Source organism: Erithacus rubecula (assembly GCF_903797595.1).
Source record: "Erithacus rubecula genome assembly, chromosome: 3".
In the NCBI taxonomy this organism is placed as follows: Eukaryota; Metazoa; Chordata; class Aves; order Passeriformes; family Muscicapidae; genus Erithacus; species Erithacus rubecula.
Window position 1 is genome coordinate 91727057 of NC_136689.1, and position 70658 is coordinate 91797714.

At 39.1% G+C, this 70658-nt stretch overlaps 2 protein-coding genes across 2 annotated transcripts; one reads left to right on the forward strand and one right to left on the reverse strand.

Annotated features, from left to right (window-relative positions):
- Positions 1-220: 220 nt before the first annotated feature.
- LOC306799279 (uncharacterized protein C18orf63) lies at positions 221-20446 on the reverse strand. Its single transcript, XM_079300064.1, has 15 exons — positions 20059-20446; positions 17800-17969; positions 17075-17153; positions 15622-15678; positions 14188-14299; positions 13201-13242; positions 12168-12244; positions 10664-10773; positions 9920-10016; positions 9740-9825; positions 8995-9178; positions 6492-7568; positions 5383-5499; positions 3739-3826; positions 221-839 (listed from the first exon to the last, which is right to left on the reverse strand). Exons 2-14 carry the CDS (start codon positions 17931-17933, stop codon positions 3770-3772), a joined length of 2229 nt encoding a protein of 742 aa, XP_079156190.1. The 5' UTR covers positions 17934-17969; positions 20059-20446; the 3' UTR covers positions 221-839; positions 3739-3769.
- A 1150-nt stretch (positions 20447-21596) lies between these two features.
- CYB5A (cytochrome b5 type A) lies at positions 21597-37773 on the forward strand. The gene is made up of 5 exons (XM_079300655.1): positions 21597-21826; positions 32052-32180; positions 33845-33874; positions 35814-35848; positions 36660-37773. Exons 1-5 carry the CDS (start codon positions 21683-21685, stop codon positions 36736-36738), a joined length of 417 nt encoding a protein of 138 aa, XP_079156781.1. The 5' UTR covers positions 21597-21682; the 3' UTR covers positions 36739-37773.
- Positions 37774-70658: the final 32885 nt, after the last annotated feature.

A 70658-nucleotide genomic window follows, 5' to 3' on the forward strand; every position in this document is an offset into this window, starting at 1 on the left:
ACTTAAAAAAAAAAAAAAAAAAAAAAGTTTCATGAAGGGCATAAAGTCCCATTGAATTAATCCCTTAAGAGAAAAAGATTTGAAATGTAAGTCCAAAACAAGTGTTTAACTACCGTTCTGTAATGTTTGAGTTTAGGAGCTAGTGTGACAATTGATTCTTATTTTCCAGGTAACACAAGAATATTCACTCAAAGCAGTGATTATCAATCTTAAATATTTGTATATATTTGCATGTTGAAGTAGGTCACTGAAGTCACACTTAGGGCAACAAAATTACTCAAAGGGCAACTACGGGTTGTCTATGAACTCCTGAAGAATGAGATTGTCAATTAAACTTAAAAAAAACTTTTACAGAGTGGTTTCATATCTGAAAAGTCATCAAAAATTACAAGAACTAATGAAGCTTGAGTCAAAAGCAGCCTTTACATTATTCATGTAGAAATAAAATTGTTTATAGTCCAATCATTTGATTTGACAAGGAAAATTTCTTTAGGAATTTTTTACAGATGAATCGAACTGGCCCAGACACTGCAACAAAGAATTAAATATTTTATCTTTAAAAACCCAACTAGAAGCAATAAAATCATTTGGAAGAATGGTTAACTGTGTAAGCAAGTAGCAGGACATACGTAATATGATTAAAAAACTAAAGAATTTAGTTAAATTTTCAAATGCATTAGAGGCTTATTAAATTGAACTGTCTGAAGAAGTTGATGATACATGGATTCACTTGACTGTATTTAACTCTCAAATTTTCATCCAGAAACAGCTACCAATGACAAACAGCAAAATACATGAAGTTCAGAGATTCTCAAGTATGTTACTGCCCTCTTGGAAACCTGTATGGAGGAAAACATAGAAAAAAAAATTACATCATAGAAGAAAACAAAAGACAACTGAGAACTATGGCTAATATAAAGGAAAAAAATGTTGCTGTATTCCCACATCTGTATTTGCATTCTGCTTACAAATTTTGGGTTCAGGGTATTCAAATTAAATGTCTACATTTTTATACTGAACAAGGAAGAGTACTCTCCATAATAAATATGTTGTATTATGCACAGATTTATCCTTTTATAATCTGTGCTTTTTAAATTTAAAGCCCTCAAAAGTCAGTTGTGGTGTTGGAAGAAGGAACTTGTATTGCAGAAGTCTATTCACACCTTCTTAACCTTTGGCTGAGGTCAGGCAGCCAAATCACATTCTTAACTCCACAAGAAAGTAAGAGATGGAATCTTAAGATACCATTCTTTAGTATTTATAAATGGTCAACTGTGCAATAAATTAAGTCCTAGCCTGAAAAAGTCCCCCATAATTACAGAAAATGGACAGGATAACAGAAAAAATATTAGAATAGCAACTCTTTTTTGGGGTATGTCTTAATTACTTAGGTACCAACAACCTACTCATGTACACAGTCCAAAGGTTATTTCTGCTACTAGATTTGATTAGGATATCTTCCCCCATCATAAAAGAAATTGCTTTTTCATTGAAAGATTGAACATTATCAGAATCTTTTCTTTTAATGAAATTAAATTTTTTCTCTGCATAGGAAAGATATTATTTTAGCCTACTATTTCACATGAAGAAATCATTTGAAAGGGTTTGTTGAAACTTCTGTAAAATAGCCTTCAAATTATAAGATAAATTCCTCAATGTTGGTTTGAGGTATGCATCTTTTAGAAGAAAGTCCAATAGATCTCAGCCCAAAACTGCTGAGATTTTTTTATATAATTCCAATTGTGTGGACGTCCTACCTTACTCTTATATTCACACCATATCCTTACAGTAATAGCAGCAAATACTTTCAGGTGAAACCTTGCTATTGGTATTGTCTCTGATGAATTTGTATCTTCTCCTTTGCTAAATGAAATTTGGCAAGTGAAACCAAAGGTCAGCATCTCACTATAACATAGGAACAGAACAACAGCAAGAGTTTTGCAGATCGGTGGCAAAAGCTTAGAAGCTTTAGTGCTGCCATTTTTAATATGTCTGTTCTTCCACCAACATTTGCAATGCTGCAAATACTTCTTTCAAAGCATCTTCCTACAGTGGTGTATGCTGTCTTTTGGAAGCTCTACTCTTCTGATTTGTTTTAGAAAACAAATTTCCCTTTCACAGTAGTTTTTGACCTTGAAAATGACAGAGTGAGTTCCATTAATAAAGAACTAAGCATGAAGACTCTTAGTATTAGACTCAAATGTTCACCTTCTTAAAATGTTAAATACTTCTCTCACATTGCTCTATTAAAACACTCCAATGAAATGAAGAAAATATTATGATTATGCTGTGATTTCCTGGGCAAGTCAAGAGGCCATGCAATTTGGTGCATAAGTCATAAAGACTAACCCCTTTTTCAAAATAATTGTAAAAAATGTTTTGGTGTGGGTTTTTTTTGTCATTAATTATAGAACAAAGTCCTTCCTGCTGACTACATCACTGAATTCCAGTGTAAGGACTTCTCACACATAAATCTTGCTACACAGTAAATTTGAAAACTCTCAAGTAGATTCCCAAGTGTTCAAATGAAAACATGCACTCTGAATGCATGTGTAGTAACATATAATAAAGGAATTTAGAGCCCAGCTTTTCAGAATCAAAACTGTAGGCAAGAATCCAACAGCAGAAGTTGTTTTTGCTCCAGTTTTTTTTTAAATCATCAACACCAATGAAGGACCCTTAGCAGTGGGATTCCTGGACATCATAGTTTAAACACTGTGTGGAAGACACTGTCTTCTCTCCAGGATTTATGTCTTGTCTACCATGATCAACTTGATGCTGTGGCATTTAACTCTTAAATAAGAAAAAAAGTCAGAGTAAAAAAAGGTAAAGTTCTGACCATTTGCAAAGACACCACTTCTGCTCATCAGTCCTCAGTGAAAGCCACAGACTTTGCACCTGTGGATATCTGTGCTGATCACTAGAACAGATCACCTCTGAAGATGAACCAGGCCTGAACTGCCTGGCTTGAAGCAGAAGAGATGAAATGCTAAACTTAGGGACAGAATATGCTGAATACTGAAGTGTGATGGCCAGAAATAGAAAGCTTCAATTCATATCAGAGACTTTCTTTAGGAAAAGCAGACAATTGATACATTTGCTCACTGGAGGAAATATATCCCAATAAGGAAAGGAAGGACATAAAGTGCATCTCTGAGACAAAATGCACATACTATATTCTAATGCTGTATTCTTGATATTCAAAGAAACGTTCAAAGGACAAGTTTGTTTTATCCTGCAAGACTATTATCGACAACCACCCACAATGTGGGTTGAAATATCTTGTCACAAAACTAAATGTATTCAGGTTTCATGCCAGTTTTTCAGATTAGATCTCAACGCAAGAGCATTTAGCCACATTTCTTGGAATAACATCAAATAATATACACAGCTTTTCTTTAATGGATTTTTGTTTTAATTTCAGCTCAGATTCAACAGAAACTTTGAAGCCCAAAAATCAGGCTTATTTTAGTCTGAAAAAAAGAGGCATCAAAGTAAAAATTTAGGTCAAACTCTAAGTTCTAGTAAGTACAAAATGCCTGTTTTACAACAGTGTTTGTTTCACAAAAAAAGCACAATGCTTTATTTGCTAGTGTCCTTTGCATCTGTTACCTCATCAGTTTGGTCTTTAGTGAAGTGATTCCATTGTAGACAGCTGATCCAAAAGTGTAGGAACTATTACAGACATGTGATATTATTATAATAAAAGAAAATACTTTAGATTTGTAATAAACGTACCCAGAGTTTTCTTTCAATGCTCCAGAGCACCTTAAGTAGAAGTTTTACTTCTTTTGGCTCTCTTTAACTTTGAATAACCTTCTTCTTTCTGCTTACAAAAACAAGACAAACAGAAAAGGGCAAAAAACAATAAAGCAACTGAAGCAGCAATACTAAGCTAAAAGTTCAACAAAAAAAGTTGTTTCCGAGTGAAATGCCTGATTGAATAAGGGAGTAAGTAATAAAAGTTTATGTTTTCCTATAAAAATAATTTAAAGTATGCTTATAGGTACAGTGGCTAAATAATAAGAACCACAGCTACTTTGAAAATACCATTTACATGCTGATAACCATGACTTTCAAGATCAACTATCACTTCTGATGATCATCAAAGACAAAGGTTTACTCTTCAGACGTGTTTAGCAGTGTCTCCAGTTAGCACCACTATATTTTAATATGGGAACAGGGGGAATCAGCCTAATAAGCATCAGAGTCCATCCCTACCTCAATTAATAGATAAGTCCCTTTCCTATTCTTGACACATCAATGAAATTTCCTGAGAGCTGTGCGTCCAGCAGTGGCAGCACTGCAGAGGCAGTGTAGCAGTGAGAACTTGATGTGTGCTGACACTTCCCAAAAGTAGCTTGCAGGGCCCAGGCAGGTACCTGTACTACTCACAGCCTGACTGGAGAGTGCATGGGGCACTTGTGACTCCTGACCAGGACAGGGCAGTGTCTCATTTCCATTCCAGCAGTGCTGCCAGACCAGCTAAATGCTCTCCATGCTCACAAGCCCTGGTATGTCTGTCATTCTCAGTGGCAGGCAAAGGACTTCATTAATTCGTATTGTGGTGGAAATCCCCCCTCAATATCCAGACCCCTGGGGGTGTTATTTCTATAAACAGCTATTTTTAGTTGCTGCTTTTCTTCCCTTTGAGAGAGTGACTCTATTGCTGTAGCACTGCAGTGCTGGGCTGGTAACCAGTGACTCAGTTTGGCCCTGTGGAAGGGCCTTTCCCAGCTGCAGTTGGATGGGGCCAGCTCGGAGCAGCTGGGCTGGCGCTTCCCACACAAACTCCTCTCCTGTGTGCTGCAGCTCAAGCTCTGGGGTATGTATGAGTGTGTTCCTGCAGCAGGCCCCTGGGGTTGCTGCATTGGCCTTTTCTGATCTGCACGGAGAGCACAGACTGTGTTCTTTAAATTACAGTTAAAACATCCAAAATGGTCTTGTATTTGGCCTTAAAAGCATAACAAAACAAAAAGCCACTTCTACAAAATGTTGCTAAATTCAAGTCCGAGATGAAAAACTTACAGAGCCACTGAGAATTCCCAGATTTATACTGGGCAGGATAGAACTTTTCTGTAGAATCAGAAAATCTGCTTCAGAAACAGTAACATCATTATACATTTCAGTAGCATCTTTTGCAGGAGACAAATATTTAAAATGAACTCTTCGAGTGACAGCATCATACCTGATGGTTACTGTCAGTTTTATCCTGGTTAAGGTTAACTTTATCCAGAGAGGTCAGTAAGATTTCTTAACCTGCCCATTTTAATTGGAACATACTAAAATTTTTGAAATATCTTTTTTATCTCTTAATTCAGGTCCTTCTGGATTGGATTAAGTAGTGTGTGTGTTGTGGGGGGTGGTGGTGGGGAGGTTTACCTGTCTTCTTCTGGCACAATCTTTCTTTACAGATGCTTCCATGTTGCTCTCCTTGACTGGTAAAGTTGGTTTCAGGGTCTGTGTTTCACATGTCAGGTATTTGTTCCCTGTAATCATCTTAAAGTATGGAAGTTCATACCTTCATTAGAAAAACATCCTACAACATTTTGAACTAGATCTCTAATTTTTAAAATTATCTGCTTTTTCAAAAGGTGCCCTCATTACACAAAGCTGAGATAACCCACCAAATTACATTGTATAGATGACAAACGTGATAAGCCCAAGACATATCATCCGTGTACCCAATATATGGAATATGATCCTCATAAAGATTGCATTGAAGTCAGCTCAACTATTTATTTAATTGAAATGCAGGAAGAATCACAGAAAAATTAGGTGATAAAGTACTTCTAGCTGTCATGTTATCATAACTTTTACTCAAAATAGAGCTAACTTCAAAGATGTATCATCTTGCTTTGGGGGCCAATTCAGTCAAGTTCTGAGAATCTGGAAGGTTAACAAACCCAAAAATCTCCCTCTGCAACTTGTTCTAGTAGCTGACTAGCTGTTCTCACACTGAAGATTTTTTGTCTCACGTCCAGTGGGATGTTTTTTCTGTTGCAATTTGTGATTTTTGTGAAATTGTAATTAAATTTGTATTTGCAAAACTTCCATGTTTGTCTAATAGCACAATGCCTTACACACAACTGCTGTCAGCACTACACAATTGATGAGGTTTGAGATTCCTTCCAGGAGGAAGGAATTATTCCATTTATATGGTTTTATATGGAGAGAGACTGAATACCAAAAAATGTCACCATGTTAACCTCACCCAGACCTGGATAAACTGTCTAAAACAAAGGAAAACCAAATATCCCTCCATAAAAGTCCCAAATTATAGGAGAGTTTATTTCATAAAACACAGTAAATCATCTTCCCTTTCAGAATAAAAGCAGCAATGGCTGAAAACCATTAAGTTATACGACAGAATTTTAGAAAACTATATTGAGAATGATGGTAGAACATGATGAAAGTCATGCTCTTTATTGCCTAACGTTGTTTCTGAATTTGTGAGGAGCAGTGAGAATGAGTGCTGTTCTGTACTGTACCTGTTCAAAGTTAGGTTTGGAATGATGACTGGCTGTCTCAGCCGCACAGTCCTTGGGGTGGCAAGCTGCTTTGTTTCCCTCACTTTTGGCCATGCACACTGTAACTTTGAAGACTGATTCATGAATATTTAACCCAGCTCCTTTATTTGATATCTTTCTTTGTTGCAGTGACAAACTGGAATTTGTCATTTCGTTGTCTAATTTACAAATCTGCAAATGCACTTCCTTTGACTGGTGGTGTTTCTCAAGAAATTCAGTTGTATTTTGACTTGCAAACTTTTTCCCCCTTCTTGCACCAGAAGTAGGAGATTCATGTGTATTCAGACATGGACTGGTGTTTGATTTCTGAAGCACTGGCCCAACATTCTTAAGAAAGAATGGAGAATTTGCCTTTTTGTGATTGACTTTACTTGGATGCCCACCTGAAGCTGAGTTTTGAGAAAAATCAGAATTAGCAATTTGTCCACTAGGCTGGGTTTTCCATCGGAATATGGCTGTGCTACATTTTGTGTGTGTCTTTGTATTCTTTACCTGGAGAATGCTGCTGTCAGTGGGAGTTTTGACTGGCATATTTTGAATGTGTTTGAAAACCTGAGTTATGCTGGATTTGTGCACAGATAGCATGGAAGATGAAATACCCACACTTTTTATTGGTGAGTGCCTTTCAACATTTTCCCTTTTCTTCCTCTCTGTTTGATTTGTGATCTTTCCATTCATTTGCATCAATTTTCCTTTGAAAATTGGTATAATTTTGCTGACTTTTGGGGGCGTGGATTCAAAGGCTGAGTTTACAGGTGTTCCTAAAGATTTTGCAGTTGGTAATTCTGGTAGGCCTGGAATTTGCTTATTGCCAATTGATTTCTCTGTTATTTCAATGCTAGCCCCTCCTGTACTCTTACTGCCACTCCAAATACTGTGTGTTCCGGGCTCTTTGACCAAACGCTCCATCCAGTGGCTGTTTTCCGTACTGCACGCTGAAGGAATTCCAGGCAAAGTCGGTTTTCTTGGAGGAGTCTGCGTTAGAGATACTGCACAAATCATCTCACCGTCCAATTTCGGATGCTTAGCCTTTATTTCCTGCAACACATCAAGAGCTGCTAAATTGAATAAACTGGATTAAAAGATCTGATAGTGCCATCTAATGCATTGCTATATGATATCAACCCTATACACATCACAATATATAAGGATACAATTTTGTGCTTTGGATTAGAATGACTATATTTTAAAACAATATTTAGTTGTTGCTAAAAATTAAGTTTCTTTTTTTATCCTCCCAGGCTTTTTTATAAACTATGTTAGAATATAGTATTTCTCAGAAGGAAAGACTTAAATTACAGTAATTATCTTGATTTAGCACTTTCCAGCCGGATAATGCCTACCCCTTCTGAGGGGTTCTGCAGAGGGTTTGACTGACAGGGCTCCTCATCTCTTAGGACTTCTAAGAGCATCTGTATTCTGAGCAAAAGACAGTTTGAATGTCTATAAAAACTGCAGATGACACAGAGGATCTATTCTAGCTTTGATCACTGGAGAGACATAAACAGGAACTGCTTTCTGAAAGAGGATTTTAGTATTTTAGAACATCTGCAACTTCTGTCACTATTCTTTGTTCAGAATTAATTACTTCATTTCTTTTTTCACACACTACTAACAAAGAAATTTTAGCCTCAGCCTTTGTCACAACCTCAAATTATAGGAGTTTTGATTATTTGCCTCCTTTCCATTACCAGACTTGGAATAAATCTTATAGCTTGCATGTTTTAAAATGCTTATGTCCACACAGTCCTCTTTTAATTTTTAAATAAATTTTAATACTACTACTACTGCTAGTAATAATAATAATAATAGAACATTGAATGATTTTGGTTGGAAGGGACCTGACAGATCATTTAGTTCCAGCCCCACTGCCATGGGTATGGACAACTTTCATCAGAACAAGTTGCTCAAAGCCCCGTCCAGCCTGGCCTCAAACACCTCCAGGCATGGAGAATCCACATTTTTGGGCAACCTGTTTCAGTGCCTCACCACACTCACAGCAAAAATTTCTTCCTAATATTTAATCTAAATCTACCCTCTGTCAGTTTAAAGCCCTTACTGCTTGTCCTGTCATTACAAGCACTTTTAATAGTAACAATACTAATAATGTTACTATTATTATTATTATTATTTTTTTTTTTTTAATTTTTATTTTTATTTTTATTTTTATTATTATGGAAGAGATTTGAGAAAGTTCTAGATATCCGACAAATAAAAACCTAAATAATTGCAAAGACTGCTAGCAACTAATTAATGCCAAGTCCATTTTTTATGTATTTATAATGTTAATAAAAGCTTTACAATAGAAAATACTGTATCTTACACATTAATTAAAAGTTACAGGACTGATAGTTTGTTGTGAAAAGCATAGTTATATGCTCTTACTGTGCTACGAATATGATAAAGATCCCTTATTACAATGAAAAAGTATGTGTCATCAATATGTTTATAAAAAAAACCTTACATGCACTGAAGCCCTGAAGAGTTCCTTTGAAGAATAAAGGGCTTTACTTGTCATCTTTACTGGAAATCCACACAGCTGTGAAAAATTGCTCTTCATATCAGCAAGAAAAGAGTTCACTACACTTTCTGCATCTGTTCTGGGGAAATACTGCACTGGTTGACTTCGGATACAACTTAAAGGGTACCTGAGTAAGTGTTCAGGGATATATAACAAGTTTCTTTACATTTCTATCACTATTAATCATCTTTGTTCAGGAGAAAACATGAGTTTGTCTAAATGTTTTTTTAAAAAGGGGAACAAAAGCACTTAATTCCTTATGCACCTAAAGTTTATAAAGCTACAGGATTTCAGAACAATTTTACCACACTAATCTGTAGCAGCAAAGATTACTCAGTATAAGTAACCCTTAGTTTAGTCCTTCCTGGCAGGAAAATTTTCTTTATAAACAATCTTTGTTGGCCACATTTTAACTTTCTTTTACACCAATTTCTCTTACATCACATTGAAAGTGGCATTATCACATTTATGGAAGCCATGAAGCAAATTGCTCTATTTGACTTCCTATTATTCAATACTGGACAGAGACTTGATGAAACATTTTGTTTCAATTTGTCTAGTAAAACACTTCTCTACTGACTACTATAAAATAATGAAAGAAGGAAATGTGGCACTCTTAAAAATGAAAAGCAGAGCTTTGCTAGAAGTGTGAGAGAGGAAATGTAACAAATATATTCTGAAAGGATACGTGAAGAACCTTTCTCCTATTGGTTTGAAGTAAATACTCAAGTATATTTTTGTCTCCTCAAGATCCTCAGGAAGAATATATCCATACTTAGATAAACCAAATACAACAGGCATTACAAAGACAAACTCAATAGGCACAAAAAAGGGAGGGAAAAATGAAAGCAGTGTATGTGTTTCTTACCAGACTCTTCCAGTGCATCTGAAAATCCTTATATGAATGGAAAGGAGATTCTGGAGGAATTATGTGGCTGATGTTTATGATCTGACCCATTTTCATGCTGTGCACAGGTAAAGAAGGGATGCTTAGAAAGGATGTCATAAAATCCAGTTGAAAATATACTGGGTTTTTTTTTTGGGGGGGGGAAATCTTATTTTTGCTTTAAAATTATCTAGAGATTATTTTTATGTTTTGAGAATTAATAACTTTAGGTCATAAGTTTATGACATAACAATAGCAATATTTCCTGAAGTATGATAAAGAATGTGACAACTACAAATGCCATTTCTCTTCAACACTCGCTAGCAGTGAATGTAGAACAAAAGCAAATATCATCATTACTTCTCTTGTATTTAATGATGAAAAATCTTAGGTAAAAATGGAGGTAGTTCATGGCAAAGGTGGAAATACTTCTTTCAATTGACTTTCTGCTAAAATTATATTTGAGAAAAACTGATGCTCTTGCATCAGTAGCACAAAGATTAATGAAACTGAAATACTATTTAAATATGTAATTTATTATTTGTTTGTTAATTTTTTTTTATTTTCCTTAACAATGAGTAATAAAAACAACAACAACAATACATTTCTGAATTTAGAACAGACTGTAAAACAGAAGTGTTCTTATCTCTAGTATCAAATTCACAATTTGTAAGGCAAACATTCTGAGAAATGTTTATTTCTACTGAAATTTGAACAGATTCCTACCTTGGCAAAACATAGCACCAGTTACTTAATATGGAATGTTGCTGAATAACTGTATTTTCATTGCTGTCAAACAGCTTTATGGTGTTTGCTGAAACATCAAAATCTCCCAGCTTAAAACAGAAAAGAAAGTTTATTTGCAAATAATTCTACAGCATTACAAATTTAAAATTTAAAAAATAATTGTGCATCATGACACATTGAAACTTGATATATTATTATTCTTTCATCAGCTCTCACAGATTATTTCAGAAGATATTCCCATCATCAAATGGCACACCATCTTAATTAGAGCCTACACTTCCACAAGCCATGCAAGTACAAGGTTTAAAGTTTATTGAAATCAGTGAGATTTAAACTTTATTTGAAATGCTTTAATAAGAGTATAGAAGGAATTTCTCAAACCAAGAGCTGTCTCACTTCCATGCACATTTTTAAAAATTTTAAATCAGATACCCATGCTCAGCATTCTGATAATTGTGTCACTTTGCCTAAGCATGTGCAAACATCCAAGGAACAGAATTAAAGGGACCTGCAGTTTCAACCTCTGAGAAAAAAACATCCTCTGGTCAAAAAGCACCTGACTTTTTCACAATGTCAGAATTTGACTGTATCAGACAACCAAAGACTGAAATACAAGAAACATTTTATCTTTCTATAAACTATGAGGTTCTGCATTTATTCACCGAGAAGAAAATATGGCCACTTCCATTTTAGAAAAGTATTGAAAGGATCAAACTCATAATCAAGTCACATCATGATCTTTTCCATCATTGGTCTATATAATTTGGGAGCTGGCTTCTTATAGATAGCTTTCATATTTATGCTGTCCCAAGCAGGTCACAGAAGAAATCCTATTTTTCTATTTCAACAAAGAAGAGCTTGGATCAGAAATATCTATTTTAGAAGAAACCAGCAAGCCTGACAAATATGCCCTGCATGTATAGACATATTCACCACAGGTGGCATGGCTGTCAGAAAGGATAATAAGTTTTCAATCTCAACCATTTCTTAAGTAATGTATAAATTAAGCTTACAAGCAGCATAGTCCTGGCTGCTCCAGTATCTTGGAAGCTGAATAGAAATTAAGCAGATTGCAAAACAAAGGGACCCAGAAAGTGTTGCCAACAACTCACATGTAGTTGCTCTGTTGTTGTTGTTACTCAAAACTGTCTATGTGCTACAGTGTGACTGAAAGCTTGCTAGAAAACAGGGCTAGAAGGAAATCTAGAGTCACAGACACCTCACCGCTTTATTCTGTCAGCATTTTTGAAAGCTCTCTTGGCCTTGAATCTCAGTTTTACAATGCCTGCTAAAATGTATCAATATAGATGCAATATGGATGTTATAACCTATGCAGATACTCAATGAATAGCATTAATGTCTCAATGCAATCAGAAATATGCAATTCTATCCACATCACACTTCTGTTGGAAGTCATCCAACAGAAAAGAAAACTAAGATTAATAAAGCAAACACAGTCATAGGAAATATAACTGGCTTATACCTTGGGAGGTGGCAGTCGAATGGAGCAAGGCTCCACACTGATGCAAAGCTGTCTCTCTGACACATTGAGGTCTATAACTAAATTGGAAAAAAAAGCACAATGCCCTGCTTTGAATTACAGCCCATCTCTTAGGCAGAAACCTAACCGAAATATTTATTTAAAGTTATCATTAGTCAAAAAGCTGTGTTTGAAAATAAAAAAGCTAGACCTTCTCAGCATGGAAATTAAAATTAGGTGCATTTTAACTGTGAAAAATAAAAATAATAACGAATTACTGTCATACAGCAACTCAGAAACTCAAGGCTGGCTGTGCAACTGTGTGCTTGATACTCATATCCTTGACAATCAAACACACACTTTCAAAGCAAATGCAGCTCATACAACCATTTGCTACACTGAGTCATTCAGCCCAGTATTTTCCATCCAAGAGCTGTCAATAGGAAAGACTAAATGAGCAAGGCAAATATTTATGGACACACCTCTGGAACTTCCACTCAGTTCCGAGTTCCTCAACATATATCTCCGCTACAAATTTAGCCTCCAATATCCCCAAATGTAATCTTTAACTTCTATACTGGAATAAAAATACTACCTTGTGATTTTTGCAATAGCTAATCAGCATGCTTTGTGACTTCACTTTTGTGAACAGCAAACAGTACATACTGGACAGTCACTATAGCTCATTTTCCTATCTAGTATTATGGAACTTTCACATCGCTTGCAAGACTCATAATTTAAGGAAAGTGCATTTAATTGCAATAATTATAACTTTAAAATAGCAAATGTCAGTCTAAGGATGTAGATTAATAGTACAAAAATGATCTTCTTTGTGAGTAATTTTTCAAAGGTTCAGTTGAGCTGACAACTATTACAGGCAGAGCATCACTTGCCATCAAGTGTATATTGACAGAAGTTATTTCAGAATGAAAACCAAAGACTGTGCTGGTAATACCAAGATTGTGGCAGTATGAAAGTGCTTGACTTTACCTTGCTCTCTCAACTGAATTAACCATTAACCCAATATTGTACTTACCAACAGCATTTTGCCTTCCTGAATGAGACAAAAAGTCTTTCCCTTAATAAATAGAATAGACAGACATTATTTTCTAAACCATATGTCTAAAGTCTTTATGCAAAAAGAAAAAAAAGGAGAAATCGCATAGTTTTGTTCACGTCTATCACAAATACTGAAAGGTGTGTTCCTTCTAAGGAGAGAAAACCCCTCTATCAATTAACTTTTCACAGATTCATTCACATCTTCTATAAGCAAGAGAGATATATAAAAGTATATTAGTAACAGCAATCTATACATCACTTTTTCCTCCTAACCCTCTACTTCCAGCTGGTACTCCTGAATCAGCTGATTTCATTCTGAGACCCATATATTTTGTTGCTATTGTGGCTGAAAATACGGTAACAATATGCACACTTTTCTCAGCACATATTTGAAATTATGTATACAATTGCTCTAACTATTACAATCACAGTACAGTTATTTATACTTTGGTAATTCATATTTATACTACACAGGAATTAGCAGAGATGTCAGGCAAAGCAACTGTGATCCAAAAAAGACAGAACTTTGAAGGAGAGTGTCTGACAGCAAACCATTTCTGTTTGGAAGAGCCTACAAATCATATGCAGAAGTGTCACTGCTGAAAGCATGAAGCCAAAAAAACAGGCCAAATTTTTAGAATTGTGGGACATTCTCTGTCCAACAATATTTGGTTTTATCTGGTACATTGCATTCAGTGGACATAATTATTTGATCTATTACAAAGATAAGGAAGAAGATGAAAAGGTGAACAGCATTTCCATTCAGAATAATAAATTGTGTCATTGAACTTGGATAACAAAGCAATAAAAGTGCAAATAAAAAAAAAAAAGTAATAGGATAAAGGAATGAAGCAATTTTTCATAAACAATGAAATAATTATGGAATTTAAATGATGGAAAATAAATGTTACAATAAAGAACTGAAAACTAAATGCTTGATTCCTGTCCCAAGTGAGTCAAATACCTTGCACCAAGAGATGACCAGCTTTGTTCCATCTGGGTGCAAGTCTGGCTGTAAGTGTGTAAGACAGACAGGTTTGAAGAAGGTCTGGAGTAACTGTTTGCAGTGCTTCCAGCTAATAACAACAGAGACAAAAATAAACATACAATTTTAATAATTTAACAGATTATTTTAAATGCCTCAGTCAAAATTTAAGCAAATATACTGCTACTTCATCTTGGAGCCAAATCCTAGTATGTGCCACACGTTTAGCTTTCATCTACTTAGCTACAAGAGGAAGGTAGCACAATATTTGATATAGGCATTTGGATTTTACGTGCCATTAAAGTGAGGTGCATGACAGTTCCTAGAATGCTTTCACAGGGCTGATAATAGACTTGGGGAAAAGATTAATTGAACCCTCTGGAGTACTTTACAAAATATGCAACTCCCTCCAGGCAACAGGCACAACATCCAAAGCTAACATTACCTCTGCTGTCAGAGTCAACACCACAGAAATTTTCTGGCAATCACAGTAGATAAATACAGCTTTGCTCACCCAACAGCTCTACTTGCCAACCTGTCCTGCAGAGCTTTCTCTTCAGCATAAGCATTAGTCAAGAAACTAACTACAGTAGGTTAAAATGAGTTAAGTAATACACCTCCAGAGGGATATTTCTAATGAACCCTGCATGAAATTGCTTGGTATAGGAAAACCAAACAATGGCAGATCACCTACACAAATATCAACATAAAGCAGTTCTGTAAGATAAGCATATTTGAACAGTGTATGTCTTTCTAATCTGTATTTGCACTTCTTGGAACAAATTAAAGTACACCCATCTGGCTGTGCAAATGAATTATGAGAGCTACTGGCTTTGGTTACAATCAGTCCCCTGACTCAGCAACTTTAGCAATCCACACATACATTTATAAACCCCACAGATGTTGAATACTAGAAGACAGTAAATCATATGCATAATGATCTAAAAATATAGCAGCTGTTAAGCTCAGGGGTTCCATTTCTTATCTATGCATTTGTTTTGTTTCCCTGAGACAGTCCTGTACAGGCTGGGTAAACCCAAAGGTGAATGGGAGACAGTTCAGTTGCCTGAACATTCCCACTGGATGAAGGGGATGACACCAGCAGGAGAGCTGCAGGTCTGTGGCCTAAAGGTTGTCTTGAGGTCAGTCCAATACCTCTGAGCAGGATGCCACTGCAACAAAGAAATCTAGAGGTATTGCTCACAAACTTCTTAAAACTATTGAGTCTGACAAAGTATGTGTACCATAACCAAACTCACAAGACATATTTTGTCTATGGGGAAGACATCTTAACCCTGAAACTCGGCTTTTGCAGTGCAAACTGCAGGGCTTATGAAAAATATTAATCTCTGGCAACAGCAATTGCAGACAAGTGTAACAGTCTAAAGAACTGTGTCATATTTCAGCACTTACAGTAGCTCCGTGTCTCTCCACATAGGCTTGACATATTCCCGATTCGTAAAATGGTATCTAAAAGTAACAATAAAAAAAAAAAATCAAGTTTGGTATTAAGCGTAAATTAAATTCTGGTTTGCCTTTGAAAAGCATGCAAGAGAATAGTTCAGCAAACATTTCATCCTGGGTTTTAAAGGAGAAAACTAAAATTAGCTCAGGCCTTTGTCATAGTGTAATCTCATTTCTAGCTGAAGATGCATTCACAAGCAAGCCAAAGGCTGCCCAAAACAAAGATGCAGAGCTCTGCATCTGCTTCTCTCCTTGTGAATTGGGTGGCACCTTACCAACTAAGTCCACTTCATTCCACAGATTGGTTCACCATCTGAAAAGGCCATTTCATTGAAAGAATAAAGGACTTAAGTTGTCCTTCTACATCATTAATACACAAAAATAAAAGTCTGCTTTAAATGAAATATTTTTACTTATCCTTGATCTTCAAACAAAACACTTCTTAGAAAAACATAAATGTATGTGTGACAAATATAACTGACCCCTAGTCATACTTTGGTCCAGACTGACCAAGAAGCAACCGGCCTCACATCCTTGGGATGAACTTGCAATCTGGGAAGTCCCTGGATCATCTACATGGGAGTGAAGGTGTCTTGAAAAACTATTTCAAAAGGCATGTTTGAAACCCGAAAGTTCAAGATAACCAAAGTACAGAAAGAGCTACCAGCACTAAACCAAAGACATCTGTCTTGCCAATACTATTGATTAGAAGCCAACTACTTCATCCTTTAAATATTACAATTAGGATGAGCACTCTCTGAATGCCAGACTGTATGACAGCTGGCCTGCATGGCAGGTGACTCTGTTTGAGCAGGGACTCCTCTCAAATTTAGAGAGTCCATACTGGAAGTTGAGACCCTTCCTTACAAAAGGTCAAGAGACCCCTTACCTGTGATCTGCAGTAAGTGACTGAAAGCATGCTGAATTCATGCTATGAGGTATTACTAATCCATGCAACTACTCAGATACTATAAACATTGTAGGGATAATTCCATCAGGCATGAACTGTTGACCGAGTCTGAGACAAAGATTGGATACAGCCACACATAGGCTCCAAAAATGAATTCCAAAAAGAGATCCACTCTGAACCTCATGTCTCCACAGGAGGGCCCTCTTTACTCTTTGCACCTCTCGTCTCTCTCTGTCATTCTAATTAACTTTTTCTTTTCATCTTTCTTCCATGTGTAATTATCAAGGTAAACCTTGGCATCAAACATCCTGAACCTTGTTCTTGTCAGAACACCACTAAAACTTTGCTAAATTCCATCAGACACATCAAACTCTGTCAAATTATTATTTTACCTCAATAAAACATAGTGCTGCCTCTCTTTTGAGTGAGGTGCACTCTGCTCATCTGCAGCAGTCTGTAACTACACATACTTATTGGCACAGTGATACTGACCGCCATCACCACTGAAATTTGGTTCAGTGTCCCCATAACAGGTGCAGAAAGGATCTCTTGATACAGGAACAATAACTGTCTACAAAAAACAGTGAGAAAGAAATTTGAAATGTTTTATTTTCTCAGCTTAAACTTATTTTCTTCACCTTTTGCAAACACAATACATTCCACTTTTAACATTTTCCATTGGTTCAGTATGATAAATTGGATTAGTTCAAGTTACTTTCTCTAGATGACCCACAATGGTCTAAGAAAAAAGATTACAGGCTTTTGGCACACAAATGGAGTTATCCAAAAGTGTTCCTTTTGGCAGAATTTCTCATTTCTCCCCTTTTCTTTTAAAGGGAATAACATAATGCTTGGTGAATGTTAAAGAGCTTACATTTGCTTTCCAAATAGTCTTTTCACTTAGTCTCAATCTACATGAAGCATCCCAGCTTTGCAAGTAAACACAGATTAATTTTAACCATTTATTTATTTAATATATATGTAATCATTAGTTTTAGCCTAAAAATGTAAAACATAATAGATTTTTTTTCTCCCCAATAGCCAACAAACCCCCTGCCCAAGAAAAGAAGTTAAAGCTATTTTAAACAATTTTGTACTGTTTGCCACTGATAAAAATTTAGCTGACTTTATTACAGTTAATTCTAGTATGGCTAATAAAATGTTTGAATAACAACCACTAGCAGCTTCTGGAAATCACAGCCCTCAAAACTCTTTACCTGCAAGTCTTTATCTGTGTACTCCTTGCCTCAGATTCTGGTATCTGAGAACTCAGTGTTACTGTAGCAGCACAGAGTTTCTGCAGCTCAGGCAGACTGACAAAGAACAAAGGCTGGTGTCTGGCGCTATTCATGGTATGTTGCTGACTGCCCTGAAGCAGTACCTGGGTCCTAAAATTAAAGTTAAATTAAAATTAATAATAATTCATTTTTGTTAGGCAGGTATTTGTTTACAGAACTTTATATGTTATTAGATAAATGAACAATTAATTATTTTTTATTAAGACTATAGAGAAAATATAACATAATTTGGTCAGCTAAAACAGCTGGATATCCCTTTTTTCTATATGTAATGCATTATACTTGAAAAAATAATTACTTGCAAGAGTCAAAATAAGGCTGCCTGAAGACAAGGATAAAAGAATACAAAGCACATGTATGATCCTTGCCATATTAACTGAGCACAGGTAATGGAACTCTATCCTATTTGGAACTTCTTAAAAACCACTGAAAAGAGCCCAAAGAAACAGAATTTCAGGCTAAGAATATGATTCTTTGATGTAGTACTAATAAATTACATGTGAATGGAAATAACATGAATTCATAGTCCTCATCTGGTTGGATGCCTGTTGTGTGCTCCTTTGCCCTGCAGCACAGGCCAGGCTCAGTGTGATGAGTTAGAATATTAATTCTAACTAACAAATAAACAAAAAATCTAATATTACATTATTTGAAGAAAAAACACACCTTTTAACTGCAGCAACTTTTTCAATCAAGGAATCTCAAAGGAAGTCAGGTAGTTAGAAAGCCACGAATGCACACTGCACACCAGAAAATGCTGGTTTAATATTTCACCCCTCTCCAAATCCCAAAACAATTTGGGAAAATGGTCTCACCAGCACAGTGAAGACAGCATTAAGTATTTTGATCTCAAATTTTATGAACTCACCAAGTATTATCCTGAAAAGCAATTCTGTAAATTGTGATAAAACAATTATGAACTGGAAGCATATTCTGATGAACAATGTCAAAAATAACTTTGCTGTTCTGATTTTGCTTTGCTTTCTTTACAGTGTAGTACTTTAAACAGATTAACCTCCATCATATCCAACAAAAAACACAAGGTGAGTGTTTTATAACTGTCCTTTAGAAGTAAATGTTTTCTTATTTCTCACTATTAGAGGAAAACACATTACAATTTTTTTCAGCAGTCATGAAAAGTACGGGTTTTTTTTGTTTTTTTTTTTTAAATGCCAGCCAAGACTATCACTTCATCAGAGAATTCCAAAAGCTACAGCTCAAGGGAAAGCTCAGTTTTAAACAAATGAGAAAAAAGTCTTGTCCTTATGCAACCATGGAAAAGAAAGCCTGAGTCCTCAGCTTTCATAATATTTATTGGGGATTTTTGTGGCAGAGATGTTGTAAAACACATGCTGCAATGCTCCAGTGCCCTGTTGCTGTTTGAGGATGACTCCCTTGTGGGAACAACTTGCTGTATTGAGCCTAAGTTAAATCTTCCCAGACATCTTAAAAGCTAATGGGACAGAATGCTTGCAAAAGGCTTCTCCCTTCAGGGGAGAGGACAAAGAGAAAAGCAGCAGTTAACACGGAACTGCCAGTTAAGAAAGAAATACTCCTTATAAATCATTGGAAATCAACACAACCGCCCTCTGTACAGGAGGATTTACGTGTGTGGGAGAAATTGCCACTTTACACGCCAATAAACGCAGCACGTGAACTTGAAACCCTCGCTGAGCTCCTGCTGAGCTGCACAGAACACCAGCCAGGGAATGGCTACCGCTGTCTTTTCTGTCAGAACAGGCAATAAACCCCAGAGCCTGGCAGAGTATTTGCAATTTTCAGTAAGAACCTGGAAATGGGAATGAAGCACCTCCTTACTAAAGCCGGGAACAACACCAATCTGAGGAGAATAGCTACTCCTACAGTCAGGCTGACTGAGAAGTTCAGATCCTGGCTGAGGCAGGATCTGAAGCTGGTGGTGTTCAGTGAATATGCAGCTGTCCTGCACTCGGGCTCAGGGTGCAGAAGTTAAGCACCAGCTTTCAGGAACAGTCAGGTTGGGTACTTTTTATGCTACAAAAAATCCCGCAAACCCAGTCTATAATCACACCTGGGTATGTCCATGGGGCTGATGCTGATGGGGCACCCACGTCGTGTATGGGCGTGACATGGGGATGTGGGGACCCATACCTGACCATCGAACACAACTGAGACCAGAGCAAAGGAAACATATTTTACCTCAGCCAAAACTGCAGGGAAATAGGATGCTGGATCGGTGGCAGAGCCTCACCGAGAGAAGGGGAAGGCACTCCTGTCTGTGCCCTCAGCCCCCCTGGCAGCAAAGCAGGGCAGAAGCTCCGCTCCAAGCCCCGGGGGAGAGCTCTCCCGAGGCGGGGCGAGGGCCTCCAGCGACAGCCGGGAGGTTTAGCAGAGCTGTGAGGAAGCGCCTGCGGCAGGGGCGCTCCCGCCGGGATCGCCTCACGGGCTGCGCGGGAAAAGCGGCAGCGAGCTCTTCCCGCCTTCGGGCCCCGCCGCCTGCCGGCGCCAGGCAGGATGAGCGATTCCCGGGCAGCCCCTGCCTGCTGGGACACCGGCGGGAGAGGGCAGGGAGCACGGGCGGCCCCAGCGCCGGCAGGGCCCCGGCACAGCCGCCTTGTGTCCGGTGTGACTCAACCCGCGCTACCTGTGCCCGTGGCAGAGGCGCTTTAGCTCTTCGCCGAGCCGGGGCGCCAGCCGGCCGTACCACAGCAGCACGAGCATAATTCAGCTTAGATGTTAGGGAAAAAATCTTTACTGCGAGAGTGCTGAGGCACTGGAACAGGCTGCCCAGGGAGCATGAATCACAGGATCACAGACTGTTAGGGTTGGAAGGAACCTCTGGGGGTCATCTAGCCCAACGCCGCTGCCAGGGCAGGGTCACCCGGAGCTGGCTTCACAGGAGCACGGGCAGGCGGGTTTTGAATGTCTCCAGAGAGGGACACTCCATGACCTCCCCGGGCAGCCCGACCGGCCCTTCCCTGACACTCTCAATGTAAAGGTCTTCATGTTAAGGTGAAACTTGTTTTTTAGATTATGACCATTGCTCCTCGTGCTGTCTCACTGAAAAGAGTCTGTCAGCGCCCTGAGTCTCTTCCCATAAGAAATGCTATAGACTCCTAAACGTCTGTGGCCCTGTGCTGTACACTCTCCAGCAGTTCCTTATCTTTCTTGTACTGGAAGTGTTCAAGGCCAGGCTAGGTCGGACTTTGAACAATCTTGTCTAGCAGTACCCACAGCAGGGGAATTGGAACTAGATAACCTAAAAATTCCTTCCAACCCAAACCATTCCAATGTGGTTCTAAATTGCAAGCCGGCGATTAGCTCCTCGCAAAGCACAGAGGCAGCCCTGCAGCCCGGCGCTGCCAAAGGGGCAAACGCGGAGTTAACCAGCCTAGGAGGTGGACAATACAAAAACCGCGACCCCAGCGCCCGGTACCGGCCGCGGCCGGACCGGGGCCAGCGGGGCCTGTCCCGGCACCGCCCCTGGCCCGGCACCGCCCCTGGCCCGGCACCGCCCCTGGCCCGGCACCGCCCCTGGTCCGGCACCGCCCCTGGCCCGGCACCGCCCCCGCCCCGCCCACCAGAGCCCGTCACGTGGGACAGCGGGGAGGCGGGGAGAGGGCGGGGCAGGCGGCAGAGTTCCGCCCCGGCAGCCCCAGGCTGCCCGTCTGCTTTGAGTGGCATTGCGCTCCGCCAATGAGCGGCCGGCTGGGCGGGAGGGGCGGGGCGGTGGCTGGCGGTGATAGGGCCTGCGGCGGGGCCCCGGCGGTGCGTGGCGTGTCAGCCTGTGGCGAGTGCGGTGCGGACCAGGACGGGACAGGACATGGTGGGCTCCAGCGAGACCGGGAAGGAGTCGTGGCGGGGCCGCTACTACCGCCTGGAGGAGGTGCAGAAGCATAACAACAGCCAGAGCACCTGGATCATCATCCATCACCGCATCTACGATGTCACCAAGTTCCTGGACGAGGTGGGTGCCCGCGTTGCCGGGACGCTGAGGGCACCGGAGCCGCGCGGGTCGGGCTCGCCGGCGGCTGCCCGCGCTGTGCCCCGGCGGGCTCCCCTCCGCCTGCTCCGGCCCGCGGGTGCGGCACGGGAGCCGCCCTCGGGGCCGCGATAGCGCCCTGGAGGAAGAGCCCGGGGTGGGCCCGGGCTCCGAGCGCTTCTCGGGCCGGAGAAACCCGCGAGTGCCGCGCACGCCGGCTGCGCTGCCCTGTGTGCTACCCGCTGTGTGCCCGCGCCCGCCTGAAACTTTCGGGTTTGAATCCTGATTTGAATTTCCAGTAAATAAGGACAAGGATTAAAAGTTGGAGTCAATGTTGAGGGCTGAGAAAGGCAGGCTGGCTGTGCGAATCTTGAGTAGCAAGAATGGGGCTGAATCCATCTGATTCTTGCTTTGGTGTGCCAGCTGAAGACAGAATTAAAAGTGATGACTCAGCTGGGACCCAGAGCCATATTATCTTGTGAACTAAAAGGTCAGCAGCTCCTCCCTTCACACTATTGTAGTGTGTGCTGTATTGTGGAACAGGAAAGAAATTTCACAAAGTAGGATGAAAGTACTACAACATGCGAAATATCACAGATCTTGGGGTTACTCTAATAGTCACAGAATCACAAAATTGTTTAGATTGGAAGAGGCATTAAAGCTCATCTGATTCCAGCCCCCTGCCAAGGGCAGAGACAGGTTACTCCACCATACCAGGTCACTCCCAGCCCCTGTCCTTGAACGTGGCCAGGGATGGATGGGGCATTCCCAGCTTCTCTGGCAACCTGTGCTAGTGCCTCACTCCTGTCACTGTAAAAAACTTCTCCTTATATCTAGTCCTTGGTAAATCCTCTTGGTCCCAAAGGCTTTTGCTCCTATCTGCCAAATAAATACATCCTGAGTAGCCTAAAGACCTGGGTGGTCTTTATTTGCAGAAAGTGGCAGACTTGGAATTGCATACAGGCAGCCAAATTCAGAAAATTAGGGCAGATCTCACTGCTGCCCTAACCCGTTCAGCGTGGGGATGTGTGATGCTGCAAAGCTGCACCAGTTCAAACTCTGGAGTAAAGCATTAGAGTCAAGTTCAGTTCCTTTGGCTGTGTTTTCTTGGGCTTTTTTTCTTCCCCAGTCAGTGGTTGATAGTTTTGATCTCTGGCAGACAGCAGTTAGTGTAAGCATTGATAGTCATGGTTTATAGAGAACCATTTTATTTATTGGACTAAAACATTCTTCAATGGAAACACAGAAATTACCACTTTCTTCAGTAATTGAATGATGCTGGGTTGAGATATTTTGTGCTTTCTCCCTTGCTCTGTATTCCCAATTAGCAAAGGTAGAATCACACGATCAATTAAGTTGGAAAAGACCTCTGAGATTTCATCCAGTGTTTGACCAAATGCCACTGTGTCAATTAGACCATGGCAGTGTGATAATTGATAAATGATTCGTGTTAATCATGGAAGTTTTGGAGTTTGTATAAGCCAGAATACTTAAAATAAGAAAAGAACATTGATAAAGGAAATACATGATTAAACCCATTCTGTTTAAATCCCTCTGTTATGAATATTATGTTTCCTAAATAAGTTGTACCTGACAGCTTGCAAAACAAGGCTTTCACACAGCCCAACAGATTCTGCAGAATCAGATTTTCTGCCTTTGTGTGATCAATCACAAACTGTATGCTAAAGATCAGACTTCCTACTTCTGTTTTTTATCTACCAAGACCAGATGGTTACATGACCAATTGTCCAAAGAGCTGTCCCAAGGAAGTTTGGAACTTTCTTTGACCACCACTGCTTACCTTGCAGATTTACTACAACAAAACAATAACAAATATTGATTACTACAAGGAAGACCATTATAAAAAGGGAGCTGCAAACCAAGTTCAGTTGAAGCATGGAGAGGGTGGTGACCCCTCACATTTTCCCCAGCGCGCTGCTTGCTCTGTCTATATAAAATAAACCAATCTAAATTCTGCTAAATACCGAGGCTTTGTTTCTCATTTTTAACAGCAGTATGTGCCACATCCAGTCTTTCCTTAAAACTCAGGGACAGGGACTACCACCACACTTGGCAGCCCATTTCAATGTCTGATCACCCTTTCTGTGAAGAAATTCTTCCTAAAAGCAACCAATTAAAAGGTGTATGATAGACTTTCTTTCTTAGAGAATACAGTTTAGATGGATTAGAGACATGACAGATTTTAAGCATCAGTAGTTCTGTAGCCCCATCTTGATTTTTGTGCTTGTAAACACTTGTAATTCAGAGGAGAAACTGAACATTTTGCAAAGGAGGGTTGACAAGCAATTTTTCAAAGACGGTGTTGACACAGGTAGTATTTCATTCTTAAGATGTGTGTCAAATTGTTTGGGTTTTCAGCCAGGCAGATTGTGAAACTGATCTACTGACTCTTCCTTCATTATTTTTCATCCAGCTCTGCCCCTGGTCATCTTCATCCATTAGTTATGGGCATTGCTGATGGTTATGCAGTCAGGACCAATTTAATTGTAAAAGCTTTGGAGAGGAATGTAGCTTTTCATGCAGCCTGCAAAACTGAATTAGCTTTTGGAAACTTTTATCAATTTTGATTGATGTATAATAGTGTTGTTTGTACATATTGTCCAGATTGAGGCAGAAACAAACTCACACCTTAAAAATCCCCTAACAAAAAAAACCAGAACACTTGATTAAAAGAATTCAGAATATAATGAGCTTTTGAGTTTAAGTAGTTGCTCAGCCTCTTTTTTCAGTAAGTAAGGTGAAATTGGTAAATATTAAGAGGCATCACCTTGTGTAAATTTTTCCAAGAAACCTTCATTTTCATCCTTCATGACAAAATTGATAATTTGGCAGCATATCAAAATAATTCTGTTTGTAAGTATTTAAATAGTTAGGTTTTGGACAATGTAGGGGATGTCTTGAGACTCTCTAATACACACAGGTCAGACTTCTACTTCACATTGAACAAATTTTAATAGAACATGTCTGGTTTTAAGCTGAAATTTTGAAGACATTCTGAGATAATGAATGAGATTGTTGGAAATAATTACCCAAAATATTTTAAGTGAAGCTACAGTTCAAGGGAAAGTTCTTTGACATTTTAATATTCATTGTGTTGGTGATTTTTGTTATGGAACCCTTTGATTAAGATACTTCATAGGGCACTTTTTACCTTTATTTTATTTTTTTAATGCTTTTGGTACTTAGTTAACTTATCAAGTGTTATGCTAATTCTTTTGACCCTGTCAGAAACCCTAAGGCATATTTGCATGTGATAGCTCAGGAGAAATTGAAGCTAGTCTCTTGCTGATTCATTCCAGAATACAGTAAACCCTCCTCCAAATTGGGATTATGTTAGCTGTTTCAATAGCATCATTGGTTAAGCTCAAGTTTATTTATTGCAGTTCCTTTCAGAAGTAGGAAAGCTTAACATATTTTAAAACTTTGATGTGGGCCAGTGAAATTTAAGTCAAATAGCATTGAAAAGGGTATGTTGCTGAAACATCACCTCACTCATGCTTTTCCCAAGTAGTACATAACTATCAGTTTACTGTGGAGTGAAGAAATGGGAGCAGCAGCTAAACTCACCAGTCCTGTTTCTTGAACCAATAAGCCATATTTTCAGCTACTGCATTAATCTATGGAAATATTTTCTTATAAACAATGAAGTTGAAAACTTTACTGTGCTTTAGTCTTGAAGACACCTTGGATGATCTTGTGTTTGATAAGTGAAGGTGTGGTGCTGGTTTTCACTCCATTACAGTAGTTAAGGGTGTCTTCATGGAGCTTGCAGATGTTTATTGGAACTTCTTCAGTTTTGGGAAACAATCAGCTTCTGAACACTTGATTGAAGTTAGATAGGAAATGGACTGGGGATGGTGAAATGTATGTGTTGGGAGTGGAGGCATTGTGTGGTGTGACCTGTAGTAGCTTGGTTTCTTAAAGGACAAAGCTTGAAAAAGATTATATGAGATACAGAAAAGGTGCTGAAGGAGGAAACAATTGTGTGTTTTCATCTTGTCCTTGGGGTTAATGAAGATTCCAGCAACTGCTTTTTCTAATAAGGTTGATTTTTGTTTGTTTGTTTGGTTCGTTTTGGTGTGTTTTGTTGGTTTTTTTTTTTTTTTTTTTTTTTTTTTTAAGTGTCAGATATTGGGGAAAATTCATAGTTTGGGTATTCATTTCTGAATTTTCTTTGATTTTCCATGTTTGGGAGAGGAAATTAAGAGACATCAGGTTTCGGAATGCATAATTTAAAAGGTCTTAGCAAGAAAGAGTATTCTTGAAACCAGAAACTTTTGTGTGATTTGTCATTCAAGGCTGTCAGACCTGTGTAGCAGGAGATTTGGGAAACTCTTTCCTTAGCTTCAGGTCTTGTGGTTTAATCCCAGGGAATATCCAAGTACCATGCAGTGGCTTGCTAGCCTTCCTACTCGGTGCATGGGGAGGAGAATCAGAAAAAGGTAAATTTCATGGGTCAGTATTAGACGGTTTAATTATTGAAATAAAGTAAATCTATCAACAGTTGTTATGATAAGGAGAGGGAGAAGATGAAAACCCAACAGAAAGAAATGCAGCATGCACGTGTTCTCCAGTCATTGACCCATGCCCAGCCTCTTCCTGAGCAGTGATTGGTGGCTCACAGACAACTCCTCTCAGTTTATGAATGGAGTGTGACATTCTGTGCTATGGAATATCCCTTTGCCCAGTTCAGGCCAGCTGTGCTGGCTGTGTTCCCTCATTGGCAGAGTGTGAGACAGTGAAAAGTAATTGACTTAGGTGAGCACTTGGTTGCAACCAAAGTATCAGTTCATTAACAACAGTATTATCAATGCTAAATCCAAAGCAATGTACTGTACCAGCTACTAAGAAGAAAATGAACTGTCCCAGCTGAACCCAGGATAAGGTCCTATTCATTTCAAGGGAAATGGCTGCTAGAAATGCATGTGTACTCACAGCAGGATGTATGGCTATATCTGTATTATGGATAATTATAGATATGAAGAACATTTAATGTCAATGAATGGACAAAGTACATTGGCAATGCTTTATAGTATTTCCCCACACTTTTAATACGATCATCTCTCTAGTCAGGTTTTGACATCAATCTAATGGGCTAAACAAGGATAGCTGGGCCTATAAAAATGAATGATCTGTGGCTTGATTTACTTGCTGTTGTGGGAACTTGATTGGATTCCCTCCTAAGTTAGGCAAAAAAGCTGACATGTATAGGAACATCTCTACCAGAGAGGAGTTTCTTGTTCTGGAAACTAACTATGGCATGCATTTAATATTAATCTAATACAGACTTTGTTTAGGTTAATTCAGTTGTGGGTGGTGTAAAAATTCAGGAAAAACATTATTGGTATTTTTTTTCCTCCATAAGGTATGAACTTGTGCTTCCAGAGCCCTTTTCCTAAACTTCTCCTAGAATGGACTGCTCCCACTAAATGTGTTTTGTAATGCTGATCAAATAAAGTGCAAAAAGTAAATATTATTCTACTGCATCAGGATGAAAAATGTTGTCTCCCCTATGTGGCAATAAGTAAATTCATGCAATGTGGTGGTGTTGTGGAGGAGTAGCATAATGCTTTTCATGTTTAAAGTCATGATCAGCTTGCTTTGAAAGATGCCTCTATTGGCACATTTGGAGTCTGCCAGTGAACCATGGGAACTGTTCCTGCAAAATCTTGCAGTGTGAGGATTAAACCCGGTGTTAATGCTTCCTTAAGCTCTGATGAAGCTTGCAGGAGAATCTGAAAATATTTTAAGAAATAGTACTTCTTAGCACTTTTATGTGAAACTCTATGAACTGTAACTGTTAAACTTTAAACTGTTTTGTAAGGGGCGAAATGGGCACTGTGGTTTAGCCTCAGTGCCCTGCAGCCCCTTGCTCACTGTTCCCCACAGCCCCTTGGTGGGATGTGGAAGGGAATTAGGGAAAAAGATAAAATGTGTGGTTTGAGATTAAGAGCAGTTTAATAACTGAAATAAAATAAAATATAATAATTACAATAAAGAGACAAAAAGAAATGCTAACCCATGCCCAGCCCATTGCCAAGCAGCAAGCTGCAGCTCCCAGCCAACTCCTCCCAGTTTGTATTTTAGGCATGACGTTCTGTGGTATGGAATACCCCTTTGGTCAGTTCAGATCAGCTGTCCTGGCTGTGCTCCTTCCTGGCTTCTTGTGCACCTTCTTTCTGGCAGAGCATGAGACCCAGAGAAGTCCTTCAATTAGAGTAAGTGCTACTCAGCAACAACTGCAGCATCAGTGTGTTATCACTGATTATGCTCATGCTGGATCCAAAGCACAGCTGTACCAGCCTCCAAGAGGAAATTGCAACTCTATCCCAGCTGAAATCAGGGCAGGCACTGAGCTACTGGGAATTCTGTTCGCACTTCATATAAAGGCCTAACGATAGTTTTCAGAAATATACTTTCAGAGAGAGATCTTTTTACCTAGGCTCCTGACATTTTACATGAGCTGATAATTTCTGTCCTGAGACTTAAATAGATGATAAAAACAATTTGGAGGACTCTCTTCAGGCTACATGAAAATGCCCTTGAAATAAACAAGCGTTTGTCTGTCTGTCCTGCATAATAGAGATGATGTTCTCTGGATGTTCCTGGCTCTGTCACTGCCGCCTTTCTGCTTTTCATTCCTGTAGTGCAAAAATTAAAATGTGAGTTTGAGACTGCTACTAGTGGAGACCTTTGGTGATGTCCCTGAAAGTTAAATTGGACCCTACATTTCCTTCCCTGTGTATAGGAAGGGAGAGGGCACAGGAGTTGCAAATTAAGGTAGTTATGCTTTAATGGAGTCTTGAACTGTGACACTGAGAAATCTACATGACTGTAGAAAAGGTAGCATTCAGAATGAGGTAAGTTGGACTTTTGACCCGGTGAAAGCAGCAAGATTAACTGCATATTTGCCTTGTCTAAAACTTTCTAGTGTGCTGCTATTAGGGGTTAGTCTGTGCTCTGTACTAGTGCTGGCTCTGTATAGGATTTGTTATGCATGTAATTTAGATTATTTGTTATATTGGGAATATCCTAGGAATGAGCTAGGCTGTCTTAATTTATCATCAAAAGCTTTTTCATTTCCTCTGAACCACAGTTTTACCTGCAAGAACTCTTCAATTACTTTTATCAACAGGATTTTGGTTTAGGAGTCAGTATCTGTATAGCCTTATGGGCTTTCCAGTTCCAGGGTCTATCCAGAGGATCTTCATTACAGGAGCAGTTCTAGTAGCAGGCTTTGTTTACCAGGCAGAATCATGAACAAAGGCCTTGTATAAGCAAGCTTTGGGAAACTCATCCAACCATGAAAGATGCTCATCTTTTGATAGAAAAGTCAGTTCTTGCCCTTTGTGTGAGACATTACAGTTGCCCCCTTTCATTAGGGGAGGTTTTAATGAAAGATTTTAATGAAATCTTTTCATTAATTGTGTGTATTATGTGCTAGTTATTTACAGAGGGTCTGTAAGTTCATATTTTTAAGCAGAGGTGGCATCTAAAAGCAAAGCATTTTGTTTCAAAGTACTCCCATTAATATCTAGTAGGTTGTTATTATTAACATTATCTGGTAGATGGCTTAAGCTTAGAATTCTGTATGTGATTCTCTGTACTTAGCCTTGCTCATGTCATAAAAAAAAAAACAAAGGTACCAGTTTTCCAGTTGTAGTGGCAGAGATCAGGGTGAATTTGTCCTCCTCAGCTGATCTGTGATAGTCAGAGGGTGCTAGAGAGGATTGGTTACACTCACTGTCTTGACACTAATATTGTGGTTTTGTAGACAGTGGGTTCAGTTGCTAATAAGACAACAAACTAGTTCCACAGGGAAAAGCTGGAGTGCCTCTGTGGTGCTGCCCATACTGCTAGGTGATTGCTTTGTAGTGGCACAAGGGAGGGATTTGGGAACACAAGTTAGTACATGATCATCCTGTAGCTGGCAACCTGCGAGTAGTTTGTTGAAGTACTCCATGAAGTAATTCTAGTGTAGATGCAGTTACATTGGTAGATACCTACTTGTTTGGCTGGATAGTGAGTTTTGTTTTGTGAGCTAGTGTGAACCATGTGATCTTGATGACTTGCTGGAGTAACTGGTATTTTATGTGTTTGTATGAGTGGGGTTTGGTTTCAGTGCAGTGTGTGAATAGGAGTTTACATACTGCTTGTGCTTTTTTGGTGGTTTAACTTTGGGGACTTTTGCTGCTTGTTGGTACCTTGTTTGTTAAACATTTTCCATTTCCATGTTTTCCAAGGAGTTGTGCAACCTTTTCTGCTGAAGTTAGTACATCTATTTTTCTATTCGGGGAGCACAATTCTTTAGCATCATATTAAAAAACTCAAACCCACAATGCTGAAGAAATTCCATGAGGTAATGTCTTGTAGTGTCTTGAGTCCTGGTTAGACTCAAGTTCAGCCAAGTGCCATTTCAAGGCAATATTGAACTTGAGTGCTCCCTCAACTTTTGTCCAGTCCTTTTCCTGAATACTTACCAGAGTGGATTCAAGGACAGGATTTTGTTGAGCATGCCATATTTGCAGGTTGCTTGCATAATCTTTACTCTGCTTGTACTCTTCTGACCTTTTTTGGCACAGCCGCTGTGCCTAATCTCTCTATCAGTTGCTTAATCTTGCTTTTGCTTAGTCATGGTAGGGATCCTTTACCCTAATAACTGAGGTATCTTGACTCTTTGAAAAGTGTTGTGTTGGGATTTTTTGTTCGTGCCTTTTTTTTTTTTCTTCCTTAATCTGTTAAAATAAATGTTTGCCTTTAATGTGAAGATTCAAGTTGTGGGATTCTGGTACTGTTGGAAATTCATAGTAGTTGTTTGGTTCATCTGTAGGAACAAATACTGTTTTTGTCAGAAGAGAAGTTCTAATATAAAGTCAATAGGATTTGAAGTAAGTGCTTACCTGAATTGCCTAGACTAATAGAAATGCCATTTCTTTAACCTGTGGGCTTTTTGGTGAGCTGTGCTCCCTACCAGATGGCCATAAATTTTAGAAATTGTTCCCTATTTTCCATAATTTTGTATCTTGTATTCAGAAGCATTAAAAATTGAATTGGGGTTCCAAAGTCTTTTAGCTCATCTGCTGCTGATAAAGTGCTAATATCTATTCCAAGGTTGCCATAATCCAAGGCAGTACTAGTAAGTGCTTTTAACTTGTTTACCTAATCACTGTTTATGTAGTACTCTGCTGCTTGAAAGTTGTGGTGAATTTTTGTGGCATGTTACCTGTTACATGAATAAGTAACTTGGAGCTGAGGAAGTGCCCTGAACTAGAAGATGTGATAGATCTTGCAGTATATTCAGGTGTAGTTATTTTATAGATAAAAATGTATTTCATAAAAACTTCATAAAATCCCCAAAGTGCGTCCTGGGGAAGAATAAAAGTTAATGGAGAGCAGGCATTTATGTTAGGGGAATGGTGATGAATTGAGGTGTTAGAAGATCCTGGGAGATGACTTCTCTGTACTTCAGGGGTTTTATCAACAATGTGGTTTTGGGATTCCATACTCTATGAAAACCAAATTGCTATTCTGAAGTCTTGAGTGAGCTTTCAGTTATGCTTAATCACTTCCAAAGGAGCTGTCTTACTTGATATTTGTGCCACAATTAGTTTTGGAAAGGGCCCTTAAAGTTATCTGGCCCAGCTCCCCACTCAAACCAGGATTAACTAGAAGGTCAGGTTCCTTAGCACCTTGCCAGCTTGTTTTGCCAATGCTTGATTGTGCTTCATGTGAACAGATTTTTTTATCTTCCTGGAATGTTCTTGCTGCAGCTTATACCTTTTTGGCTTTTATCCTTCTGCTCTATAAAGCATTGCTTGGATAAAAATACACGTTTCCTACAGAAGTGAAAACACAGAGTGTAACTTCAGATGATAGTTGGGCTGTTAAAGTCCAGACTGATTCCTGCACAACTTTCTAGATGCTTTAGTTGCAAGGGGTAATGCCTCTTATTGCTTCTTTGCCAATGAAATAGACTTATCTTCCTTGATTTTGGCTTCAGAGAGTACATAAAGCTCTCAAGTTTTTCAGAAAGACTTATGCTTGCTCTAGCAAGTCTGGCAGCTGATTTTGCCTTTTCTTTTTTTTTTTTTTTTTTTTTTTAATTATATAAATGGAAAAATGCAGAATTTCCATTTCTAGAATATGAAATGTATTTCAGTAACAAATTCAAACTCATTAAAAATTACAGCACCCAGGAGGTGAAGAGGTCCTTAGGGAGCAAGCTGGAGGAGATGCTACTGAGAACTTTGAAGATGTTGGCCATTCCACAGATGCAAGGACACTGTCAGAATCCTTTATTATTGGGGAACTTCATCCCGTGAGTATATGAAAGTGTCTCTCTACTTTTGTGTTTACTATACTGCTTTTGCATCTAGTTACTTGTCTGGTAATTACTTCAAAATCAAAAACTGCTAGTTTGGTTGGGTGCCTGTCCTGCAGCTTTTTGTGGATGGACTTAGGTTTGAGATAGTTCCCACAATGTGAAGGGATTTGATTAGTGTAACATAAGGATGGTCACATCTTTTGGTGATTTAAGTTGCTTTACAGCTTAGTTCTTGAATGAGCTGAATAGGGAATCCATGGCATTCACTGTAAGCTTTGTAATGAAACTCTGTAGCCCCTGAAGGTGGTATGTCAGAAGGTCTAGATCTTTTCTTATGCAAAAATGCAGAGTGACTACTTAATAACCACTTTAATGCTTTCACCGTTGTAAATGTGTGTCTGCCAGGCTTCCATCTGCACGGAAAGGTGCAATCCTGGCTCTTCATATGTGTGTCTAGAGAATGCTTATTTACAAGCATTGTATTTCTAATTTGTTGCTCTGTCTTCCCCTGTCTGGCTCCTGCCACTTTTAGCCGTATCATGGTTCCCTACTTATGGTTGTCAGGGTTGTTTATGATCAGTTCCCACTGGATCATCTGTCACATCCTCTCTTTTATACTGTCAATCCTATTTCCTGTGCTTTTAATGAGCACCTTTCTGCTGTCTCAAGTAGCATTTCTTTCTAGCTACAGAGCTGCTGCCTTGGCTTTTTCATCTAGGCCATAGTTAAACTCTCCTGCATCTTAATAGTTGAAAACCACTATTTCAAAGTTTAGGCTCCTTGTGTGCCTGTCTGCTCTACTTTATTGCCCATTCCTGCCTCTTTTCCTTGTATTTCATGTATGTTTTGTCTTGCATTTGGGGTAAAAAGTCACTGTCTTGAGTAGCCTGTTTCACAGTAAGATGCTCAATCTTGTTTGTCTCAGGTCATCTTTTGATAAATATTGCTAGTGTAGCTTGTCCTAATAAGAATTGATTCAGCACTGATGCACATTTGTGGCTTTGCAGGTTTGCAGTCTGTTTCTGTGCTACTAACATTGTTCTTAACCTGGCTATCAGTCCAGTTCCTCCTTGTTTGGCAAGTGCCTGTTTTCACTTGATATGAAACAAGCAGCTTGGTAGTTTAATGTACAAATACAAAACTAACAGGATTATGTACTGTTGGGTTTTTTTGTAATGAATGTGACTATGCCAAGCAGAACTTTGAGTTTATGAAAGATCCCTAGAATCTAGGACCTTTGGTCCAGTGGACATGGGACCACAGCCAGTTAGTTGACTTTACCTGATAGTTCAAGTACACTAAGCAGAATTAATATGATTGCAGTCAATGTACAAGCTAAGGTTATGTACTCTCCAGAGATAAAGATAAAAACATGGGCACAAAGAATAATGAAATTTGTGGAAGGCTTAGGTTTCACTTCTTTGTTGAAAACTGGGAAGTATTATTTAAGGAAGTGATCTTGTTTATGTTAGCTCAAAATCAATCACTGACATCTGCTCTCTTGCAAGTCTGTTTTTACCTAGTGAAAAATACTATGCATTAACAGAATGAATTGCAAACAGAATTTAGTGGCAAATTGTGTGAGTTGGTTTTGGTTTTAATGCTTTCAGATTTTGTCTAAATGTTTTTTGTTCTTTTTTTTTGTTTTTTTCTTGCAGGATGATAGAACCAAGATTCAGAAACCAACAGTAAGTGTGTTTCTTGAAATGCAATGTTGTTTCTTTTGGGCATTACAGATAGTATCTTAGTGTCTGTATGAATGGTATACCCTCAGAAATAGCAATAATTCAGTTTAAGTCTGATGCTTCAAGTTTTATATCTCTTAGACCTGTTGACACTGCTTCAAATTGTTTTTTCTTTAACTGTTATATTATTTTATTTGTCTGGCTTCATACCAGGGGGTTATTAAGTGTATTATACTGTAGCAGAAAGGCAAATGGAGTCAGTCAATTGTCTTCTAGTATTCAGTTAAAAAAAAAAAAAGTGTATTGGCAGAACAGATTAAACTAATAAGGGTTTGTGGGAGGGAAAAATGTGGTGTTTAACAATATTGGTCATGCTAGTAGATAGAGAATGTAGAGGCATTCACTTATAAATCAGTTAAATTACAATTATGAACCCTTTTCAAGGTGAAATTACTGTTTGCTTCCTGACTATTTCAGTAGATTCTGCTGAGTATCCTGTAAATGCAGTGTTGCACTTATTTTCTAATGGGTTTTTCCATCCTTATTAGAATTAATCAGTGTTGGCACTCAGCTATCAAGCTCAAAAAAGATTTATGTGTCCCTTAAAGGAGAAGGTGCTTCAGGGATTAATTTGTACAGTTGCTGCTGCTGTATCCATAGAAGATGTTTGCACTGGGCTTACTAGTACAGCAGCATGCATGGGAAATAATTGGAAAATATTTTCAAATTAAGCTTAGTAAGAATAAGATCTTAATCTTCTTGTTTTGAGAGATTGTTTCTTAGGAGTAATCACTTTCATGAGATCTTCCAATGATACAAATCGCTTAAAGGAAAGAAAGAAAATTTATGTATACATACATATGCATTGAAATCAGCTTTTAATTGTTTAACTAGAATACTAATAAAAGTAAGAACTGGAATAATGATTGAAATTCTGAGCTTCTTCTCACCAAGAGCAGTGTGTGCTGTTCAGATTTCTTTTGACATTCAGGGCAGTTTACACTTAAGCTTTAAGAACAGTAATGATAAATGCAGCTGAGAGCAGACTGGCCAGTGCAAGTTGTAGCAGATCATCCTTTGATTCATATCAGAGGAATTTACCAAACTGAGGTACTTATTTGGCCAGTGAATAGTCAGGTGGGAGTTAAGATGTGTCCAAATAGCTACCTACACTACACTTGTTCCCTGTCATTCTAGAAGGAAGTTGAGATGCTTTAAATTAATTGCCAATGTTCTGATACCAAAGCAAGTAATTTTGCAGTGATGGATCTTGTGCCACTAAATTTAGGTAGGGTTTTAATGCTTGGATTTTTAAAATAAACTTATGGTCATACACAACTAGAGTTATTCAAATTAATAAGTCTTGATATAAATTATGCACGTGTTCCCAACTAGAATTTGACCTTGTAGTGCTGCTTTTTTTTTTTTTTTTCCTGTGGAAACTGAAAAAGAAGTCCAAATCAGTATCAGGAACAGCTATAACAATTTGACTGATTCTTTCACAATCTGAAACCCCCTGAGTTTAAACCTTGTAAATGTAAATTAGTAGTTTTCTTTATGTAGTTTTGATATAAAAAAATATTTCTGAATTAATTTTAAGTTTTTAAATTTGATTTTAGTCAAGGAAGGGATTTTTGTCTTGGAGATGACGAACTTTTCAAATGTAACCCAAGGTTGAAGTTAGCTTCATAAAAAACTTGCAGCAAAATTGTTGAAAGTATTTTAGGAACTTGATGCAATGTTGGCTGTAGAAACTGTTACTAGCTAGGTTATAATAACAACAGAACTGCTGTAGGAATTAGGAGAAAATGCTTCCCAAATGCATGCACTGAGTTATTTCTGAATGAGTCTCATTTGATGAGTTTTGAGAAATTGTGGGGCTAGTTAAGATGGAGAGGTTTGTCTTCCTGAAGTAAGTATCTTCTTATGCTTTGTTTTCCAGGAAACTCTTATTACCACTGTTCAGTCTACTTCCAGGTACAGTATGACATCTGATGTTGAAGTTGCTCATTATTTTGTGAAGCTTAAAAAGCTGAATAGCTTTGATCTGCTGGAAGCTGAGATATCAGGGGGTGGTGAAATTTCTGTTCTATGTAAAGTCCAAGCTGGCATCTATGTACCCCTTCACAAATGTGTCAGCTTACTAGGTAGATACTTTACTCGTATTGACAGGTGTCGGTATCTACCAAACGGTTGGTTTTGCACAGGCCTTTATTTCTGGAGTCTGCCATGTGAAGGGAAGACTTAGTGCCATTGCCAGCCATTTTACTGACATGGATGCCTTGCTTTTAAAATTTGCCTTGCTATCCCTGTTGCACCTAAGGGAAATAAGAGGATTCTACTTATGAGAAGGAAGATCTGAAAGAATTGGTAGGGGGTTTGAATACCACTGAATCAGCCTTTGTAAAGTTATATCCTGCTGACAGTTGCCTACTGCTGGAACCTCAGACAAATTCTGTGACCCTCTGGACGGGGAGTTTGGGTGCTTAGAAGTGTCATGTGATGCTGGTACTTAAACAGCTTTTGAATGAATGACATTTTGGGCAGCACACCTTGACTTTGAATGTGCCTAGGGTTTTACTCTTTCTTCTTTAGTAAGAAAGCTTCTTGTAAGCTCTAGTACAAAGCTATGCTGTACAAGCTTGTTCCTTTGTCTGGAGTATCCAGGTGTTTGAAGCATATGTTGGAGTGGGGAGGAAGGACTTCTTTAAGCAATGTATTTTATTTTTCTTTTTATAACTTGCTGATTGTCACTTCCTAAACTGCTTTTTCAAAAACTTCCCTTTAGTTCATGGTCCAACTGGGTGATCCCGGCAATAGCAGCGATTATCGTGGCCCTGATGTATCGTTCCTACATGTCAGAGTAAGCGCCTTACTGACAATTAAAGCAAGAAGAGAATACATTCTCTGGGAGAAAATATAAGCAATCCTAACCCAATATTTTCCTGGACAAAAGCCTGATGTCTGAAGAAAAATTCAAGTTTTTCAGAAAATGACACAATTCTCTTTCTGCTGTGCACTTTCCTTAATGTTGCCTTCTTACATGCTGCTGTGAAGTGATAAAAAGGCATCATTTCTCTGTTTGTATAACACTTTTTTTCTCTAATGAATTATTTGATAACTGTATTGATTTCTGTGGTAGAATATTATTTTGTATGTAACACTGATTCTGGTTATTTCTCTTTAATCTGTAATAGGGTCATTAGGACTCTCTTTAGGTATATATTTTACAGCTTTAAAAGACTACCAAAACTGTGTACATGTACACAACTTAACTTAAAAAAATCATGTTGTCTTTTTAAATGTAGTATGAATGAAATGCAAGTTAAATGTAATGAGTAAAACTGAGTGGAGTTATAGGTGCCTGGAAGTGGGTTGGGCCCTACCAAGCAGTTGTAATGAACTGGGGGTTTTTTTTGGGTTTTTTTGGGTTTTTTTGGGTTTTTTTGACAACTGCTCTTATAGTTGTTGTGGGTTCTCCTACTAGCAAACTGTTCTGTTTGTCTCCCATTGAAAAATTCAGGTGAAATATGAAACTCAATGTTTGGCCCAATTATGTCTGTCGCATTTTTGTGAAAAATAGCTCTTTTTTTCAAGAAAGGCAGAAAAAAAGTAACTGCTACTAAATAGTACTGTTCCTGCCAAACACTCAGGTGACTGTAGAATTTGTTCTGGAACTTTTAGCCTTTGATAAAAATCTTCGATTTTGTCAAGTACATTGTGAGGGGAAAAAACTGATAAATTAAATCTGTTTCTGACTCTTCTGTGACGTGCTTTGGTGCTTTACTATGAAGAGGCAACTGTTTTCACTGCTGAATACAAGATAACGACAAGTTTGCATTTTGTGGTGAACATTTTTAGTCTTATGTAAATGATCATGAATAAAAGTTTAATTGCTTATACCTGCTGGCTCAAACACCTTCATTTCCAAATTCTCTGAAGGCCTTGAAAGGGATATCCTGTTGGGGCACTTCTCAGACGTGCACTTACTGTAGCTCCCATCAGCTTTGTGTCAAGCACTCACTTTTGTCCTGTGTTTGCCATGGCTTTCTCTCTGAATGTGATGAAACAGAGTTTAAAACTTCAAGCTTTATTAATATTTTTTGTAGATAACCTTTAAAAATGATACAATAACTCAGAGTTGGTATTTAGAATCACAAATCAAGTTTCATTTTTTAAAAACACTTGAGTCCATATATCTAGGCAAGGCAAAAAAAATAAAAAGGGCAACTTGAGAAAGCTTAGCTTCCCCCCTCCAAGTTCTTCAGACAGATAAGTATGTGATAAGATATAAATATCCATATCAGCAGATAGAACAATTAAAGTAGGTCTGTAATGGGAAACACTTCTGGGGAAATGCTTTTTTCCCCATGTTGTGTATGTTGGAGTTTCAATATGATGTAGATCTGTTTTGGTCCTGTATACTGGATATTTAAGCAATTCCCTGGAGTAACTATGGAAGCTCAGTCCCATCTAAAAATACTCAAGTTGGCACATGCAGGAAATTTCCACAATGTGAACCAGAAGCATGATAAGGACAGGTAAGTAGGTAGTGCTTCAATAACTGATGCTAGTATAAAATGTTAATGTAGATGTGCATTCCCCTTCACTGGTGTGGATGCAAGTTATTCCTCAGAAATGCACAGTCCTTTCGGGTTTTTAAGTGCAAACTGATTTTGTAAAAAGAGATCTAAACTAGAAAAATTATCAGGCTTATTATCCTTTTTAGTACTCTTTAGATTAGGACTACTTTCCTTAGAGGTATCATATATAATATTTTTATGTGAATACTACTTTAGCTTTTGAGTATGAATAGAAGAGAAAATACATATGGGTGTGGTGAGGAATGAATGACTGCTATTGCAAAAGCAAGTGTAGTCAATGTTTTTACAGTCTGACAGCAAAAATAAAAGAATTTACAATCTGCTTTCTTTTCAGAACAAAGTCCTTTGTCCACAGATTCAACTTGAAAGTGTTTGCTCTAATTATCTGATAATAAATACTAATTTTTGTTTAAAGAGACTTGCTTTAGTTGTTAATGCTTTAAATCAGTTGTCATCTTTTATTGTCTACTTGTACAACCTTGCAATGTTTACACTGCCTAAAATTATTTTGGCATTGCATTTTTGGCCTTTATTTGCCTGTCCTCTGTTGTTCACAAGAATGCACAGTGGTGGGGAGCTCCCCCTTAAATGGAGATGGCCTTGGCTGCTTCTTAGAGTCTGTGGAGTAAAGCCAGCACAACTTGTTCACTTGCTCCCTCTGAGATGACAAAGAAAAAAATAGTGTGCTGTTCCTTTTCTCTTTTTGCTCCATCATGCTGGTCAGATGCCTTTCCCTAGTCATTGTGCTGCAGTCAGGATTTTGCAGAATGCTAGAGAGAAGCTGGTAAAGGAGTGAAATGGAAGCTGATCACAAATTTTCTGCAGAGAGAAAAAAATGCAAAAGTGCTGTTTTTATCTTCTGTATGTTTGACTACTGAGGGTAAAATAGTGTTTATAAGCTCATGGGCATTTGAAGCAAAACTGTTCTGTATTTTCTGCAAGGCTGGCAATGACTTAAATGAAACTCAGTGGGAGTGAGTGAGTTAGATCAGTGTGCACAAAATATATAGAATGTTAATAGTATTACAGCATTTTCTCCTGAATATAGAAAAGGATTTCAGAATTGGCATAGAAGGAACAAGAAGCAGGAGGAAACTCATGCTCCTCTGTGCTTAGCTCTTAATGCCTGTCCACAGTTATGGTGAAGCTAGTAACTGATGGATGACAAACTTAAATTCCACTTTCATACTTCATTACATTTCTCCCTGTGATTTATTCATTATGTGTTGAAATATTTTGAATTCTTAAATAGGTGGGCAGACAAGCACATGAAGTAATGAGAAAATGTTGGAACATTGGATCTTGGTAGATGATTAATGCTGATTTTTTGTTCTTTCTCAAAACTAGTTAGACTTGTTCTTAATCTTCTTACATGTAGGAGTGTGCATAAAGCAATCCTTGACATTTTCTTTGCAAGTTTTTTAAAAGTGGGGACATAAAATGCAACTTTCTAAAAGTGAGAACATGCAATGGTCCATATTAATGCTGCTAAAACAAAGCTCAGAATAGACACAACTGCACTGCAGTCTTATGAGTAAGGAAACAGATTTTTACTTTTATCCTGTATAGTATAATTCCTGTGCCTGTACTTAAACAATTTGCTGCACTTAGGCAGACACAGCCTAAGTACTGCCCATGGCTGTCAGTTCTCACTGAAAGTAGCACTGTCAGACAAGAAGAGTTACACATAGGAAAGCCTCAGGGAAGTTTTTTTGGTGTTTCTGGACAGAGCACCTGAGAACTCCTGCAGACCTCCAGAGTCCAGGAACTGTATCCAGTACTACAACCACCACAGAAATTTTTGGTTTTTCTGCAGATCCTGGTCTGTGGATGAACCTGACTGATCCTATTGCAGGGTGAGGGCACTCCACTGTGTCTCTGTAGTCTTAGATAAATACAGCCATGTATTGTTTGAAATTAATAGATGTTTTACCTTTCACTGGTGGAAATGTGTTCTGGAAACTGCTTCAAGGTTTAAGAGGTCATGAATAGAGAGAAAAAGGTAAGCCAAGCAAGGGATGTGCTTTCCTAAATTACTTTTTTTCAAAAAAGTCATCATTCTTCTGTTGCAGATTTCTGAAGGCAGTTGATGCTTTTAGTGTTACTCACTTAATGTGGCTTCCAGAGACACCCATTAAAGGTGTGTTTTCTGACTAGATGCTTGAGGGTAGACATGAAAGAAGAGTTTAACCTGTGGCTAGAAAGAGGGTGATGAGCTGGTCCCTGGAAACTAAAAATATATCCTTTCATGTGTAAACTGTGTGGATTCACAACTTGTATTTATTTGGATCCATTTTCAGAGTAGTCTTGCAGTTGATAACATTTTCTGTCAGTCTGAGGAGGCTAGGCAATTGAAAAGCACTCAAAGGGAGTTTGTATTTGAGCAGTCACAGCTTCTGGGGTTGGAATGAGAAAACCTTGTTTTACGTGATGCTGTAGAACTACTTTTTGACCCTATGATAGTCACAAAGACATTTGAGAATGCAGGTCAAGTTACTAGAATACAAGCTGGGGTGTGTGGACTTAGAGCTAACTAGCAGATCTCAGGCTTAGAGCTAACTAGCAGATCTCAGGCAGCTCGTGGTGCTGGGCTGCTCTTAGTCTTGGTTGCATGCAGGATAATTTATTGCACCTTTGCTGAAGGCAAGACAATCACAGGCTTGAGAAGTTCAGCATCTATTGGATGTGTCTGGGCAGACAAGATTATCCTGCCTCAAGACTCAGGAGAGTCTTGGGATTGTGTCTCAGATCACCTATAACACACATCTACAGGATCAGACTCTTCAAAACAAATTATGCTTTTTCATATAGTAAATTGGTGTCTTCAAATAAATGTCAGGAGGTGAGGAAGAGTAGGAACGGTGGCTAAAGAAAAGAGAAACAGCCTGTGGAACAAGGACTTGTCCACGATTTTCTTTCTGAGCTCTGTGCCCTAACTGCTAAGTGCAGAGATTTTTATTCTCTCCTGTTTGTTATGAATCCAGCATTGTTTCTACTGGAATAGATGAACTGATTGAATATTTATCCCGGTTCTTGGACAAACTTTTACAGCCTGGGCAGACTCTGGCCTAGTTTAGAGTGAGTTTGGGTATGTCTGCATCATTCCTGTAGGCGTAACCCCACTGGTTTCTGCTGGGCCTCACTTCTAGTTTGCATGAAGCATGAGAATGCAGCTCCAGACTTGTCACACACTTTCATGTGGGAACCTTCCAGTTTGGTCTTGAAGTCATCACAAGCTCATTATGAATCCCTTAGAAATAGATGGCCTTCCTACTTCCAACTGTTGTTAGGCAATTTTAAAAAAATCCCAAAGCAGCGTACGTTAAAAAAACAAGTCATCAAACTATGTTCCTTTTGTTCTTTAAAAATCCACATCTTTTAAATCCATTGTTGCAGGGACTTCACTCCTGTGTGTAAAAGAAAACCCTAGGCAAACAGATTCTGATTTTGTTTGGAGTGCTTAGGAGTTCGAGTAACAGTTGAAAAAAGGTGTCAGAAAGGTAGCTTACAAGCAAACAGATGAGTGTAAGTTCTCTCAAAAACAAAAATTTGTGCATCTGTTAGATTTTTCTTTTGTTTACTAGCAGTCTACCAGCACAATTAAAAATGGGAAGTATGACATGAATTAAGACAACAAACTTTGTCTTGAAACTAAGCATGGACTGAGCCCTGGAGTGTGAGCAGTGTGAGGCTGTGCAGCTGTGAGCTGTGCTGTGCAGTGTTATTGAAAAGCAAGCCAGGGGACTGTGTGTCAGCATCCTATTTCTTCTGGCACAGAGCCCTCTGGTAATTCTGTCTTCTGGGAAAACTTCCCTTAATACACTCATTTTGAATCCAATGAATGCTATTAGAAGAAGGCTAAATTTACTTTAATACTTGTTTTATTAACATAATGAAAAAGGACTTACAATTTGGAAATGTCATACAAATATCATGATTTCTATTATCCATTGGTCTTATCTTTCCTCAGCTATTAACCCTAGAGAGCAGTGACCAGGAATATCATGTAGGAAACAGGATTTCCACAAAAATTATATTCAATATAATAAATATACTTTCTCTATTTTTATTTTAAAACTTCAAAGAGACTTTAAACTTATGCAACAGTGTTCTTTTTAGAGGGATCAACCCCATCTGTGCCACAAAGTGCCATCAAAATGCCCTGAAAAAGAAGTCTTTTTCCAGAAACGCATTTGCTTAGGTATATGTATTTTTAGCATTTTGTTGCATAAATCAGTCATGTGTAGGCTACAAATCCTTGTAGGATGTGTAGGCCACATGCAGCTGCTTGGCATATGACAAATTTTGTCTCCTGTGCATACAACAAAGTTAGCATATCTGTCAATGTGTTACACTATAAACAGCATAAACAGAAAGTAGTATCAAACCAAGTTTTGGTGGCTTTTGTTTAGGTGGCTCAGACCTTAGTGGAACCATATACCCTGGTTATCACCCTCCTCCCAGTTCCTCCATTTAATGGAATAGGGTGAGCCTTCTTATTACAATTTAATGTGCCCAAGTCAGAGTACAGGCATTTTATATCTCTGCCCTAGTAATAAAAATTTCATGGGGTACATTCGGTGACTTTGCAAGGTGAGAACTTGACTTGATTTCCACTCTAAAAGACAAAAGGAAGGCCAACACTTCAAATACTGCATCCAAAAGGTCCTCTAGTTTTTAATTATATTAGGAGTTAACATTGCATCAGGCAGTTCAGCAATTAGAAGTATCATAGCAAAATAGAAAAGTGCATGGGACTGACCAGAGCTCTTTAAATTGCTGGCAATAGAAAAAATAAGGAAGGTAAGGGCAATTTTAACAGTTTTTAATTGGTAAAATGAGAGCAAGTTTTGCTTCAGGCAATGGGCATCAATGGCAAAGCACATGGATTTGAAAATTCTTAGAAACTTCTCTCAATAAATAGAAGTTGCTTTTCTTATGCCACTTTCTGAGTGTCCTGCAACATTTCACTTGTGCTGATTTTCAGATGCAGGGGATCTCTGAAGTTATCTTTGGGTAGTGACAGTCTTCCTGTCTGACTGCTCCCTGTTGCTCCTGTACTGTGCTAAGCCACCACGCTCTGGCTGCTGCAGCCTCCTCAGACATCAGAGCAGATTCTCATGCTGAGCATTTTGGCAGTGCTTTGTTGCATTGACATGCTGGTCCCTTTGAAATGGATGCCACTGGCTCAGTTTAATTATATTTTGTACCAGTGAAGCTGCATTCATGAGATGCCTTGTGCTGCTAAGACAAGATTACTTTCACCTCCTTCTTCCATTTATACTCCAGCCTTCCTGAAACCTAGTGCCAAGGTAGCTGCACCTTTTGGAGGCACAGACATGAAAGAGAGACAGTGTTTATTAGAAACACTTGAGCAAAGTAAACAGATTCACTGAGCTAAAGTCAGTCCTAAGGCTGCTTGATGCCAAAGCCTAGCTGGATTATTTGTTCTGTGCTGTTGAAATCTTGCCAATTGTTTATCTGGCTGCATATATGGAAATAAATGTTAACAACTGAAAAAGGGAAAGCTCTCATTATAAATCAAATTCTCAGACTTAGCTGCTCATCTGTGAGTACTGAGCACTGAACAATTATTTTCTTTTTGAAAACTTCTGTTCACACTTTTACTTAAGAATGATTAGCTCTCTTCCACATTCTTGCAAGTCCTTAATGCCTTCTGTGGAGCAAAACCTGTCTGGGTTTTGTTGCTGTGCCAAAATACAGCCAAGACAAAGAACTCAGCCCCAACATAGAGCTGTTCTGTTGTCAGACAATGTGAGCAGTAAGGAACAAAAGGTTTTCTAAGAGATTGAGCTGATTCATTAATTTTTTTTCCTTCACATCTATACCATATGGGATTACATGGCTTTTGTGAGTTTTGCTGCAGTGTTTTCTTCTTTCAAAGCTTTCCATCCCCAGCAGGGTGGTGCAGAGCATGCCAGGGGCAGCAGGATGATCTGTATAAATATCCCACTCAATCCCTAGTATTGCTGTGCCTTTAATTGAAAATTAGGCAGAGGCAGAAGGAAACTCTGGCATTAACAACTGTTGGGCCACAAGTTCAGGCTAACTCCCTGTGACCTTGCTGAAATAGCAGGGCTCTGAGCCATGGAGGGGTTTGGCCTGTGTCCAGGGGAGTTTTTGGAAGATTCCTATATTCCTAGTGGATTTTATTGTGTTTAAGAATGGTTCAGTAGAGGAAAACGTGCTGCACACCCACCACAGAAGGTTCATATTCACATGTATTGTGTGTTTTTGCAATTCTTGCCAGTGCTGGTGTGTTGGCCAAAGGCATTCGCTGACTCCTCTCTGGCCAAGGGTTTAAAAGCTACAGCTGAAGGTTTTTAAACACAGCCTGGCTGTAGCGAGTTGGGTTGTTCAGGGCTGCCTCTTGTGTTTCTGTAATTCTTGCTTTTCTTCTAGCATGGCTTTATTTGGCAGACTGGTTACACAGGCCCCTCGGAAGGCTGCTAAGCTCTTAGAGAAAACACTCCCCGAGGGCTTGGAGGGGTTCTTTTGAAGATGTGCCAGGATCAGCTGTGTCACGCAAGTAGATGTTAATGAGGAGAAACCCGGTGACCTTAGAAGCAAGGCATCACCAAGCTGTGCTCAGGGACCATATGCTGGGATCCTTGCAGGAGTCTTGTTAAGTTGATTAACTGTCAAAAAGGTTTTCTGGAGGATGAGGAATATAGTTATGTCAGGCTGTGGGCTTAAGTGCAGAGACATAATGAAGCTAACATTTTGAATTAGTGTTATTTTTCTTCTGTAAAAACTTATTATTTACTAAAACATTTAATGATAAAAATGTGGAAAAACCCCTTAAGATCTTTTCTTTTTTCCAGTGTAATAATAGGTCAAAATTACTTTTTAATCTTAGAAAATTAGTTTTAAACCTGAAGGCTATAAACAGAAAAGAATATAAGGTGATTAATCTTTTTTAAAGTAAACATGATCTTTACCTTTGGTTGTGATTTCTTTTTAAAAAGAGAAGAAATGATAAGAAACCTTTTCCTCCCGCATGTTCAGTAAATTTTTTAACTCAGTGTCTATGTGTTGAATAATTAATAAAAATGGAAAAGCTTTGTTCTTCTTGTCTTCTCTATCTTTTGTCACCACTGAACTTGGATAAACCTCTTATCCTTTCTCTATCCCTGCCCTGCACTAATGACAACAATCAATCTTTTTATGGTTATCCAGGCAGTTTATCTTCCCTATCCTTCTCAGTTGCCCAAGCAGACCAATAATCTTTTGTTTACTTAAACTTTGTGTCCTTCTGGACTATGTGAAGGCAACAGTTTCGGGACAGAGTCCAAGGCAAAAGAGTTAAATTGACCCTGTTGCCTGACAACTCCATTCAGAGGTTCACTGCTTAATTAACTATTTCTGTTGCCTAAGAGCCATTGTCATGGTCCAGTATCCAAACTGGAAGGAAAAATGTTCAGAGTTATGCATTCCCTCAGACCTAAGCCGCGTTCAGAGACACCAGAGAGCAGGAAACCCAAAGGAAAACTGAGACTGCTTTGAGGACTTGTTTTGGGGTCTCCATGGGAAGCCTCTCTCCATTTCCCTGCCTCTTGGCCCAGCATCAGCCTTTACTAAGGTCCAAGCCTCCAGATTTAGGCAGAAGCAACAGAGCAGCTGGGAAGCTGTGGGAGTGCTGGTGGTGCCAGTTAGATTCAGCCCCAGCCTACTGCTACTCCCAGGTGTATGCAAGCCTGAGCCATCATCCTTACCCACAACCTGGCCACAGCTGGAATTTGGGATGTACCAAAGCAACAAAGTTAAAAAAGGCAGTGGTAGGTTAAGTTATCAGCTGATGCCTGCAACGGTTACTGAGCCTTGTCTCTGCACAGGGCCACTGAACAGGGATCAGTGCTTTTGTTAGAGTGGGGATACAAGCAAGAACGTAGCTACAGATGTGAAGGGATTACAGTGAATGACGTGGGTTTAGCTCAGCCACCCCTGACAGCCTTTCTTCAGCCTAAGCTCTTTTGGAAAAACCTTCCAAACCTGAGCTATGAGTCCAACCTTAAATCAAACTCTGACTCCAGCTTTAGCCAAAAATTTAGCATTAGTCTAACTTGAAGTCATTCTATTAGTGAGAGAAAAGAATAGAATAGAAAATAGAATAGAAATAGAATAGAAAAGTTGTTATTCTGTGGGTCGGTTTGTTTGGTTTTCAAAATTTTTTAAGGAAAGCCTCAGTAATAATTATATAGACTAAACTGATGTGCACACATGGTGTAGGCTTTCCCCCTTTCCTCGGGGTCCCACTCACTCTTCTACTGCTCCTCTGGGCCAATGGCTTCAGTCTGGGGGAGTGGATACAGTCAGGCAACAGCATTCAGAGTCCTTCACTGGGGTAAGTATGGTGAAGCTGGTGGTGGTTTCTTCCTCCTCCTCTAGGATCCACCTGGGGTCATACTCGTATTTCCCAGCACCTTTTGTGCTTTTTTCATCCTTCATTGGTCTGCAGTTCCATGTTAAATCTGAATTTACTATATGCATTGCATTTTAGCTATGTTAAAGACTTTTGTTTTGTTTTGTTCTGTTTGTTTTTGTAGTTTTCATTACTTGTAAGATGGGTTTAGTTCAGCATCCAGGCCAGCACTTCTGTTGCTCACCATTGGTGTGCTGGTTATAGCCCTGCAGCCCTCAGCATCAGCCCATGCCCTGATCCAACATCCTGTTCCTGTGCTCCTCTACAGCATCTCTTAGGAACCCACCTTTGCAACCTTTTCTCTCATACCAGGCCTGCCTTGCATCCTTCTGCTATGACTGTAAAATTTTCATGCTCCACACAAGAGTATGTTGCCACTCTCTGGATAAAATCCATGGTTACACCTTTGGAAGGCAAGCAATGCAAGTTCAGTGTAGCTACTTGGTTATCAGAAAAATGGCTGTTAAAGCAACAAATCAAACCAAGTAATACAAAAGCCTCATGCAGGTTGGGCAAGAGAGAAAAAAAATCATTAATTTCATAACAATCTTGGCTATTGTTTCAGTAACTTGAATTCTTAACTTTATCCCATATAATTTCTTGATCAACCCAATTTCTAAGTGGAGGATATTTTGGTAAGATTATGACTGATGCTGCATTTGTAGTTTTAGCTTTAGGGAGCTGGAGACTGAGCTTTAGTGGGTCATAGCTGCCTTCTGATGTCCCAAGAGGAAAATGGAACACAAACAGCTTGAGAACAGTATGGCACAGGCAGAGCTAGGGCCAGGTTCAGATGAAGTGCTGCCTTTATTCAGGTAAATGAGAAATAAGGCCTTGTTAAAGGATGGATTTAGGATCAGACTTCTCACTGTAGTGATGTGTTGGTGTGCTGATATTCTGCCTGGAAGACAGAACAAGAGAAGCTGATTGCAAATCTGATTCACAAGAGGCCCAGGCTAGCAGAGAGAAGCCAGCTGAGGTTACAGAAGTGAATTCCCTGGTTTGTGGTCATCTCATTGTGCAGCTGCCTCACTTGGCCACTGCTCCATGGAATGGGCGTGGAGTGAGCCCTCCCTGGAGTGCTGTGTCAGTGGGCAGTGACCAACCTCCTTGGATGTGCTCATTGTCTGCAGGTAGTCTGGCTGCTGCTGTGGGTGCAGTGCCACCCACACCCCCTGAGATGAGCAGAGTTGCCTGGACTAGGGCTGTGCACTGGGGGCCTGGACCTTGATCATGTCTTATTTCCTGCTGCTGATGTGCTGTTGCTGAGGGTGTCAGAAGCCAGAGAAAAATCTTGTCCAGTGTCCAAAACTGAAGGTTCTAAAAACCATGCCTAGGTGTTGCCTCTAAGTATCCACAAAAAACCTTTCCCATCTGACTTAAGTTTTCTGGATGACTGCAGTAGCATCTCTGTGTATCTGGAGAATTCCCAGGAATTAACCAGGCTGAGCAGATTGACACCTTGATTATAGGAACCATAAAGTAGATGTTCTTCTGTGTACAGTCGCCGAGGGCACGATCTGGGAGGAATGGTCTTGGTATTTTCTGAGAGCACAGGCAGGCTGAGGCTCAGTGTGGTACACAGGTGGGGCTAAGCTTTTCTTCCAAGAGATGACAGGCAGGTAAAGGGAGAAGGAATCTGGAGTTTTTATCTCATTTGGAGAAAAATGCTCTAAAACATACTGCTGATCCTAATAGCTGTGAAGGACAGGGACTGGTAGATTCAGCCCCTTTCTGCTGGAGGTGTCAGCTTTGTGCCAGGTTGCTTTATAATCCAGTTTATAAATCAGCACATTAGTACAAGCCCATCTTCATAGGTGAGTTTTGCAGTGGCCATGACTCATGGATGAAGAATGGAGATGGCAATGTCTCCATGGACTCAGCAATCTTTGCTGGTGAACAGAGAGACCTTTAGCAGGATAAAGAACATCTGAAACTACTTTAACATAAGTTACAGCAGCCCTTGTTTTCCAGTCTCATCCTATATTTCACTTGGGTCTTACCTATCTGAAAAAATTAACATAGCTATTTAATACTTTGCATGTTTAAAACATTGTGCTAGTTTATCACATAAGAGTTATATTTTTAGGTAATTATATTTTATAATGTAAAATATTGACATTTTGCATATCTTTCCAAAATAAATGTGGAACTGATCAAATGCCACATTTTGAATCTTACCTTGAAACAAATCTGTATTTTCAGCAATTGATTTTATTATTTTGCTTACTGACAACTCTGGGGTGATGAAAAAGATTTGTCCCCCAGGTAATTTATTAAAAAGCCTAACTAATTACTTTTATAGCTCTCTGAAAAGGTTCATCATTAATAAAGTGCAAAAGAGTTCAGTCCTGCCAATAAAACTTTGGACTGTTTGATTGCCAGAATCTATTAATCAGTAAAAGAAAGTGGTTTAGTATCTGTGATTGAGAGAGAACCTAAAAGGAAATATCTTGATACTATTTTAATTTTAGCCCTTAAATTGCACACCTGTATATAATGTAATTAAATTTTTCTCCTAAGGGGAAAAATACCTATGATTTTTTGTGATATTAGGGTGAGAGTGGAATTGAAAAAGCAAAATTAATCACCAGAACAGTAGATTATAATTGAAGCCCAGGTCTGGGTCTAGTGAATGGGATGAAGTATCTGTGTTTTTACATGATTATTTCCACTAGTGTCCTTAATTTATTTTGCAGATAAATGCCAAAAGGCTGAGTCCTTGAGTTGTCAGTGCTCTAGATCTAAGCCACTTGTTTATTATGGGAAGAACACACATCTCCATCCTTGGAGATAATCAGAACTTGACTAGACATGACCCTGAGCGATCCGATCTAATTTTAACATTGACTCTAACTTCAAGGTTGGCTCTGCTCTGAGCAGGGATCAGACTAGATGAGATCAGGACTGACTTCTGACTGAGGTTCTTCTGAGTTTGTGTACATGAATGCATGTATATGCAGACAATTACTGAAAGAGGTTATCCTTGGCTCCAGATTAAGGATATAAGTTTCTTACTGAAAGAATCACTATGGAATTTTTCATAGGGCACTTTGGCTAAATCAGTGAGTAGAGAAAATGATTTATCTTTCTATTCCAAAGCATTTAAATTCTAAATTCTGAATTAAATTCTAAAGCATTAAAAGCAATTAAATCAGCTACAGAGCAGCAGACCCATGTGAGTTAAGGTATTTGAATATTTCTGCAAGTTGAACTTCTTTTTCCCAAGATACTTACTTCTTGGAGGAAAAAGAAATAAATCTAGAAACAGTCCTGAATTCTTATTTTTTGATATTTCACACTCCAAAAGAGGTAAATTTACAAATCCTGACTGCCTGCACAGCAAAAAGTGACCTTACAGGAACAAGACAGAGGTGGTGGCCTAAGCCAGCATGGAGGAAGGTTGTTGGTGTCTCCACCAGTGTGACGTGATCAACTCTTGCTGGTTATCTGATTGCAATGTCCCTAGTATTTTTATTCATCTCTCATTCATTTTGATTCATCTTGTTCTTCTCTCTGCTAGTTGCTGTTATCTAGGAAGAGAGCCCCAAACCCATCTAAGTCCTTTTTAAATGGCTGCAATATGTCTGCAGAAGTATTTGTTCATAGGAGATGAAACACCATTAGGAGAAAATGCCTCCTAGGACACATGATGTTTTACTGTGTGCTGGTTTTTCAGCATGCAATCACAGAGCTACTCCAATTTTTGGAACAGAATAAGAAACTCTGAAAGTTGGATGGATTTTGACAGCTGTTCAAAACTACAATTATAACCAGTGTTTCTTCAGTCTGATCTCTGAGGGTTTAATGAGGCTTAGGTTCAGGCAGTCATCTGTGAAGCCTGAAAATTTTGTAATGTAATGCTTAGCTGCATTCAAAGAGAGTTGTGAAAGGACAAAAATCACTCAGCAGTGGGTTAAAGGAACAATATAATTGGGAAATTATATAGAAGCCTGATCAGAGCTTAGAGTGATCCCAGTATAAGTCAAAGTAACTCTGTGTCAATCCAAAGATTTATTCCATCTTTCAGCATGTGTGAGTGGGATGCCAGAGCAGCAAAGTAGTTACTCATGTGTAGTATTGCAAGGGAGAGGAGAGCAAAGCAAAACAAAAGCCCTGAAAGCATGGATGGAAAAGTAAGGATTTGTCTATCAAGAAATCACTCAGAAATCTCTTTATTATTTATTTCATTCATAGCATCAAGTTTGGGTTTGAAATATTGATATTTAGATTAAATATTTGAAAAAAATTAGATATTTGAAACAAAATTAATTAAATATTTGAAAAAAAGGTAAGAATTGAATTGTGGCAACTCTTACCTTAAAAATATTTGACTGAATACCTAATTAAGGACAGATGCATATGCAATACCTATTTCTGTAGTGCTTCACCTTAGAAGGATCGCTGCAAAAACAGTGAAAATGGTGTTTCTGGAGACAGAAATCAAAATTATCTTGAAATTAAATATTTGAACTAGAAATTCTCTCATTGACTCACTTTGACTTCTACCAAATTAAGCCAAAGGTAAAATGTACTCTAAAATCCCAAAGAGACAGCACTGAAAATCAGGTTTTCTCCCTTGTTAGCATTTCTCTTTCATTCCTGTCTTTGTCATAGGAATGTAGATCACCCTCAGGAATGTGAGGGCTGGAGCAGGGCCTGGGGTGAGTGCTGACTTTTGCATCCCAACTGAAACCTGTTGCACATTTTGCAGCTCCAGAGAACAGTGTGCCTACCAGCATTACTGAGAAGAGCACTGTGATGATTTCCCTCTAGTGATGGAACATGTCAACTACAGGTTATTCTACATATCTAAAGTGCTAAAACAGTACAAGTAGTTGTTTGCTCCTTCTCTTGAACACACATTTTGGGAGGGGAAGAAAAGAGAATCAGAGCTTATTGTTGTCTGGAATGCTATGAAGTCAAAGAAAGAATAACAGCACTCTCTACCAAAAAAAAAAAAAAAAAAAAATCCCAGCAATTAACCAAACCAACCAATCAAGAAAAAAAACCCCCAAATTACCCAAACAAACAAAAAACCAAACCAAAACAAACCCACACAACAACCATCAAAAAAAACTAACTCAAAATAACTATTTAAAATTAGAAACAAAGTTTTGCACTAAATGCACCTCTACATTTAGTTTGGCATTCTGGATAGAAAACATCTGTCTCTTAAATTGAGTATCATTGCAGATTTTTGGATGGAACAAGTAACTCTGTCATCAGTTGTTTTCTTAGTACTTAGAAAATATCTCATCTTCTCCAAGCCTGAGACTCTACTTTAAGAGTTATCATTCTATGACAGGTCTTGAAAATGATAGCAGAAATAGGAGTGGATTCATCTAATTTTGCTAAGCCAGTGAAGAGATTATTTAACTAATCTGGGCACAAAATGCCTTAACCAATCTTTTATTATTTTCTAAAGAACTGCCACTTTTGGCATTATAAGTCTGTACTATCACCCCTGAATAATTATGAAATTATTGGCTATTTCCAAATGAATTTGGCAGTGGGAAAAGGTTTTGGAGATAATAAGTTTGACACTATTTGTAAAAATTACTAGATAGCTACAAAGGGAAATTAAAGAATGCCCTGAAGGGCATCAGAGCACTAGTAGAGTCTGTGTGGACACAATGCCTGTGGGAGGCTGACATGGAGAGAACCCAGCCACCCCTGCACTGGTGTCTCACACCAGATTAGAGAGCAGGCAATTTGCACCTAGCTCAAAGTGTCTCTTACATGGATTTTCTTGGCCACAAAAAATGTGAGCAGAGGGGAACAAGGTTAGAATTAAAAAATGCTGAGAAATTTGAGATAGGGATGACTTTTATCACAGTAATAAAAGAAAGGTGGTACAGTTGGGCAGGAGTCACTGAGTACTGTCACTGCACAGGGAGGATCAGAGGACATTTGGGGACTGCAGGTCCAACAGTGCTGCAGTGACATCCCAAGGATATGAAGCACGGGAAGAGCCTGCATGGGTGGTTGTGGAGCTAACACAGCCAAAGTTTTTATTAGGCAGTTTAATTTTTATGTGTAATATTCCCTGGCCTTGATGCAGGACCTAGAGTCAGTGACTTCTTTAGGTCTTTTATTGCCCTATGGCTGCACAAATTATATTTCCTGTGGTTAAATCACAAAGTTTGCTGCCTGAGGATGAGGTGGTGGCATTGGGATCTTAGTTTTTCATGTAAACAGTCAATCAAAAATTAAATGTAAGGAAATGGGGCCTCTCTAGTCCTGGTTAATTTGACAAATGCAGAGAACTGAGTTTAAGTGATTAGGTACCAAAATTTTTAATTATTTAAGTAATGAATTGGTCACAATTTATTAAAACTGTAACACTGGATAGACAGCCTGGTTTGCAAAGTATTTTGTATCCTGGTTAAAAGGTGGTTAAAGTGGTTAAAACCCACTTTCTTATATGTTATCCTTAGTTTTGTAGGAAAGGCTTGATGCCAAGTGCTAAAGTGATGTGAATGGTAGCAAAGTTTTTGCTGATCCTGACTTGTACAGTCACTCACCTCTGAGAAACCCTCCCTTGTGTCTGTGTCCATCAAATCACCTAAGATATGGGGACAAGGTGGGGCAGAAAGGATGAGATGCTTTCAAATAGTCACTGGGGACATGCCAAACAGAGTTTGGAGGGTTGCACTGCCACAATGGCAGCTCTGGTAAGGGAGGCCCATGCCCAGTGTGTACCTTCTTGGAGGGGGAAGCACCCCACTGCCTCCAGCCATCTGGGCTGTGGATGCACAGGGGAAATTTGGTGTGTGTGAGACAACTGATAATAGTTTAGGCATCCTGGTAGTGATGATCTCCAGTTTTTCAACATTCAACTGGACAAAGCCAGCAGCAACTAAGTCTGACCTCAGGGCTGTGAGCAGGAGGTTGGGCTGAGACCTCCTGAATGGTGCTGTGAGCCTGTGGCCAAGTGCTGGGCTGCTCTGCAGCAACCTCCAGACAACATTGCTGCCATTCCTTCTCTTCTCTCTCTTACTCCTTCCCTTTTGTTTCTTGATCACCTTTTTAACTTCCCTCTTACATCCCTTTCCCCACTTCCCCCTATTTCCACTGATGAACAGACTGCCCCAAATCACTTTTCCTGACTGCTCCCATTTTTGCTGCATCTCACCTCAACTTTGCTACTGGTGATATCCTCAGCCTTGGAGGGCATTAGCAAAGTGGTCTTGGGAGATATAATGTGCCCAAAAGTCCCCAGCACAACCTTCAGCTTGCTCACACACCTTCCCCTCAGTCCCCTGGGAAACCCAGTTTCTCCCACTGCCATCTGTCCCCACCTGCAATTTCTCTGTCCTGCTGAGAGAGATGCCTTCAGCTCAGGCCAGGGACCAGCTATCTGGAGTCATTATACATCATCTCATTTTTTCCCTCCAGCTTGCTCCTTAAGTCATTTGCCTCTCCCTCTGTCCCCATCTTCCTCCCCACACATTATACTCTTATTATTTAATGTGGTTTTCTTCACAGAATATTCAGCAGGTGCAGAAAGACAGTGTTAACAAATATTTAAGGAGGAGGAGGAGGAAAGGACCTTATAGTTGCCAGATACTCTTAATACTCTGTGTACTGTGGTCATCACAATTGGAAAACCCCCCACCATCCTGTTAATTTTGAATTTTAGTCTCAGTGGTCATGAGATAGCTATGTGAACATGTAACACTCACAGCAAAAATGTGTCCCAAAGCTGGAAAGCTGCAGAATCTGAAAAATAATCAGCATAATTCTAGCAAAACCTGAAAATCACTAAATTGAACAAGTTTCTCTGAGGATTTTGATTATATTTAAAGAGCAATTTTTCTTTTGCACATGAGAACAAGAATGGTGTCTTCTGCGTCAGTAAATTTGCATCTAGGCTATATTTGAAATCAATTATGTATATTTTAGAAATTAAAATAAATTATTTCTGTGGTTTAGAGTTGTTAGCATCACAATACTGATGTAAAAAACCCCATCTATAATTAGATCTTTTTCCTTCCCTCTAATGAGATCACATCTTCAAATGTTAATTTTGGATATATTGCCAATACAAAACTTAAGGGCACCTCACTTTTTTTCAACAGCACATTAACTATGTATTTTCTCAGTTTTACTTGCAGTGACTGAGGATTTTTGTCTCAAAAAATCCCTGTTGTAGGCAAGACCTATAAATTAAGGTGCACACAAGAAATTATTTTTCTACTGCAAGTGCATTTGGGACAAGAATCAATGTTATTTGTAATCAGGAAGCCAGTCAAAAACCCTCAAGACACTTCACAGTTTTCAGTATAGTTTAAGTGGCTTAATAAAGAGTAAGATACAATTGCCAGTACTGAAAAATGGAAACCTTTTCTCCTGTGGGAACTTAATTAATGAAGATTTAATAAAAAAAGCAAAGCAAAACAACAAAACCCCCCTAATTTGACAGTTTTCTGACAGGCTTTGCAGGACAGACTATGTAAGAACTGTTTGACCTTGTAAACTCAGCAGATCCAAAATGCCTCTGAAGGACAGGGTATGTACCAAGCTTCATCCTCACACTTGCTTAAAACCTCTCTGTTCAAACTTACATATCCAAGTCTATAAACCATATCCAAGTCTATATAAACCTTCATGAAAAAAAAAAATAAAAAAAAAAAAGTAGATTTTGGCCAAATTAATTATTTTACCGGATGGTACCCAAAATACCTATTTTGTGTCAGTACTTTTCTGTAACTACATCTATGCAATGCTACATGATTTCAGTCCCTTTAAGGCAAGAATTGTTCTCCTATAGACATTTTGACTTGAGGCATGCAGTAGCTTTCCTTAAACCTGGAAAGTCAGATCAGTTCCTAAATACTTTACAGCTTTACATTTCAGCAGCCAGATGTCAAAGCAGCTTTGCTTGGCACATCGATTAACTCCTGTGTCAGGGAACAAGAACAGACCACAAAAGCTTTAGATAAATACAAGAAGAGGGCTGTTAAATGTGTTCAGTGGATGTTTATTTACCTGTGTCAGAGTACTCCAAGGCAGGCATACACAACTGTAAAAATCAGCAGCTCCAACAGATGAGTAGCATGTCACTGCCTATTACAGAATCAGAGATGTTTTGGAGAAGGGTGAACACATAATGTATGTTTGAGGGAGAGTCTAGAACACTACCACACTGAAATGTCCCAAAAACATTAATCATCAGCTAAGGTTTAGGAGCCAAAGTGCCTCTCATCTAAAATATTTCTTGCTAATTAAGCTGAGAAAGGGGGCAGAATCCATGAGGCAAGCAGCTAATACACTTGTGGTAAAAGAAAGAGACTATTAATTTTCTGCTAGTAATATACAAACAAATGTATTTCTATGCTCCAAACTATCAAATCAATCATGTACAAAAAGAGGCCAGCAATTCCTTTTCTTTGGGACTTATTCTCTTCTGAGACTGTCATTCCAGGCCTTGGCAGGAGCTCAGAGTGAACTAGGACAACCCATCACCTCCCCAGGGACACGGATGAGAAAAATCCCATCAAACTTTCTTTCCAGTATGGCAGCAGATAATGTAGCAGTTCAGTCACACAAATGGCTCATTTATAAGCTGCTGATCAATATGAGTCAATGGCAATTTTGGAAGAGTGTTTCCTCTAAAACCCAGGGGGAAAACAGTCTGTACCTATAGATGAAAAGTATTTAAATAATAGCAATAAAAATATATGGGTTTTATAGCAACAATGACTTGCCCTTCATACTGGTACCTAATTTTCATTCACATAAAGCAATTTTGTAAACATTTTTTACCATATCAGATGTTGATATCCCACACAAAACCAAGACAAGCAGTGAGGTTGCTGATATTTGCAGCAGATTTTCAGATTCTGATGTTTTCCAAACGTGTGTGTCCTCGAGAAGGTACAGAACAACACAGTTGTTGTGCAGTTCCCTTCAGGTTTCTGCAGGAAATTTCTCTTGCAGCCTTGGAAAGTTCTTATCTTACAACATTGCTGTGGCCTTTGCTATTGCATCTGATGATCTACTGATTCATTTTAAATTAGTAGAATTTTAAAGCAAGAAGTTCTTTCCCTGTTAAAAATGGCTGTTAATAATATGGTATGTGACAAGAAATTTTGAAAGGATAATTTTGGGTAAAAGTTAATTCACCTGCATTCATAGGTTGTATAACAACTTTTCCTATGATTGTAAAAATAACTTTTTCTTTACATTCTAATTAGTTTCCAGTTACTTTCTACTGTATCTTGCACATAAGAATCCTCCATCATTTCTCTGCCCCTGTTTCTTAGTCTCTTTAGGAAAAATATTATCCCATTTTACATCTCTGGAAAGTCCCTAACTGTTGTTCATAAACAGTCTGCAAATATTTCACTTACAACACACTTCCCTTTCATTTATTGTCATTTACCATTTGTTTGGTATTGGCAGTGCTGGCAGTGGGTGTGGGATGTGTTAGCTTCAGATAACTTTTATAAGAGTAGTCTCTCTCCCATGATTTCTCAGGTCCAAAAGCAGTTTGCAATATTAGGATATAAACAGTAGAAGCTGAAAGGGTGGGTGTGCATGCACTGGCTTTCCATAACAAACATTCTGTTGTGCAAGTATAGTAAAAGGTCTCTGGGTTTAAAATTCTTGGCAACTTGTGCAGCTAAATACCTACTGAGAACAGCTGCTCAGGAGAGACTGAGTAATTGCTGTGGCTGGTTCCTGCAAAGCAGAGGAGAAGTGGGGTATGGAGATGAGTATGATAACCTGATGTGTGCGTGGGCAAGTCCCACCCATTTCCAGATTTTTTTTGTGGGGCTACATGTCCTGATGTGTGCAAAGATGTGTTGGGTAGTTTTGCACCACAGCTCTGTTGCACTGACCTTGTGCTGTCCTGTGGTTGCTTTACCTATAAATATGAGTTTAGTGGGTCTAGGCACTGTATGAACAAGAGAGGATAAGTCAGCAGTGAAACTACAACAGGCTGTAGCAGAGGAAATTTGAATCACAGACATTCATCCTGTCTGGCCCATGGATTTAGAAAATGTTGTAGGGTGTCTTCCCTGCACTGTGCAAAAGTCAGGTCCCACACAGGGTCAGCATGGGCTTTTGGGCAAAGCTGGAGAAAAGCTGTTGAGCCCAGTTTCTGTGGGTGCTGATGACTCTTAAACCGAAGTAAATTATTTTTTTAAACAGAGATTTTTTATCTCCCCGGTACCATGCTGTACATGAAAGATATATCCTTATTTTTTCATGCTGCCACAATAATCCTGGAGGAATATGCTTTCAGCACATAAGTGTCTTGTGTTCTTTCTAACCCCCATTTGAGTGTACAGGAGTGGGGCTGACTAGTTTCAGTGCATGTTTGCTGCAACTTTCTGCATGAACATGTTTCAGTGAAACACCAATTTACATCTGTCAAACACTGCTCCTGTGCTCTAGTAGCAAAGCTAAGCAATTCCTACAAGTGTTTAACTGTAAAGGGGTAGGGTATTCCCAGGTACTTTGGAAAATAGACATAACACATTAGCCACAATTGCAAATAAAATACTGAAATGTATGGTATAAAACTAATCAGATGCCTGTTCAGTAATTGGTAGAATTTTCATTTATTGCAACTGCTGGGCAGAAGCTGAGGTGAAAAAGTTAATCTGAGTGAGCCCTTTAGTAATGAACCCCATTACAATATTCTTTTTTATAATGCTGCCACCTAATAAGCTTTGATCTCTGTGTATTTATACAATGCCTGTCTAGATACTCAGAGGATGAGAGGAGATTGAATTTCATCTTTTTCCTTTGCTATTCTTTGTGAAAGAAGCAAGAGTATGCAGCTGTACACCCAGACTGGTGGCCTCCAGGAATCCTGGAGCCAGTATGAACAGCAGCAGGAGACCAAACTCTTCACTTCCCTGCACTCTCCCTTTTCCCTCACACAGCATCACAGATAAGGGCAAATGACTTCTGGCTGCATGGCTGCATTGTGGAAACCAACAGCAGTGAAAGTTGTGGGTGAAAAAAAGAATTGTGTTGGTGAAAATACTCCAGCTTTAGTAAAGTATTTACTAATTGAAAAGATGGATGACTGTATTTCAGGAAATTAGCAGGGGACTGTACAAGTACCTAAAAGCTACCGTGGTTTCCTTTAACATTTTCTCCTTACTGGCTAAGAATTGCATTAACAACTATTACATTGCTTGTATATGTGGTATATGGTAATTTAAACAAGTAAACACTTGCTCTTGAATTTTGTGATGAGACACTAAAATATTTTGCAGCTACACTAGAAAAAAGGTGTGTGTTTTGAACTAACAGGCTACTTCTGCTTTATTGGCACAATGGGGAAAAACTAAAAGTCATTAATTTTCAATAGTTAATATGGTTTCTTGTGTATGTTCCTTATGGTCATTGTGCAGTGTAACACAACTTTATTGTTATGCTTGAAGTATACAATGTGTACTGCACAGCCAATGTAGCTATCACAAATTTTTCTGTGTTATTCAGGATCAGTGCCTGCAGGCTGACCTGTCAGGATGAATTCCAGGCAAGTCAGCAGTAAAATATCTGGGAACATCCATACTGCCAGCAGTAGATCAGTTAAGTCAGTAGGACTTTTGCCATGACCTATAATTCTGTGGTAATACCCATAGGCTCTGAAAGACATTTTGTCAGTTTTCAGAAACCACAAGGCATATCCACCCAACAGCTCATTCCTCTGCCTGCCATTGCCCCTTCATTGCTATGTTAATCTAACAAAAATTCGTGCTGGATCTGTCTCCTGCTCACACACAAAGACTTTATTTGGCTTCAGCCAGAGTTAATATTATCCTCTTAGGGGCTATGTGAATTCGGTATGAGTCATAGTTTCTTGACATTTGGCATTGGAAAGAAAATCACTAAACGTCTAGCCAAATTTGCTGGTTATCAGGGAAAGTTTGTAAACTTGTGAGCATTGTTTGGAAGTTGTCTTGCCGTTACACTATGTCACTGTAGCTATGTAAAAAGTAATGCATGATGTACACAAAAGCACTATGAAATCTTATATCTTCTCTTTGTAAAGATCAGCTGAACAAGTTAGGTTATGAATAGAGAAAAAAAAATTGATATTGTTCAGGAAAAAACGTAAAGAAACTGCATTTCCAGCTACCCTTCATCTATTTTTCTTTCAGGGTAAAATGCCTGTCATTGCAATACTGCAATGTAGTGGGAAGCATTAGATAACCACCAAGATGTTTTGAAGCAAAGACATAATTCACAGGACTGATTTTTACATGGTGATCAATCCCCCTCCAAATGGAGCACCAGCAGATCTGAGTCAGCAGACATCATGGTGTAGGGTTGATGTGATCCCCTCTGCTGCCATTAAACTCAAGCCTTCTCCCGAATGTCATAAATTCTAAAGAAACAACAAAAGGGAAGAGGTTTTTCCATTTCCAGAGAAGTGAGCTTAGGCTTTCTGTACTTCTATACAAGGTAAGAAGCCTTACTTTACTTTTTTAGGAATTGCCATACAGTTTCCATTGTTCTATGTGTCCTCCCAGACACCCATGTTCCATGGCCAACATAGGTGACTAGGAACTCTTATTGGAACCACAAGAGTGAAGATTAAATATTTAAATTATACTTTCAGTTATAAACAATCTTCATCTTGTCTACCAAGCATTCTTACAGAAAAAAAAAACAGACTTAAAGTATCTAATCCTGTTTTCCTACTTTATTTTCTTGTTTATCCCTTGAATTTGATTAGAAATAGGTAATAAACTTTTATTCCCCTTTAGTTTATAGGCTTTTACTTGCAGTGCTACTTTTATAAAACAGATGCACATTAATCTTCCATTTCTAGAGTGAGGTGATTTATCCAAGATTCTCAGTTTATGAGTTTGTAGGCTTTGTGACTGATGAAAATCAGAGCATATTGATATGTAATTCAAAGCCTAAAGAGATAAATAAGGAAAATAAAAGGGTTAGAAATGTTTTTCAAGAGCCTTAATCTGTGATTACTGAATAGGCAGTGTTTGGTTGTGCAAAACAAAAGAACAACTTCATAAAAGCTGTGGTTGATAAAGCTCCATTTTCCTAAAAGTGTAATGTTTTTTCAAAGTCTTAAATTCTGGGATTGTAAAATCTAGAAATGTCTTTTGAATGTAACATTTATTCTTTATGAAGAGTCTTCTTTTTTGGATTTTTCATTTAAACAGCTGGAGACAAGAAGAGTTCTTATATCCATCATGTCTCAAAAGAGTCATCAGGGATCCAGGAAGACAGAAAAACATATGGAGACATGAGGATTTTTGGAATAGGGGAAGTTGGACCTAAGAATTCTACCAACACCTTCAAAGTCACTGGAGAGCAGATAATGAGAGATCCATTTACATTTATTAAAAAAGTAACTGGTTTTCTAGAGTAGGTAGAAAATAGAAGCATTTAGAAGTTTTATATTTCACAGTTCTTTACTACATTCTGAAGTGCTAATCAGATGTAATAACTTTAAAAATAATAAGGTAAATATTAATAATTTTAATAGCTACTAAGAATATTATTTACAGAAGCCTGAAAATAAGTTGTCACAGGCCACAGAAGCTCAGGTAGCAGTAGAAAGACAAATAGCTGTATCACTGAAATAATTAATAAACATATATTTTTATATATGAGTGAACACATCAGGAGCTGAGTATTGCCATTGGTTACCCAGGCAGGGAAGGCTGGCTCTTACTAGTTCTGCATTCTAGTAGTAACAGGGCAAGTCAGAGCAGAAGACAGAGAAAAGTGGGAAAACCAGTTACTCAGGGTGTGTTAGTCTGTTCTAAATTTACACTGAGAACGTTCACAGCCTTCAACATTGGTGGAGGAAGAATTCATAAACACATACAGCATACAACTGCTGCTGCTCATGAAGGATGAATGCTGTATACGGCAGGGCCTCTTCCCAGTAAAGCAATTAATTGTATTTTCTGTTGATCACTCAATTGCAGACTGGTACCATGAGGGCCAAAGAGACAGAACCTGGCAGAAGATGATAAAAATTTTATGAGATAAAAACTTTAATTCTTTACTCTCAAGGAAATTCTCTATAGTATCTGTATTTGTACACCTTGACCTAGCTTGAGTGAGGACCTCGGACGTGGTGACCCCCAGAGGTCCCTTCCAACCTCAGCTGCCATCTCAGAGCCTGTCCCTTCAGTGACAAGGGTCAGGAATTTCTTTCCCCCGTGAAGCGCCTGAAGAGCTGAGTTGGGGTGCTCCCTCCATTGGCACTCAGCAGCTCACCAGGGCTCCCCCACTGCAGTGTGGGGCTGCCCATTTTCCAGGTCTCCATCTTCAGTACACTGGTCCCATATCACACATTGACCCTGAGGTTCAAACCCACTTCCAGCACTTCTTGCTCCTCTATTCAGCTGTGCAGGGCTGTGTAGAATCCTTGGTGCCCCCCTGGGAGCAGACATACCATGAGGGTGCCAGGGATTTCAACAGTGCCAAACACTGCCCAGGTTTTCTGAGCACCTCCTGAAGGCACATGCCCTGTGCTAATCCAGCTGGTGTCTGGTGAAGAGCACAGTGCTTTGGGGGCTGGCAGGCTCCAGTTCTCCTCTCAGGTCCCCCCAAGAGCTCACCACAGTTTGCCCCAGGCATCTTGCCCCAGGCAGCTGGAAAGCTGGGGAATTGCTGATCCATGTGGGCTTCCCCCACAACTCTCTGGGCTGTTCTCTGCTCCTCTTCTCCCAGCACCAGAAAAGCTCCAGCACTTTGCCTAGTTATAAATTACTCACCAAAATAAGGTGGGTCAATCAATAAGGCAATTTATTAGTTTGTTGGTAAGGAACAGGCAAGCAGCGCTGGGGATGTGGGGAGTCTGTGCTCTGCCAACACATCCATCCTGCCCTCTGTCACTGCCCCTGTCACAGGCAGCTCCTTGGTGGGCTGAGACATGCCCACTGTGCTGGGTACAAGTCCAAGCAAGCCCAAACACGTTGGCTAGGGCCCAAGCAGCAGTGGCTAGAAGCCTCCACAAGGTTTGGACAAGGCTTGAACACATTTTCAGGTTACACTCCTAGCAAGCAGGGACAAGTCTCCTCATGTTTAAACAAGCCCACGTTTTCCTTATACTTAAGAGTGGATACAATTCATGATAATAGTGACACAATAATAAAAATACATAAAAACAAAAAAAGCAGCAATTTATAACAAAGTGATTTAAACAAACAATGAAATTAGATTTTCTTGTGTCTCAGGTCTATGCTTTACTTTGGATTCAGTATTTTTGTTTATATTGTCTATAGTGACATGACTCACTATATAACATCTCACACAGCCATCCCAGCTGCTCCCATGCCCAGTGCCAGCAGATGGCCACCACAGAGAGCACAGGGAGAGAGCACAGGGTCCCCTCACTGGCCCAGGGTTAGGCACCAGTGCCCAGCTGGAAGCTGCCCTGGCACAGTGCATCCGCAGAGCGCTGTGGCCAGCTTGGTGCTTGGCTGGCTCTTGCCCTTGATAACATTCAGATGCTTTCCAAGGTTTTGTGGTTTTTGTTTTGTTTTGCTTTTTTTTATTCTTATTTTCAATCCCATAGACCTATCCATTCTAGGCAATGCTTCCCAGCACTGTGTGGCAGCCAGCTGCCCAAGGATGTGTATTTGCAAATGGAGAGTGAGCATTCAGAGCAGGGAGGTTGCACTTCTGCCTGCCAGTAGACACATAGTTTGGGAGAGCTCAGTACATAATTCTGTCTGAACTTATCTGGCTCCCTGAATTCCTTAAAGGTGTCATTCCTATAACTGTGGGTGCTCTGGGGCCCTCTGCTTCCAAAAAGATAAAGTATTACATTGGGTTCTTCACTTCTTTGCTTAGCTCCACTTTGGGGATGGACCATTTTGTATCTTGCAATATTTTTATGTTTTGTCTAATATCTGTGGACATAGAATGCCATGGAGCTAAAACTGACACCAAGACAAGAATCAGATTTACTCAGAAATCCTAGAAATGCTATGACATTTTAATTCTATCCCTCAAATCACTCTGAAATGAATGTGTAGTCCAAAGCAGTCACAGTGTAATCCCTACCTCTGCCACCATAAATCAGAAGATGACTATAATGCTTTTTACAGCTTGAAGGAATGACCCAAAGCACACTTAGATTTTGTTGTGACAGACCAGGAGAGACAAAGAGCATGTCTCCAGCATCTTACTGCAACTGGCTCTTCTCTGATGTAATTTTCTGACACTTGTTTTATAGCTCTTCAGCACTTTTATTGCCCTCCAATTCACAGAGAAGCCATTCCCTGTTGTTTGCTATAAATGCTGCAGGAAAGGGTGAGATGCTGCAGAAAGGCTACTCACAAAGCTCCAGGGGATGTCCTGCTGCCCAGCAGGACATGCACATGGATATGACCCAGCAGCATGGGGCATGGTCACCCTGAGCTGCTTGGGCTTGAGCACCCCAAGGCATTTGGTGGCTGCCCTGTCCCAGCTGTCCCCTGTCACAGGCAGGGAGCTTAGGCTTTGGTCTGTGCAAAGCAGACAAGTGAAATCATCACTTTTTTATTTATTGGAAATGTTTGCCTGGATTTTCATGGTAATAAAAGTGCAGATATCTGCTGCATAAGCTGTCTGCAGGCAAATCCAAATCTCTACTTCAAATCTGAGGTTGCTGGAGCTGGTAGAAGTCTTGCTACTTTACATTAGGCAGAGAAAAAGCAGTGACACATTTTTTCCTCAGCCTTGGCCCCAGAAATGGGCAACCTATCTTGACTGAAGCTTTTGGACTGTGTGGAAAATCAACTGATAACAGATGCTCATTGTGTAAAATTTAATTCCAAGTTGTTAAAGAACTGTAAGCACAACTTTTTTAGCTTTTATAGCTGGCACTATCACTTTGTATTCATCAAGCAATAATTGCTAATTCTGTGTGCCTTCTGTTCGCTCTCTATGCATTTTGTTCTGTTCAAATTTCTAACAACACACAATACTATCAAATTGGAAGTGCAGCAGCTGGAGACAAATTGTCGTTAATGGAATGATTTTTATGCAAATACCATGCTCAGGAGCTAATTGGGAAGTTCACTTACCTGAAAGATGGAAAACTGCTTGGCAAACAAATGCCTTCACCAAGCCAATACATTTGAGGTAGACATATCTCACTGCCCACAATAGTATGACTTCCTCATCTGTCATTCATGAGAAGAGATGGACTGAAGAAAAGCATTAAATCAAAGTGGCTCAAGTCCATAACTCATACTCGTGGGTAGCCCAGAGATCCTTCTCCAGGCTCCTCTTTCACAATACCCCAGAGTCCCCAGGTGCTGCTGTTGTGTGGCCTCTGGCACTGCCAACAATGCCATGTGTGAAGGAAGATGGAGAGGAAGAAGAAGTATTATCAACTCTAGGCAGCTGCCTACTTTGGTGGCTGTGCTTGCCAGTACTGTGACTTTTGATGGACCACAGCTGTAAAGGGCTTTTTTACTCAGTGCTAACACCTGAGATATCTGCTGGCTCACTTACAGAGCTAAGGTTTTACAAAGAGAAGCCAGAACGTACCAAAATCAACTTTACGAACTAGGGATATAAATATTATGACTGGAAAATGCCATGATGCTTGAGTCATCCCCATGGCTTTTCCAACTAAGCTACCTGGCCTACACTGTGGCTGGTCTGGATCTGGTACTGGTAAATCTCAGAGGGATTTTAGAGATAATGAATGGTGTCTGAGAATGTCTGGACAGCCAGGGAAATACACACAACTAAGAACAGTTTCTCTGTTGCATAGGAGCTAATCTGTTTACACTGGGCAAGTTTGAATAAAAATGAGTAGTTCCTACAAAGGTAAATATCATATACAGTTGAAAAAATACTCTTATATAACACATTTTCCATGCAAACTCCAGCTGCAATTATAGTAAAATTCAAATTTTAACAGAAACATCAAAAATATGTGCCGTATGAGCACACAATTGCATGTGTTCATGCAGTTGACTCTATTGAGTAGAAATATCTGTGGAAATATTTGTAGAATACATTATCCAGGACAAAAATTAATATATATTTGTTTAGCATTGACATCATGACATTCTTCTCAGTAATGCATTTGGTGTTTGGCTTTTCAGGGCTGCACTGGAAATGCAGCCCAAACAAATTAAAGATGTGAATTGAAAAGTCAAGAATTAAACTGCATTAAAAAGTATTATATCGATACTCATAGCCAGAATTTTAGTTTCCTTAATTCAATCTGCTTTAGTTCTCCTTTGAAATTAAATAAATTAAATTAAGGCCACTTTAGATTTTTGAAAAAAATTCTGAATGAGAATATCCAGATAAAAGTGCAAAGAAATTAAATTAATACACCTTAACAGACTCATTCACATGCATTTTCTTAAAGTTGCCTCCAGACACCTTACCTGATTCACATGTGGAGCTCAGGGAGGCTAAAGGCTGACACCTGCAGCTCCTTTCTTATAATTTACTTTTCTCTCTGTGTTGTTGCCCACAGTCAGCAGATGTTAAATGAATATCCATTTCTCAACCCACTGCCTTAATTAAAGCTGCCATCATTTGCCACTGAGGTACTGATTTTGGGAAAGTAATTGTGTGATAGGAGGGTGGATACCTAGCAGGGAAAATGTTGCTTAATATGCAATATCATGGGGTTCTTTCTTCCCTCAAAGACACAAAAATGATGAGTTGTTTTATATTTGCAGCCAAACTACACTTGAGTGATTGCATAGGCAAATAAATGAAAGAACAAAATGCCAAAGAGGTCTCCTCAATAATAAAAGTGTTTTCTAGTTGGTGAATAAAGTAGAGAGGGAAGCAAAGGCTTAAGAAGGGATGGAACTTCAGTATCCAACATGGCAGTGAGCAGCTTAGCCACCAGACTGTCCCAAGACACATTGGCTGATGGTGATGTGTCACCCAGAATTTAGTGATCACATCTTGGGGAGCACCTGCTGGGACTTCCTCATACAGTGCTGATGGGAACCACCAGGCCAAGCACCAAGCACAGACCTCTAGATTGTTTTCAGGGATCAGTATGTGAGAATTTTGCAAAACAGGTTATGCCATGGTGGGCATTTGCAGCTTCTGGGTCACCAGTTAAGGAGCTCAGCATAGAAGGAGGTTTTGCAGGGGGTGACTGTAAGGTAATTTTGTGATTAAGCTTATTCTTGGTTAGCTGATCCTGGACATATCCCAGGCAAGTGAGGGCATGCTGGGGAACACACAGAAAGGGAAAACTGAAGAATGAATTAAAAAAAAAAAAAAGCTACATGCTTTGCATGAGTTTTCTTTGATGTATGGGTCTGTCTTTGACTCCAATGCAGGTCAGTTATCCATGTGTCTGTCACCTTTACCATTTTTCTAACCAACTCTTTGGATTATGGAAAAAAGTACTTATATTTTGGACAATATTTTTATATTATGAGGATACAGACTACCATTGTCAATTCTGTTGTTTTTCAATGAGACATAAGAACTCTCTCCTTAACAGTTATTTATCATGAAGTGCAGAAAAGAGGTTGAAATTTGTTCCCTATGAATATTAAGTGAAAGTAGCATGTTCATATCAAGCATCCATAAGCTCATTTTTAAACTTTAAAATACACTATATTCAGCATAAAATACAGTTTACATTAGAAACTTCAGTTTTCATGACTTGGAAACAAAAGCAATGGGCCCAGAAATTGTGACAGCACAGAGCCACAGCTATAGAGCCATAAATGAAGTGTTACAAAGAGCACTAGTCTGTGGGATGGATTCTGAAAACTGATGAGCTGCAAAAATTGCTGAGAAGAGAGAATGCTATCTTGTTAAAAAAAAAGTCTAGTAATTAAAACAGGAAGGGAAATAACCAACTTTCTTTGCACTTTCCTTTTCGTTTTAAGGCCTTCAAGCCAAATGTTCTGGCAGTGCAAAGCTGCCATTCTTTGGTGTCTAGGAAGGTGGTGCTAAACTACAAATTATGGGAAAAGCTGCAGGAGCTGCACTCCCTGCAGCTAAAGGACTAGCTGATGGTTGTTGCTGTTTCTTAATATTCAGAAAGACTGTAGAAGGAATGCTGTAGGAAGTCAGAAAAAGGAAGGTGAACAGGCTTAGGATACTATTATTTGTCATCTCCTAATGAAGTTCCCAGTTCAGCATTAGGAAAGCTCAGTCCTTTCTGCAGCATCTCTTACTTTTGTCATGTCAGAATCAAGATTTGCTCTCAACTTCGTGGCTTTTAGGCTGTTTATATTGTAGAATGATGTATGTACTCCCTACTCACAGCACACAGTGGCTGCTGTTTGCACCATAAGAAAGCTGCATCCAGAGAAATATATTTTATTCTTCATATGCATAAAGAATTTCATACTGACCTCCAGTCATGGTTTTTCTTCTGCTGTGCATAAAATTATTTGATTTGCTGTTTTTTAACCTGAATTTAAAAGTGAGCTTCTGCTTCTGGGCGTGTTCTTTTTCAAGCCTGAGACTAAATCCAGAGACTGATTGCAGTACAGGCATGTGGGATGTCCAGGAATGCTAGACTGGGGCTACTGGACACTTTGACCTTTCATAATCAGTGCTGATATTATCAGTTTCCTATGAAACTTCCTATACAATAATGGATTTTTTTAGGATTAGCCTGAGAGAAAGGTTAAAAGTGTTTGTTCCTTAATGTTCTGACATATTATCAACAATTTCTTTACTCATCATTTTAATAGACAGAAGTGATGAGATCTTCCTGGAAAAATGGTTTCAAGTACTGACTTAAAATGTGTTTAGAAATCAAGGATTTCTGAAAATTGATCTCTCTGGGTTTCTCAAACTCACTGTTTTGTTCTGAGGGCTCCTGCTCACCTGCCCAGGCTGTCTGCACCTTCAGTTCCTTACCTGATTCTCATATTTTGGACAGGTGATTATTATAGCAGAGAAAAAGACATAAATAGTCATTCCTGGTCCACAGAAGAGAAGGCTGATAGAATTTATCATAGAATCAGTATTTTCTGAGTGCCAGCTGTGTACTCATTACCCATTTGTGTAATAAAAAAAAAAAAAAAAAAAAAAATCAGTATCATTACTGACATGTCCTTATTTCTACTAAGTAAATCATTTCAGTGTGAAAGTGTGATTTGCACATAACCCTGCATGATGCAGTGGTAATGTACAGGCAGTTCCAAAAATACTGATGTTATTTCTCATCTTTAAAATTCCAGATCTGCATGGAGTTGCTGCACAAAGCTTGGTCTGAAGGACATGAGTGGTATGCAGAGGTCTAAAAGACCAGCCTGCAGTTGTCCTCCAGTAAACAGCCTCTTATTCCCAGAGAAGAGATGAATTAGAGACAAGAACCATCCCAGGGGCTCCAAGACTGAGAAGAATGTATTTTTAGAAAGCCATCAGATGCCTGCCATTTGAAATCTGGAGACTCCCACGAGCAGGACACCAGCTGGCACAGCAGCAGAGTCCTTTACAAAAGTCATCACAATGACCTCAACAGGGATATGTATGTGCTGGTTGCTCCTGAACTCTGTGGCAAGGGACAGCAATGTAACCACATCCAAATGGGCACATAGCAGAGTATTTAATGCTCTCATACAGCAGGATTGCTCACTGGTTACAGCATTACCTGGTAATATTCATAGAAATGTACAACATCTAAAAACATTGACTTCAGTTCCTGGAATGCATATTGTTTTCTTGATGTTTCATTTCTTAGAGTATTAGTTTTCCGTTGATTTTGTGTATGCATTGACATTGATGTTGTGGTGGATAGTTATTTTGGAGACATTAAGCAGGAACACTTTAGGAAGCACAGAGCTTGTCCTCCCTGGAAAGGAAGTCCCTGTATCACATCCCTTGTGTGAGCAGTACAGCATGATGGCCATAGCCTGTGGGCAAAGGGGCTGACTGTGACACTGATGATTGCTTTAGCATTAAATCTTCCCACATGAAAAATGCATGTTTTTACAAAAGCACAAAAGTCACGTTCATGTACTTCCACTTCTAATTCCATCCCAAAGGCTGACAATCACCAGCAAAGCAGGACTACTTTATTGGCCTTTACCATTTTAATGCAGGATGGCTTATCAAGAAGGAACTACCATCAGGATTCACCCAGTGCAGAAGAGATTAGAATTGACTGCCTCTAATCTTAGTACAAGTCACATCCTTTTGCTTATCTGATTTCTTCATAATTCACCTTCAAGTATTTGCCACTGAGAGATGTCTGGAGCTTTTGTACCTGTCAGCCATGGAAGGTTTGGATTTGGTGCTGGATATCAGTTAAAAATGAAGGTGTCAATTGGACCTGCCACCCAGAATTCAAGACTTGTTTGTTCCATGTGGCTTAGGAAGATCACAGTGCTTCCAGGAACATTCCTGGAGACCAGCTCTGCAATATGACTTGGTCAGTAATGGGAGGTGTCTGTTTTGAGGTAGCCCTAGAAGCTGGATTATTTTAATGTTACTTGAAAAGCTTTCAAGATGAAGTCAAGAATGTAAATATATACATATGTATAGATAGGTATTATTTTGTCTACATAATATATATTCTGTAACATATATGGTTCACATTATATATTTATAGTGATTTTATGCATAGGTCTATAAATGTATAGAAGGTTCTAGAAAACATTCTTATAATGACAAATTGGGGAGATTAGCTTTTATTCTGCTAAATTAATATATGTAAAGAAGAGACATGCAGACACAGAAGTTAAGCACAGTATTTTGAAGGAAAAGAGAAATATACACAGAGGCTGGCAGCATTCCCCACAAATAAAGGTGTTAAAAGAGAAATTCAAGGAAA

Coding starts and splice junctions, on each gene's coding strand:
- LOC306799279 (XM_079300064.1), bottom strand. CDS start 17,933: ATGAATAGCGCCAGACACCAGCCTTTGTTCTTTGTCAGTCTGCCTGAG. Junction 12,245..13,200: donor AGGAAGGCAAAATGCTGTTG/GTAAGTACAATA, acceptor TTTCCAATTTAG/TTATAGACCTCAATGTGTCA. Junction 9,179..9,739: donor ATAGGAGAAAGGTTCTTCAC/GTATCCTTTCAG, acceptor ACACTTACTCAG/GTACCCTTTAAGTTGTATCC.
- CYB5A (XM_079300655.1), top strand. CDS start 21,683: ATGGTGGGCTCCAGCGAGACCGGGAAGGAGTCGTGGCGGGGCCGCTAC. Junction 21,827..32,051: donor TCACCAAGTTCCTGGACGAG/GTGGGTGCCCGC, acceptor TAAAAATTACAG/CACCCAGGAGGTGAAGAGGT. Junction 32,181..33,844: donor TTATTGGGGAACTTCATCCC/GTGAGTATATGA, acceptor TTTTTCTTGCAG/GATGATAGAACCAAGATTCA.